This window comes from Cryptomeria japonica, chromosome 10 (assembly GCF_030272615.1).
Source record: "Cryptomeria japonica chromosome 10, Sugi_1.0, whole genome shotgun sequence".
In the NCBI taxonomy this organism is placed as follows: domain Eukaryota; kingdom Viridiplantae; phylum Streptophyta; class Pinopsida; order Cupressales; family Cupressaceae; genus Cryptomeria; species Cryptomeria japonica.
The window spans coordinates 169,964,597-170,036,685 of record NC_081414.1 but is presented as its reverse complement, the minus strand read 5'-3'; the positions used below and the strand labels follow the sequence as shown (position 1 = coordinate 170,036,685).

Here is a 72,089-nt window from a genome sequence, read left to right as displayed (position 1 = left end):
ATCGAGAGATCATTTACCCAAGATGTGGCTATAAGATTATTTGTTCAAACATTGACTAAAGTTGTTGTAGTTTGGTTTTACCATTTACCTAATGGTGATATTACAAATTGGCAAGATCTCAAGATAAAATTTGAAGCTAGATTCAAATTAGTTGAGGATGAACACTCACTTTTGGCTCAATTAGCACAATTGAAAAAGGAGATTCTTGAAACAATGAGGGATTTTGTGGCTAAGTTTGATAAGATAGTCCGTAAGATCCCGACTACTCAAAGACCCTCTAATGATAACTTGAAGTGCTTCTTTATTAACTCAATGCCTTCATAAATAAGTTTCTTAATTAGTAGGCAAAGAGTCCAAAATTTAGCAGTTGCCAACACTTTAGCTATAGAATTGGAGGATGATTTAATCACTGCAAGAAAGTGGAAGAGGGAAATTCAAACTGTTGGTTCGCAAGCATCAACCTCAACAACTACATCGGACCCAATGATTTATAGGTTGATGAATGATGTGATAACACTCAAGAGACAATTGCCTAAATTTAATATAGCTTATCCATAGATTATTAGGATATCCGGTGAACACCTGAGGGGGGGGGGGTGAATCAGTTGTTAACAGATTATAACTTTTAATCCATAATACAACCTTAAAGAAATCGAATACCGGTAAAGCACATGCAGATGCCGGTAGGAATAGATACTGGTAAACAATACAACTTAACAATTAACCAGATAATCAATGCAAAGAAACCATACCACATAACACCATGATTTGTACGTGGAAAACCCAGAAAGGGAAAAACTGTGGTGGGAAGCCTACCCACAATCAGATAATACTTCTGTAGAAAGTATGTGTTACAATGAGGGGCTTGCACTTGCAGGAAGGCACACTGCCTAGAGCATATTGCTCATTACAAAAGAGCCTCACTGACTACATAGAGGCTACAACCATCTCAAGATAAATGGACAATAATCCAATAGAGTGAACTACTATAAATAGCATCTACCATGCCTGATTATAGTCCTAGTTAAGCTCAGTGCTAGAGGACTAAATCCTCTTCTAAATCCAATTCAATCACCAATGATCGACCAACTCCTCTGCCTGAATGATATTACAATATTCATACATTGCATTCCTTGACCATGACCTTTCCAATAACCATGATACTTTACAAAGAGTTTCTACCTCTTATTTATACAAACCCTAAGGCCTAAACCGATTAGGTCGGCCACCTAAAGATATTACAATAAGATCATTACATAATTCCATATTACAATGATATGTCATGTCAGCTTAAGACCAAAATAATAATAACAAATCTATAAATAACATTGAGTCATCCTGGTAACGTGTGGAGTACATGTTAGCATGATATCGGTCCATAACCTAGATAGGTGTCGAACCTATTCTTGGTCCACCATGCCAAAGCAATGTCTTCAAGAATTTGAAGCATGATCAAAGAACATCTTCAACATCCTGAAATCCATGAAGAAGCAGCACCAACACCAACTATGCATCCTATTATGATTCCTCAATGATTTAGCTTTGTCGGTAAAGCCTTAAACTAGTGTCAGTAAGCGTTTACCAGAGTGTATGATAGAATCCAATTACCAAGCCAATACCAACTGACCAAAAAATGCTCATGGAGCATATAAAACATGAAATCAAATATACTTCACCGATGCAAACATGTCAGAAATGTCCAACAGATAGTCTCTTCTACCGGTAACCCTAGATCTTCTATCGGTAACCAAAACTTGTTTGTCGGTAACCAACCATAACAGCTAGTGTTGACATCAATGACAAACAATCAATGCAACACATAATCAATTCATTCATTATGCCAACAATCTCCCCCTTTGGCATTGATGGCAACACTAGATGTGAAAAACATCTAAGTACCAAGAAATGACAAACAAGTATCCCCATGTGGAAGACAACCAATAATCAATAGCTCTTCCCCTATGAATGATATCTCTGTGAGGTTCTGAATGATTTTTTTTTCACATTACTATCACTCCCCCTTTGACATCAATGCCAGAAATCTGACAAAAATACCAAAGCAATGATATAAACCTTTGAATCTCAAAACTGACTACTCCCCTTGACTAGTAGCACCACTCATTAGTGTCAGAATGAATAATGTCTCTGGTAATGCATGTCTAACTGATGACAAACTTCATTAATCAAGCCTCTATCGGAGGGGCAGAAACCCCTAACCTGTCTCTCAAATGCTCAAATGATTCCTTAGACAACGGTTTAGTGAATATGTCTGCAATCTATTCTTTAGTGTTCACATAAACCAATTTGACTTCCTTTGCTTCAACATTGTCCTTCAGAAAGTTATACTTTATTGAAATATGCTTAGTCTTAGAGTGAATTATCAGATTCTTAGACATGTAAATAGCTACAGAGTTATCACAATAGATAACTACTGGTTCACTACAATTTACCCTGATATCCTTCAATATTTGCTTCATCCACAAGACTTGAGTGCAATTAGTTGTTGTTGCAACATACTCAGCTTCTGTAGTAGATAAAGAAATGCATGACTATCTTTTGTTGATCCATGAAACTAGTTTCTTTCCAAGAAAGAAAACTCCACCAGAAGTGCTCTTCCTTTCATTAGCATCACCCGCCCAATCTAAGTCAGTATATGCACATAAAGTAAAATCATCATTTCTAGAATACCATAAATCATATTATGTTGTTCCTTGCAAATACCAGAATATCCTCTTTACTGCACATTCATGATTTTATTTAGGATTACTTTGATATCTTGAAATAATATATATTGCATTCATAATATTAGGTCTAGTCTAAGTTAGATATAACAGACCACCAATCATAGACTTATACCTTGTCGGATCTACCTATGTAGAAGTATCCTTGATAGATAATTTCTCATGTGTAGCCATAGGAGTACTTACCGGTTTGGAATTCTCCATACCAAACTTTTTCAGCAATTCCCTCAGATACTTAGTTTGACAGATAAAAATCCCTTCATCAGTTTGAGTAATCTACAAACCTAAGAAAAATTTCACCTCACCAATCATGGACATTTCAAATTCATTCTTCATGTTGTCAGAAAATTCCATGCACAGTTTATCTTCTCCTCCAAAAATGATGTCATCCACAAAAACTTCAATAATCAGAATATCATTATTAGTGATCTTATAATATAGATTACTATCAGCATTGCCTTTAGTAAAACCAAGCTTCAAAAGATATTTATCCAACCTTGCATACCAAGCTCTAGGAGCCTGTTTCAATCCATATAAAGCTTTCTTCAATCTGCAAACCATATATTTGTCATCTGTCAGTAAAAATCCATCAGGTTACTCAATGTAAACTTCTTCCTCAATCTCACCATTCAAAAATGCACATTTAACATCCATTTGATAAACCTTATAGTTCTTATAAATTGCATAGGCAAGAAATAGTCTAACAGCTTCAATTCTAGCTACAGGTGCAAATGTCTCACCATAATCAATTCCTTCCATTTGACAATATCCTTTACAAACCAATCTAGCCTCGTTCCTTATAACTTGACGATCCTCATTCATTTTATTCCTAAAAACCCATTTAGTTCTAATAACATTCTTATTTTTAGGCCGGGAAACTAAAGACCAAGTTTCATTCTTCTCTATTTGATCTAATTCATCTTCCATAGCCTTTAACCAATGTTTATCCTTACAAGCTTCAATAACAGTTGCCGGTTCAACTTGAGAAATGAGACATACCTCTTCATTTGTCAGTTTTCTTCTTGTCATAACTCCCTTGTTTCTAGCTCCAATAATTTGATCTTCAGAATGATTTAATCTTACATACCTTGGTGTCTTTTGAACTTCAGGTTCACTACTCTGTTCATCAGTCACAATTGATTTTTCTAATTGTGTCGGTGTAACTATCTCAGCTTCCTGTACCGGTTGAGGCATTGTCGGTTCATTTATGATCATTTCCACTGTCAGTTCCCTGTCATATGATATAGAATGATTTTTGTATTGTTCATCCACTTTCACATTAGCACTCTCCACAATTTTCTGCAATCTTTTGTTATAACATCTATATGCTTTGATCTAAATTGAATAACCAAGAAATATCCCTTCATCACATCTAGGATCAAATTTTCCTATTGAATCATCCCTTTTGATATAGCATTTACTTCCAAAGATTCTGAAATACTTAACAATATGTGTATGTCCAAACCATAGCTCATAAGGGGTCTTACCAGTTTCACCTTTGATGTGAACTCTGTTGAATGTGTAGATTGTTGTACTCACTGCTTCTCTCCAATAGATATGAGGCAATTTGGCTTCCATCATCATAGATCTAGCTGCATCCAAAATGGTTTTGTTATTTCTTTCAACTACTCCATTTTGCTGAGAAGTCCTAGGTGCAGAGAGTTGTCTCCTAATTCCATTTGTCTCACAATAACTATTAAATTCATGAGAAGTGAACTCACCACCATGATCTAATCTCAGACATTTGATTTTCAATCCAGTTTCAGTTTCAACCTTCGCTTTAAAGATCTTGAATTTCTCAAAAGCTTCAAACTTCTCCCTTAGAAAAGTCACCCACATCATTCTAGAATACTCATCAATAATTAGCATGAAATATCTATCACCTTGAAAGCTTCTAGTCCTTGCTGGACCACATAAGTCAGTGTGAATTAAATCAAGTACATCATTAGATTTATCATGTATGTTCTTAAAAGAACTTCTGACTTGCTTACCCAATTGACATTCCCTACATATTGGATTATGAGGCTTCATAATCTTGGGTATATCTCTAACTGCCTTAGTTGAACTGATCTTAACAATACAATCAAAATTAACATGACACAACCTCTTATGCCATAGCCAACTCTCGTCAATATGAGCAACCAAACATGTCTTATTACCAGTGCTCAAGTGAAATATATTACTTCTTGTTTGAATACCAGTTGCAATCTCCAAACCAATCTTGTTAATGATTTTGTATTTTCTATCTTTAAACTGAAGTTGAAAACCCTTATCAACCAATTGACCAACACTCAAAAGATTATGCCTTAAACCTTCTACATAATAGACATTATCAGTGTTATGCTTGTCATCCAAAGAAATAATACCTCTACCTTTGATCATACATGCCTTGCCATCTCCAAATCTGACTTGACTGCCATTGTATTCTTGCAGGGACATAAATTTACTTTAATCTCTAGTCATATGATGTGAGCATCCACTATCAATTACCCATTCATCCTTATCTTCAACTTTTGCTGCCAGTGCTTTTTCTTCATTCTTGATAGCTGGTTCTGGTTCATCTTCCTTCAAAGCATAGAACACCCATTCCTTTCCATTTCCAAATCCACTAGTAGAGTCTTTTGTTGGTTCATCTCTAGAGTCATCAATTACTCCTTCCTCATCTACTATGTAGCATTGTTTACTCTTCTTGAATCTATATTTGTTCTGGTTATGCTTAAAATATTTCTTAACTCTTTCCTCAAACCTTGCATTCCTTTCAGGACATCTAGATACAAAATGACCAATCTTATTACATGCAAAACATTTAAAAGGTGTTTTTCCTTCATACTTACTTCCAATTGGTCCTTTAGGTATTCTTCTAGCAAATAAGGCTTCAAGTTGCTTAAGTTCTTCATCTTCTTTCCTCATGTCTTCCAATTCTTTTGCATATAGGGCTTTCCAATCACTTTTGTCGGTAGATGTTGATGATGATGCATGAAAAGCAAGTTCAGACTTTATAGCTCCAAAAAATCCAAATTCTTCAAGCTCAAAAGCAAATAATTTCCCAATCAGAATGTCTCTATTAACTATGGTGTTTGCCATTGTTCTTAACTTGTTAATTGCAGTTGACTTCATCTTGTAAGCCGATGGAAGGGCTCTCAAGACTTTGGAAACTATTTCATCTTCACTTAGAAATCCTCCACAACATTGAATTCCAATAACAATCTCATTTACTCTTTCCATCAACACAACAATTATTTCATTATCTTCCATTTTCAAGTTTTCATATCTTACCCGGTAACCATCAAGTTTAGCAATTTTGATAGTACGATTACCTTCATTCAAAGTTTTCAATTTGTCCCACATAACCTTAGCCGATGAAATTTCAATCAATCCCATTATCTTCTGATCGGTAAGTGCACACAAGAGGGCTTCTCTAGCTCTACATTAATTTTTAATATTCTTATCCAGGTTTGCACGAGCAAGGTTGCCAGATGTCGGATCAGAAGGTGTATATCCTTTCTCAGTGATCTCCCAAATATCCTTGCCAAGACATCTAAGATGTGTCTCCATTCGAATTTTCCATATCCCATAATTTGTTCCATCAAGCTTAGGGATTTCTCTTTTGAAAATAGTTGTCGATGGATTAGTTGCCATAGGATCTACCTCAAGTGGTTAAGATTTTGCAAAAGAGGTCCAAAGCTCTGATAACAATTGTTAGGATAACCGGTGAACAACTGAGAAGTGGGGGGGGGTGAATCCGTTGTTAACAAATTATAACTTTTAATCCACAATGAAACCTTAAACAAATCGAATACCAGTAAAGCACATATAGATGTCGGTAGGAGAAGATACTGATAAACAATACAACTTAAAAATTAACCAGATAATCAATGCAAAGGAACCATACCACATAACACCGTGTTTTGTATGTGGAAAACCCAGAAAGGGAAAAACCACGGTGGGAAGCCTACCCACAGTCAGATAATACTTCTGCAGAAAGTATGTGTTACAATGAGGGGCTTGCACTTGCAGGAAGACACACTGCCTAGAGCTTACTGCTCATTACAAAAGAGTCTCACTGGCTATAGAGAGGCTACAACCATCTCAAGATAAATGGACAACAATCTAATAGAGTGAACTACTAGAAATAGTATCTACCATGCCTGATTATAGTCCCGGTTAAGGTCAGTGTTGGAGGACTAAATCCTCTTCAGAACCCAATTCAACCACCAATGATCGACCAACTCCTCTACTAGAATGATATTACAATATTCTCACATTGCATTCCTTGATCATGACCTTTCCCATAACCATTATACTTTATAAAGAGTTTCTACCTCTTATTTATACAAACCCTAAGGCCTAAACTGATTAGGTCAGCCACCTAAAGATATTACAATAAGATCATTACATAATTCCATATTACAATGATATGCCATGTCGTCTTAAGAACAAAACAATAATAACAAATCCATAAATCATCTCGAGTCATCCCGATAATGTGTGGAGTACACGTTAGCATGATACTGGTCCATAACCTAAATAGGTACCGGAGCTATTCTAGGTCCACCACGCCAAAGTAATGTTTTCAAGCATTTGAAGCACAATCAAAGAACATGTTCAGCATCCTGAAATCCATGAAGAAGCAGCACCAACACCAACTATGCATCCTTCCATAATTCCTCAATGAAAGCTCTGTTGGTAAAGCCTTAAACCAGTACCGGTAAGGGTTTACCAAAGTGTATTATAGCATCCAATTACCAAGCCAATACCAACTGACCAAAACATGCTCATGGAGCATATAACACACGAAATCAAATATACTCCACTGATCCAAACATGCTGGAAATTTCCAACAGATAGTCTCTTCTATCGGTAACACTAGATCTTCTACCGGTAACCAAAACTTGTCTGTCGATAACCAACCATAAAAGCTAGTGTTGACATCAATGACAAAACATCAATGCAACACATAATCAATTCATCCATTATGCCAACACAGACCTATCAAGACATCCCGAGGAGATTTCCAATTCAGTCAACAGGGACTGGAGGTAAAGCACTACAATTACCTCCCATGCAATAAAGGCTAGCTATTGAAGCGCCTCCACCAAAAGTTAACATGTTCATTTTTCAGCTCATCAATGACCATGATGGAAGTTCTTTCCCAGAGATGGTGTGTTATGCCCAATTGATTGGTTCTAAGGAGGTGTTGAATGAACCTAGTGAAGAAGAATCTTTCAGGCAGCCTGACGACTCTGAAATCCACTTCCTAGAGTACGAGTCAAATTTAGAAGGAGGAGGTGATATTTTGGTTACCTTAGAAGATCCTTCCTATGTTGTACTAACCAGAAATCAACAAAATGTCAAACCTCAAGGTGCTCCTTTGTCTTTTGTTGTGAATCCTAAAGGTAAGGAGATTATTTCTTGGTTTCATAATAATGATTTTAGAGCTCAAGAACCTCAATTATTGAAATTTGTAGAGACTGAAGGTTCGTTTCGTATTGTAGAATTTTATAAATCCTCTCGAATTCAAATTATACTAGCAAAATACCTTAAATCAAATCCCAAAGAACTTGATAGGTTGGTTAAATTTGTGAAAGGTAATAATGCATAGGTACAAGTCGACATGATACAACAATCAGGTAATGCTACATTGTCCTCCCAAGGAGATGTGTCAACTCATCCTACTACCCTTGAAGCTTTCCCTGAAATAGTCACCCATCAAGCGGATGATACGATGTCTGTCCTTGAATCAAAACCTACGCCTTTTTATATATGTTTGTTCATAAATTGTCACAAATTAAATAACTGTATTATATACTTAGGTGCCTCAGATAACATCATGTCATCTGTAGCAGCCAAGGCCTTTGGATTATCCTTAACAAAAACCTTTGGTAGGTTTTACTCAATGGAATCCAAACAAATAACCTTATTAGTACAGATCAAAGATGCTCCAATGGTCCTTGCTGCTCATCGAGATAAAAGAATTAAGTTAACCATTTTGATAGTTGATATTCCTGAGTTACGACATGTTGTTAAGTCATACATTTTGTAGAAACCTAAGGGGTGAGATTAAGATGGGTTGGTCTCAGGCCACCATTCTCATAGGGAAACAACGAGTCATTTTACATTTGAGCCCAAATCCAAGTTCACTATTTTTCCTTCTGATGATCCAAAGGCACAAATATTGTATCATGAATATCCATTTGGGAATTATATGATCTTATCTGATAATGAAGCTGTAGGAAATATGTCACAACTCGAGGCAATGGAGGATTTATGGTTGATGAAATTAGATGGAAGTTCTGTAGCATCACATTCTGGAGTCGAGGTAGTTCTTATTCCCCCCTCTGGTAGACATATTCCTTTCTCTTTCAAGCTAGAGTTCAAGAACACAAATAATACTATCGAGCATGAGGCCCTGTTGTTAGGATTAGCCGAAGCGAAGAAATTGGGAGTGAAGTTGTTGCAAGTTAAGGGAGATGCAGATTTGATTGTGAAACAAGTCAGAGGGTTGTTCAATGTAAAGAATGAGAGGTTGAGGCACTACCAGAATAGAGTCTGGGATGAAATTAAGGGTTTTAATGCATTTTCAATTGAGGCTATTCCCAGAGAACAAAATTCTAAAACTGATCCTTTGGCAGTATTGGCTTCCCTATTGATTCCCCATCCTGAGTTTACAAATGATACCTACCAAGTGGAATTGATATACCAACCTAGTGTATGTGATAATTCAGAATTTTGGCAGGTTTTTGAAAATGAGAAGCAAATCAAAAACTTTTTGCATTGCACAGAAATGTTCACTGCCACTTTCTTTGAAGGATCAGACGTTGAGTGCAAGGAGTTTTCACCGGAACTAGGTCAATAAATTAATGATGGAGTAATACAACTAAAGGGAAATAAGATTCCTAAAGGGTTGGTCTCTTTAGAGCATCTCTTTGATCATCATGATGCCTTTAAGAAGGAAAAAGATGAGTGAATTCCTACAATCTAGGTTGTTGGTGGTTATGAAAGAGTTAACATTGGAACTAAGGAGGATCCTAAGTATGCTAATCTAGGAAAATGTTGCACGCCTGCAGAGAAGGAAAGGTTCATAAGTCTCTTGGTGGAATATAAAGACATTTTTCGCCTGGTGCTATGATGACCTGAAGAACTTCAAGGGAGAAAATTTTCAACACCATATTCCTTTGAAGCCTAGAACAAGCCCTTTCCGGCATAAACTTAGAAATTTTAACCCCAAAGTTGTTGAAGTCATATTTCAGGAGGTAGACAAAATGTTGAAATCTAGAATCATATATCCTAATCATCATTCCACTTGGATATCCAACATCGTCCCAGTTCGTAAGAAAAACAGAGAGATAAGAATTTGTGTAGACTTTAGGAATTTGAATCAGGCCAGCCTTAAAGATAATTACCCACTGCCTGTTATGGATCATATTTTGCAGACAGTATCAGGTTTAGAAATGATGTCTATGCTTGATGGTTTTTCTGATTATAACTAGATTAGTGTTTTAGAAAGCGACCAACATAAAACAACTTTCATCACTCCCAGGGGCACCTTCGCATAGAATAGGATGCCATTTGGTCTGATAAACATTGGGGCGACCTTCCAGAGGGCTATGGACTTGTCTTTCGGTCATCTGAAGGATAAAATTATTGTTATATACCTTGATGATTTAACTGTCTTCTCAAAGAGAAGAAAACATCACCTAAGAGACTTAAGGCAAGTATTGCAAAGATATCGGGAACATGGAGTGTTGTTTAATCTGAAGAAGTCAGTGTTCGGGGTCACAGAAGGAAAATTACTTGGTCACATCATCTCTAAAGAGGGACTTAAAGTGCATCCTGGAAGGGTAAAGGCAATTCAGCAGTTAAGTTTACCATCAAATAGGAATGCAGTCAGGTCCTTCTTTGGGCAGGTGAATTTTTTGAGAAGATTTGTTCTAGATTTTGCAGAGACCACAAGATACATTGTGAACCCGATGAGTGAAAAGAAGGTATTCAAGTGGAATAAAGAGGGGAAGAAGGCATTTGAAGTGATAAAAGAAGCTATAGCTCAAGCACCTACTCTTGTTAATCTAGATTTTAAGAAAGATTTTATTATCTATTGTTATGTCTCAAAACATACCGTGTCAAGAATTTTGTTACAAAAGATTGAAGAAAACGAAGAAGTTCCAATATCCTTCATGAGTGTTTCTCTCAAGAAAAATGAATTGAAATATTCACTGATGTAGAAACAAGCATTTGTTGTTTTGAAAGTTGTAAAACAATTCAGGTACTATATTCTTCATTCTCATGCGATAGTGTATGTGGTGCACTCTGTTGTTAAGAGCATTTTAACACAACAGGATATTAGAATGAACAATAGAGCCTCATGGGTGTCTAAGATATAGGAATTTAATCTAGACATTAAACCAACTAAATTGGTGAGAGGACAAGGTTTGTGTAAGTTAATTATAGAAAGCAAGAGTGAAGTGAATGAGGAATTACATTTAGTCTTATTTGTTAGGCTTCAAGACTCTTGGTTTGAGGACATTGCATATTACCTGACTTATGGAGACTGTCCAGCACATCTCTCCTTGAGAGAAAAATGGAATTTGAGGCTAAAGGCTACTAAATATGTCATTTTTTATGATGTGTTATACAAAAAGGGGTTGGATGAAACTTTCTTACACTATGTAGATAAGTTACTTCAAGAGCCTATATGCACTCCTCAAAAAGACTCAAGAATGATAGGCCACTTAACTATTCAACCTAAACCACTAACATGTGCTTGCTTTTATAGAAACAAGCTCACACAAATTACTTTCTACAATAATATAAACAAATGTCAAACTTGGGTCAAAAAAATTAATGGCAAAGGGTGGGAGTGGGAGTGAAAGTGGAAGCTACTATAGGTGTGGGGATAGGGTTTCAGGGGAGATAGAAAAGCATTCAGAGGATGGAGATGGTGACAAAGCGACACCTCTTCTCCTCAGTGTGGCCCCCATCAGCCTTTTTCTGGGGTGCGTTGGTTGTCATGGTCTCTATTTTTTTGGCCCATCTACATCTTGTCTGGTTTGTTGGTTCACCGTCGACGGCAAGACTTCTGTTGTGCAGATTTGGGATTATTCTTTGGTGGAGGTTGTGGTTTCATGGGGTAGCGGTTGTGATTTCTTTGTTGGGGTTAGGGTTCTCTACAAAGAGGAAGTTGTTTGGCATGGTGGTGTTTGAGGTTGCGGTTGGGGGTGGGGAGGCTTTGCTTGTAAGTTGGTGTGGAAGAGGTGTTTGGGACCTAGGCAGAGCTTCCATTAATGCCAAAGGTTTTTCTCTCACTTTGGTATCTATTATGGTGGGTTTCTTTCTGTCTTAATTTTGGGTTATGGGGCTGCAGGGGGCCTTATGCCTTGCTATTGGTCTTTCCATGTCTATCTCCCTTTTCCTGGTTGTCACTTTTGTCTCAGTTCTCTAGTGTGAGATTTTGCCAAGATCTAGAGGCAATGGAAAGCACAAATAAGAGAGAACAAAATAGATGATAGGAATAAACTGTATTCTATCAAGATGCAAAATATGATCAATTGGATCATTACAAGATGTTCAATGATTGTTCGTACAAACAATGTAGATGAGCCTGCTCAAGGATTATGGATATGTGAGCACACACACATGACATGTGACTCAATAAGAAACAAGGGTAGGTAGGAAATAGGTGTGGGTAGGTAGGAGAAACAATATAATATTCCACATGAGGTGAATGCAACAACAAGATAAGATCAACACCATAAAAGGTGGAAATTCTCCTACACACACTATCCCAATGTGGCACAAACACCCAAGTGTCTCATACCCAAACTACTATGAAATGCATGTACCTAAGTAAACTTAAGTATAGTGTAATAATATCTATGATAAATAAAAGGTGGAAATTCTCCTACACACACTATCCCAATGTGGTACAAACACCCAAGTGTCTCATACCCAAACTACTATGAAATGCATGCACCTAAGTAAACTTAAGTATAGTGTAATAATATCTATGATGAATAATTATTTACACCAACACCCCTCCTTAAGTGCAACTAAGCAATGCAAGATGGGTCCCAACTACAAGGCTATGTTAGGTACCCATGTACAAATGCAAATACATGCAAACCAATGCAAAGAAATCTCTCACAAAGTGGGGAAAGAGAGAAAAACCCAATGGGAAAAAACCCTCCCCCAAAAGAGAGATGATGAAAGCACACAATGCTCTTAATGAGGAATGAGAAGAACAAAATATGTCCCCCCATAAGAGAGAAGAAGAGACAATGAAGCCCCCCCTCAATGTTGAATCTCTTGCAAGGATGGTCCAATGATGATAACCAAAATATCTCCCCATAAGGAAGAAAGAGAGTCAATGCTGCACCAATAATGTCAAAGTGTGACAAAACCAGGTACCAAGTTGATGACGACGAATCAGTCGCTGCATCAAAAAGAAGATCAGGCATGGAGACAACCTGCTGTGAGCATCATCTGGATACTCAGAAATAGCAAAAATACAGGTGCAATCCAAGTCTCACTGGAGCCATGCACAAATGTGTACAATCTAAGTCTCAACTGGAGCCATGCACCAAGTCTCACAAGATATTCTAATCTATGTATACAAGAGGATTACATCAAATAATCAACAATAACAAGATACAAAGAGGTGTGGTACTTTATGATAGTGCAAGTACAACATTGCTCAAGCAAGAGCATACATCATGATAAAATATTAAAAAGTGGAAACATGAAAATGATGCCACCAACAAAGAAGCCCTGTAGAATACTACAGATGAAGATGCCTCTAAATGGAATTTCACCAAGAGATATAAATGAACAACTGACCCCCCATAAAAAATATCACGTTGGCACTTGCAAATAATGGTAAAGTGGACTTCTAATTTCAATGATTACAACTTCTCAAAATGAGAAATAAGAGACTTCAACAAATACTGCTAGTGATCTAAACTAAGATTCAAGCAAAATACAAGTACCAAATAGGCCAAAAATGACCAAATACTAAAAGTACAATATCCACTCAAAATCACTTCAAACTAATGGCAAATTATGAAAGTAGACAAAAAATTATGCACTCTAAAAAAACGGCACCTGAAAAGGAGGTCGTATGAGCCCAAATGAAGCCTCCAAAGTTGTAAAAATCAGGATTTCACGATTTCAAAAAGACTTGTATCCAAAAATCATAAAACACCTACACCACAGTACAGATCACAAAATTATACCCCAAAACAAAAAAAATTACTCGAAAAAAGGAGTCCGGATAAGTGAGATATCACTATTTAAAAATTGTCTGCAAAATTATAATTTCTAGAACATTTCCGCCGCAGTTTCAAACTTCAAATGCCTCTAGATTTGGCCTCCGAAGTCCGATTTGGATGAAACTAAAGACAAAACTGACTTTCTTAGACCTCCTCAATCCAATGGTGACCTCAGATTTGACCCAACAAGCTTCAATAAAAACCTGCAATAGAAAACTCCAAAATGCAAACCCCAAATAAATCAAATTTCTCTTAATTAGCAAACCAATGACACTCTAATGGCTCTAATACCATGTGAGACATGGACCAGCTCTGATACCCTGTGAGATTTTGCCAAGATCTAGCGGAAATGGAAAGCACAAATAAGAGAGAACAAAATAGATGATAGGAATAAACTGTACTCTATCAATATGCAAAATATGATCAACTAGATCATTACAAGATGTTCAATGATTGTTCGTACAAACAATGTAGATGAGCCTGCTCAAGGATTATGGATATGTGAGCACACAAACATGACATGTGGCTCAATAAGAAACAAGGGTAGGTAGGAAATAGGTGTGGGTAGGTAGGAGAAACAATATAATATTCCACATGAAGTGGAATGTAACAACAAGATAAGACCAACACCATAAAAGGTGGAAATTCTCCTACACACACTATCCCAATGTGGCGCAAACACCCAAGTGTCTCATACCCAAACTACTATGAAATGCATGTACCTAAGTAAACTTAAGTATAGTGTAATAATATCTATGATGAATAATTATTTACACCAACATCTAGGTTATTTATATTCATTCCTTTTGAGGTGGCCCTATCTTTTATTGAGGTAGATATGGTAGGTATTGGAGATAATCATTCTCGTCTTGAGGTGGAGATGGAGGTTGTGGTTTTTGTTGGCAGGAGCTGGGGGAGGTTGTTGTTGCTCTGTTTTGTGGATGGCCTACATCTGAGTTTGTGCTTACGGATTTTCTCCCCCCTTGGTCCCTATTGAGGTGGTGATGTTGGGGGCCCTTATGTTCTCAGATATGTGCATTGTCTCTTTATCTTTGGAGGCTTTGTTACTTGAGGCAGGTGGTATTTTTGTTTCTTGTTCCTTGATGTCATGTTTATCTCCTTCTTCTCCTATAGAGGTGGATATTTTGGTGATGTTGGTCTGCTTGGAAGCTATCTGGATCTGGTCTCTTTTTCAGCTCAAGGTTTTGGGTGCCTTTTCAAAAACCCATTTGTCTAGCTAAGCTTTGTGGGTTTATTCTTTGGTTGCTGGACTTTGTTTTGCGGTCAAAAGTTGTTGTTGGCTTCTTCCTAGTGGTTATGGGAGCCACTTCAAAACCCATTTTGAAGGTTAGGGGAACCTTTCAAAACCCCCTTGTTTTTCTATTTTTTGTGTGGTCAGGTTGTGGGAGCCTTGTAAAACCCACAGGCATGCTAGATGCTAGAAATTTTTAAGGGCCCAGTCTGGCCAGCTATTGTTTTTGGTTAAGGATTGATATTGTTGTTGGAAGATTGAAGATTTTGTTACAGGTTAAAGGATCCTATAAAAACCCTTCTCTGTTGGTTTTGGGGCCAGTTCAAAACCCATGATGAAGATTAGGGGAGCCTTTCAAAACCCCATGTGTCCAAATTGTAATTGTATGCCCATCTTTTGTAATATGGTGTCTTTGAAGGTGATAGGTGCCTGGAATCACCCATGGTATTAGTTGAAGGTTGAGGGATCCTTAGTAAAACCTTTTTGTATGTCATTCAGGTTGGTTTTTTCCAACCCTGGCTGGGTTTGGGCTGCTGGTATTTCATTTTGATTATTCTTTTGTGACAGCGTTGGTTTGTGGGTTCCGGATCCTAGTAAAATCTGAGGGTTTTAGGTCCCTTCAAAATTTGTTGTAAGGGGTTTGGGGTCCCCTCAAAACCTATTTATCCTTAATCAAAAACAAGCTCACACAAATTACAACTACTAGTATGGTAAAACTATGTGACTCAAAACCATGAGTTCACAAAACTATTGACGCCACATTTAATATCGGGCACAAAGTTTTCACTTTATGAATAATTCTCCTATGTTATATTAAATACCCACATTAAATATATTTCCAAAGTTACAATACAACACATAAAGTGGCCCCAAGAATATTACTCCTAGTGATGCACATGTGTTCAGGTTCCCCTAGGTGCACCACACATAATAATAAAATAAATAATATATTACAAACATTATGCAAAGTGTACAATACATTATCCCAATAGTTTTTAATTGCGACATGACAATGAAAAGCATGCAAAAAATTACTTACAGGAATTTTCATCATTCATATGCAACAACAATTTGTCAATCATATAATGCAACCATAAAATTTTATGATAGTCATACATAGTGTGATTCACTCCATAGATAAAATAATTTTTCCACTATAGTTGTCACTTTTGTAACACATGTCATCAGTTAATCATTTTGCTAATCTAAGGATTCAACTCCTATCACATCCATCACACTTCATACTAGTACACTTTCAAATTAATCAAACTCTATTCAAGTCGCTTGTGCCACCTTTCATGTTCGTAACCAAATTCTTTTCCATCATTCCATTGCAAGTACTTTTTACATTACTTTCATTTATTACCATCTAATATCCTTATCTTCCGTAGATTTCACACATGCACTACATTTATTTACAATAAATATCATCCAATTCTTTTAAATTGCACTTCTTTGTACCTCCTTCCTCCCTTTTTTCATTTGTGGACAAATGAAACCTTTAGTTATGAGGAGATAGATTTTACATTGATTGTGAATGCCTTACATGAACTCATTTGACATTTCATTTACAATATAATAATTATTTGGTAAGCTCAAACATAATTTACACATAACAACAGTCATTATTCTGCATATGCCCTTGTTTAGTAGCTACCATTAGTTGAAGACATTGTGAATCAACTGTGACTAGTTTGAAGGTGAGAGAAGAGTACATAGTAATTGCAAAAATTCACTACCAATATGTAAGCATTCAAAAACAAGGTGCAAGAAAACATCAAAATAAAGTGCATATGAAAACAATCTTTTGAGTAGAAGGATGGGAGGAGATAGTTTTTGAAGGGAGCCATTAGATCACACATTGCTATTAAAAGGCTAGGATTGTCTGCCCTTTTTAAAGTGTTTGATGGTTACATTATTTCTTAAGACTAATAGAATATATAGAAGCAATGATACAAGAATTTGCAAGAACATTACAGAGCAACAAATCCATAGTTAAAGGATTTATAGTAGACACTACATAAGTTGCAATTGTAAAGGTTTCAAGGTTACACTTGACAGAAGAATAATTTCTAGTTGTAGTTGATGCAGTGGTAGATCATGCTAAATTTGTAAGGCCAAAAGAAAGGTTGACTCATCATCACAAGGAATTAAGTTACACTTGTCTCTACACTAGTTATAGAAAGCAATTGTTGTGCACATTATCAGGTACATAATGTGTGATAGTAGACAATCCTCGCTCTGTATAATACATTTTAAATTTTCGATTCATTTGCATCAAAAAGAGTTTGTTAATATTCCCACTTAAAGTATGGCTATTGAGTATAGAAGAAAATAAACTCAATCATCACTATCTCACCATAGTTTAGTAGTTTTCCTTATAAAAAGAAGTTTGGCTACTCACTTTCCCAATATCTCACGCAAAGAATTTCATGCATATAACGATATTAATGACAAGCCTTTGAGGCCTTCTCTGAATGAACAAGTTAGGACAGAGGAAGACATTAACCCACTAGGGAGTGATGAACCACCTAAGGAGAATATACCATAAGAGGAAGAATTGGAGGAAAATGCACTTCTCTTCCACCAATTCCCTCACCAACTTGTAGCCCTCATGAGAATATAGACACGTAAATACAAGATGATAACCATGCAACATTTGAAAAGAAACTCGTGGCATCAGAGCCCAAAAGCGCTGTTTCCCAAGAATAACTTAAGGCATGAAAAAGAAAGCATGCCCCTTCTTCCTCCTCAGCTGGGGAGAAAACTAGAAAGCAAGAATAGTCAATATGGCACTCGCATTGCCTCAAGGAAAATGAAATTATGATAATAGATACCCTCTAAAAATAAAGACGTTTTTACTGTTGAAACAAATTCAGAAAAAGAGGACGTTCATTAATAAGGAGCATGAAGCAATGAAATAAAGCATACAAGTGTACATAGAATCTATCCCAGAGAAATAATATGATGAAGACTTGTTCACAACCAAAAAAAGGGATAGACCTCTAGATATAGCTCAGGATAGAGAAAAAAGAATTAGATTCTTCTATTGAGTCCAAGGAAGCTATAAGGATGGAGAATGACACTAGTTTGTTTCTAGAAGGAGAGGAAAACAATGAGCTAAAAGAACCACTCAAGAGAATCAAGGAATTGGAGGAACAGGTAAGGTGTATACCAGCAAAAAGAATTAGGACTAGAGGGTAATGTCAAGGATTTGAAAAATCAATTGCAGGTCTATTAGCAATAAGGGATGGGACTGGACCAGTTGGCACAACTGGCCATAATAGAGATAAACAAGAAGTAAATAAGTAAATAATCTATGTTAATAAGATTGACCTTCCTACAGATTCCCCAATTCCAACATTATTAATAAATCTAATGAATGAAGGTAACTTCTCAGATGAAACAAGAATGGGATAAAAAAAAGAGAAAGAGAGGTGAGAGAAAAGAATAAAATGAAATAGAAGGATAGAACTCAAAGATTAAGAAATTAGTGATTATAATTGAAAAACTAGCTAATATGACAACCCAACTTGTGAGTTGTATATCTCCTGTCAAAGTTTATACTCTATACCTACAAGACAGATTCTTTAGTTTTTAGTTTAGTCAATTGACCAATGGTCTTTTCATTTTTTGGTAGCACCAAGGTCATTTTTATCAACTTACCTTAGAGCTACCCGTGATATGCAATACCAACTCTGTGAATTTTATTTGCATAGTTTAGTTGTCCCTTATAACAACTACATGGAATCCTTTAATGTTTGTAAGAGATTTTCAACTTAAAGCACTTGCATCATACATCAAGAATGAACATAAGAGGGGTCTACTAGTGTAGAAATATCATGGGAGGGAGAAGTAAATTCCCCTTAAATTAAGAGTAGAGTCCACTAATCTAGATAGTGTGGTAGATGAATAGATTAGTCTAATCAATAACTCAGGGGTAACAAGAAAAATCCTAGAATGCAGAAAGGAAGAATACAAAATATTTAAGAATTTCATTACATGAGCAAGCAAGGAAGAATTGGGATTTTATCAAGAAAGGTGGAATGAGCTTACACAATATTTTGAAGAAAAAAGAGCCTCGCTCCATTTACAACTATATAGGTAGATAGAAACATGAGACACTCAGATCACTTTGATTCCTCCCACATTACATTCACCTCTTCTCCTTTATCCAATTCCACATTGGTCAAGGAGGAAGGTTGTGGATACAATAGTGGAAAACAATAGGTGGGAGAATATATATGAACAAAGAGGATTATATCTAAAGAAAGGTGAGGGTGTGACTGAACAAGAAAACTACAAGCTTGCATCATTACAATACAACTTAAGGCCCTAACTTGCTTGAGGATAAGCAAGATGTTAGTTGGGGGAGTGATAGCCTCATAATTGACCTTGTTTATCTTGTTTTCCTTATTTTATTTTATTTCATACTTTCCATGGCATTCCACATGCTCTTAAGACAATACCTGAAACTTTATTAATTCTTTCACGCACACACACATTGTAATGATAAGTGAAAATGGTTGTGGATATTTATAGAATGATGTGAGTTTTGATGTTAGTAAGGATAGTCAATATGATAAAAAATATTTTGAAGAGCTAACCTACAATAATAGAGTTTGACTAGTACTAACCAATAGTCAAAGGGTGATTACCCACAATATGTCCATCCCTTGCATCTTACAAGCCATTAATCATGGTGTTGGAATATGAAATCAATTCTACTGGTATTCCAAAAGTGATGAATACTCAATAGTGGGTAGAGCACTAGTGTTATTACAGCAGTTGTCTGAAGAACCTAGCTTCAAGATGATGCGTGAAGGTCAGGGGTTGTAGGGGGTTGGTTGTATCCCCCTACCACGTTGAAGGCATTCATTAAATGTGACATGCCAAAGGCATTTAAAATATTTGGGACTTACCATTTTTAGCCATTTCAACATTTGTCTGACATGTAGTTGCACAAGTCATACTTTCTATTTTTGAACTTCAATTAGGACTCTGCAAGTCAAATGTAAAATGCTATGAGAAGTCATGTTTTCTTGATACTTTTGAAGGCTATTGTAAATGTAAAAATTCTTGAAAAATACAATATGAAAGATCTTTGCCTGTGGTTTTTTCCTAGTATATTTTTACTAGGTTTTTCCATGTAAATTTGTGTGTTTATTGTTTATTGGTTTCTCTATATAATTTCGCACTATATAATTTTCACAAAATGTGGTAGGAGTGGTCATAGTGGCAACAATCATGTTGCGGTAGTTGAAGAATGTGGAGCTATTCTTGTTACCTTTTGTTAATGTTGTTAACAAAGAATAAATGTAGTCATAGAACAAGGAGAAATTTGTGAAACAATGAAGAACATAGTTCATAATAATATTTCCCTATTCTTGCACTTTTTTGTTTTAACTATTCTTTGATGTTGTATGAGTTTGAGAGGGACTGTGACACCCTCAACTCCATTTAAGTAGGTCTTTATTGTTAATTTTGGAAGAATAAGTCACCTCCCCATAATCATGAGAGAAATGGTAGTTGTTAGGATAGTTGTTTAGAGTCCAAAGGCAATCCAACTCTTAGGCAAGTCAAGTATAAAAATTGGGTCCTGTCAGATTTTGGAGTTTACCAAGAATGTATCAATCAACCATTAGATCTTGTCATTAGTATCTTTTTCAATTAGAAAGGTTGTTAGATCAATTCTATGTACTTTTGAATTATATAATAAATGATGAATGTTGATAATGATGTTTTGAGTTATAAGATCCAATATTGATAGCTAAGGTTACAACACTCAAGAAAGGGCCACTTGAGGTATTGTAACTATCTTCATATTATAGATTATTGTTGTTAATGATAGTTAGATTGTTGGTTAAATCGGTAGACTAATTATCAGGTTGATTTCTTTGATTTATATTGTTATGATTAGTTGTCAATAACTATTAGAATAAATTGTATGTAATTAATAAGTTGCACAACATAGTCAAAGTCTAGTAGAAATAGTCACCCACAGCCACTATTGTGTCATTGATTAGCTATCCATGACAACAGTTGTGTAGTCATGTTTACTTTTAGTACAATTATGTTTTCAATTTAGTTTGGTCCTTTTAGTAAATTTCCTATACATGGTTGATTGAATAACTTAGAGGCTCATTAATTGCACATACAGTGCAAACATCAACCAAAAAGATATGTCCCCGATCGATAATTAAATGAGCCCACGCTGAGTAAATAGGTTGATAAGAGATTTTTTGGTCCATTGAGTCGAATGCATAAATATTTTGCATCAACATATTATACTTAAAAGAAGTCATTCAAGTGCTCTTATATTGCTTAGACCTTCATCTAGTACTTTCTTAAATACCCACATTATCCTTCATACAATTGTGATCTTTTTTAATCATTTCAAACATGCATGGGTAGCCATGAGTTCTATACTAGTGTTGTGATAATTATCTTATATAATATTCTACCAAACACTTTTTTACCATCTTCAAGTAGACCATACATATACAAATTCACTTCACATGGATAGTTTCTTGCAAGACCATACAAAACTATATGTGGAATCTTGAGGATTCTAAAGACACCACTAAAAACATTTATCTCCTCTTTAATTACAACTTGTGAAGGTACATATTCTTCTTTGGATGTTATAAGGGTACATATTGACCCTCTCATTCTTTCTCCACCTCTACATGCTTCCACAATGACACATTATGTATTTCTTGAGTGCTCTAAAATAACTCCATCAATACTCCTGTTGACAAGGTGTGCAAGATTATTGGTTTCTCTTATTTCTTTTATTAACTTTTGGGGATATATTAAGGTGCACATGCACCTAAAATAAATAGATATAAAAAGCCTATGAGAACATCCCACAATGACAAAAAATAGGCAAATACAAATTGGCAAAATCAATCTTGTCCCTTTTTCCTATAAGATATAAGAACCATAAGTTCTAAGGATTATTCTTTTAGAACAACCATCGGTTATCAACATCAATCCAACCTATAGTAAGATCCTCCTAATCATAATTAGATGATATAGGAAAGAAAATGGTGATTGGTTCATGGCGTTTAAAAGAGAGTTCAAACTATTAGCTCCAATACCCCATTCCTATACTTGGGTGAAGCCTAACAACCATGTATCATTACCTATTCTAAAAGGGGAAGGAGTAGTAAGTAAGAGAAAAAAAAAAATTGATCCACCGACAATTTTATTAGAAGACAAGTGCTTACCCACAATGGCCATAGAACCATCACCACCATTTATATTAGCCTCATTTAAACTCATTGTAGGAAATACCAACACCACTAAAGAGGAATGAACATTATTTGAATAGAAAATGAGGAGGAACATGTTATGGTTGGCACACCTACATGTACAACTAAATTCATCAATGTCATGTCTTTAAGAGGAGACATAGGCATTTATATAGGGGAGGATTGATCAACAACTTTAGAAGGTGGAGGCAAAAATGCAATAAGTAGGTATTTAACTACCAATTGGCATTTTAGAATATTTTTGGTTTCTGTGTTGGAAATCCAAAACAACATGCATACTCGGAAGCATTTTTTAACATATGAACACCTTATTCTCATAGTCTGTATAATTTGTTTCCTCACATGACCCTCCACCTTGAACAATAAATCATCACATGGACATTTTGAGATATCTAAATCCACTTAGATCCTTGCAAAATTTGACTAAATCAACTCATCCATTCCCAAGTCTAACACCAAAAACATATCTAAAGAAATACCAATATCATGTAAGAAAGACTCAACCTAAAATTGAAGAAATGTGGCAACCACACCCAAACAAGCAATGCAAAAATTATTTTAGTCATTGAGTTAAAATAAAAGAACAATGGTTTAACCAACAAAATATTTGTTACCCAATAGCCTTTTAGTATACTTTTTGTTACCCACTTGGAAATCCACAACAACATGGCATACTCAAAAGCGTTTTCTACATATGAACACTATATTCTCATAGTCTAGAATTGTTTTCTCACATGATGTGCCATATTTCATCTCACAGGCCTTTTGAGATATCTAAATCTACCTAGAGCCTTGAAAGAGTTGAACCAATCAACCCATCCATTCTGACGTCTAATGCCAAAAACATGTCTAAAGAATTATCAATATCATGTAAGCAAGAGTCAACCTAAAATTGAAAAGGTATGGCAACCACACCCAAATAAGCAACACGGAAATAGTTTTAGTAATAGAATTAAAATCTAGGACCATGGTTTAACCAGAAAAACATTTCTTTCCCAATGGCCTTTTAGAAGACTTTTGGTTACCCACTTGGAAATCCACAACAACATGGCATACTCAGAAGCATTTTTTGCATATGAATACTATATTCTCGTAGTCTAGAATTTGTTTCCTCGCGTGATCTTCCACCTTCAGCCATATCTCCTCTCATTGGCCTTTTGAGATTTCTAAGTCCACCTAGATCCTTGCAAAAGTTGAATGAATCAGCCCATCCATTCCCAACAACACCAAAACATGGCTAAAGAATTACCAATATCATTTAAGAAAGATTCAACCTAAAATTGAAGAGGTATGGCAACCATACCCAAACAAGAAACACAAAGATTGTTTTAGTCATTGATTAGAAAACATTTGTTATCCAGTGGCCTTTTATACAACTTTTGGTTAGCCACTTTGCAATCCAAAACAACATGGCATACTAAAAAAGCATTTTCTACATACGAACACTATATTCTCATAGTCTAGAATTTGCTTCCTCGCATGGTCTTCCACCATGAGCCATATCTCATCTTATAGGCCTTTTAAGATAACTAAATCAACCTAGATCCTTGGAAAATTTGAATAAATTAGCCCATCTATTCCCAATTCTAACACCAAAAACATGCCTAAAGAATTACCAATATCATGTACGCAAGAGTCAACCTAAAATTGAAGAGGTATGGAAATTGTTTTAGCCATGGAGTTAAAATCTAGGACCATGGTTTAACCAACAAAACATTTGTTACCCAATGGCCTTTTAGAAGTCTTTTGGTTACCCACTTAGCAATCCATGACATGGAATACTCAAAAGCATTTTCTACATATTAACACTATATTCTCACAGTTTATAATTTGTTTCCTCACAAGATCTTCCACCTTGAGCCATATCTCATTTCATAGTACTTTTGAGATATCTAAATCCACCTAGATCCTTATAAAAGTTGAATGAATCAACCCATCCATTCCCAAGTCTAGCAACAAAAACATGCCTAAAGATTTACTAATGTCATGTAAGAAAGAGTCAACCTAAAATTGAAGAGGTATGGCAACTACACCCAAACAAGCATCACGGAAATTATTTTTGTCATAGAGTTAAAATCTAGGAGCATGGTTTAACCAACAAAACATTTATTATTTAGTGGCCTTTTGGAAGACTTTTGGTTACCCACTTGGCAATCCACAACATGGCATACTCAAAAATATTTTCTTCATATGAACACTATATTCTCATAGTCTAAAACTTGTTTCCTCACATGAACTTCCACCCTTGAGCCATACCTCATTTCATAGGCCTTTTGAGATATCTAAATCCACCTAGATCCTTGCAAAATTTAAATGAATCAGCCCCCATTCTCAATTCTAATGCCAAAAACATGCCTAAAGAATTATCAATATCATGTAAGCAAGAGTCAACCTAAAATTGAAGACATATGGCAACCACCACCAAACAAGCAACACAAAAATTATTTTTGTCATGGAGTTAAAATCTAGGACCATGGTTTAACCAACAAAACATTTGTTACCCAGTGGCCTTTTAGAAGACTTTTGGTTACCCACTTGGCAATCCACAACAACATGGCTCAGGAGCATTTTCTACACATGAACACTATATTCTCATAGTCTAGAATTTGTTTCCTCAATCGATCTTCCACCTTGAGCCATATCTCATCTCATAGGCCTTTTGAGATATCTAAATCCACCTAGATCCTTGCAAAAGTTGAATGAATCAACCCATCCATTATCAAGTCTAACACCAAAAACATGGCCAGAGAGTTACCAATATCATTTAAGCAAGATTCAACATAAAATTGAAGAGCTATGGCAACCATACCCAAACAAACAACACAAAAATTGTTTTAGTCATGGAGTTAAAATCTAGGACCATGCTTTAACAAGAAAAACATTACTAAGAGGCATTTTCTACATATGAACACTATATTGTCATAGTCTAGAATTTTCTTCCTCCCATGATCTTCCACCTTGAGCCATATCTCATCGCATACGCCCTTTAAGATAACTAAATCAACCTAGATCCTTGTAAAAGTTGAATAAATCAGCCCATCCATTCCCAAGTCTAACACCAAGAACATGCCTAAAGAATTACTAATATCATGTATGCAAGAGTCAACCTAAAATTGAAGAGTTGTAGCAACCACAGCTAAACAAGCAACACAAAAATTATTTTAGTCATGGAGTTAAAATCTAGGAATAGTTTAACCAGTAAAACATTTGTTACCTAGTGGCCTTTTACAAGTCTTTTGGCTACCCACTTAGCGATCCACAACATGGCATACTCAGAAGCATTTTCTACATATGAAAACTATATTCTCATAGTTTAGAAATTGTTTCCTTACAATATCTTCCACCTTGAGCCACATCTCATCTCATAGTCCTTTTGAGATATCTAAATCCACCTAGATCCTTGTAAAAGTTGAATGAATCAACCCATTCATTCCCAAGTCTAACACCAAAAACATGCCTAAGGAACTACCAATATCATCTAAGAAAGAGTCAATCTAAAATTGAAGAGGTATGGCATCTACACCCAGAAAAGCAACTCAAAGGATTATTATAGTCATAGAGTTAAAATCTAGGACCATTTGTTAACCAACAAAACATTTGTTACCCGGTGGCCTTTTAGAAGACTTTTGGTTACCTACTTGGCAATCCACAACATAGCATACGCACATTTTCTACATATGAACACTATATTCCTATGTTACCCCGAGTTTCCGAGACGGGGATGGCAGGGGATGGCGAGACGAGTTTCCGAGACAACAAATTTTTTTGTCAATTTTGGGGGCGGCAATGGGGACGGCTATATAAAATATAGGGAAAATTTAAAATATATAGGGAAATTTAAATTTTCATATGAAAAATAGATAAAGCATGTATATATACATTATATTCATATGAAAATATGGATAAAGCAGCTATATGTACATTATAGAACCTTAATATACCACATTTGGGTTCAGAATTCATTGTCAATACTCAATATACATTCATAATTCAGAATTCATTGTCAATACTCAATATGCATTCATAATTGAAAATTCATTGTCAATATGCCAGCATTTGTTTGATTTGCCAAAAATTTGATTGCTCTACTTAAACAATTATCGCCGGAAATAATTGTTTTTATCGCTCGTGTCGCATATCCTTCCCTTTTAAATATATGAATATCATATGGTAAGAGATGAAATATTTATATCGTTCCCTTTTAAAGTTTTAAATATATCATATAGTCAAACATGAAATATGGCAATGATATTATGAATTATCACATAGTCAAGACTTATACTAATAATTTAATATCATTGCCTTTTAAATTTTTAATAATGTTGCTATATGGAGCCTAATTAGACTTGGAGGTTAAATTTTCCCCCCTTTATTCAACGAGGGTTTGGGGGCAGCACCCGTTGCGGGGTCCAAGGGCAGCGCCCTCGAAAGCTCCAATGACTTTTATTCTTTTAGTTGCATTTAATTGATTTCGGGCAAATAATTTAGGGCCCACATTAGGATAAAAATAATTTAAAAATGACATTTTTTTTATGTTTTTAACTAACCCCAATCATGAGGGACATCCAGCCATCCCTAGGACGAATTGGGGACGTCCCAGCCATCCCCCCCCCACCCTCGGGACGTACAGACGTCCCCCATGGCTAGGACAAATGTCCCCCTGTTTCTTTGACGTCCCCAGAAAATTCCCACATTTTGGGGATAGGGGGGGCAAACGTCCCTTGGCCGTCCCCAAGTCTCTAAAACGTCCCCAGGACCGGGACATGGGTTTTTAGGCTAGGGACACGTCCCCGAGTTACGTAGTTATATTCTCATAGTCTATAATTTGTTTCCTCACACAAACTTCCACCCTTGAGCCATATTTCATTTCATAGGCCTTTTGAGATATCTAAATCAACCTAGATCCTTGCAAAAGTCAAATCAATTGACCCGTTTATCCTCAAGTCTAAGGCCAAAAGTATGCCTGAAGAATTATCAATATCATGTAAGCAAGAGTCAACCTATAATTGAAGAGGTATGACAACCACACCCAAACAAGCAACACGAGAATTGTTTTTTGTCATGGAGTTAAAATCTAGGACCACGATTTATCCAATAGAACATTTATTACCCAAAAAGAAGGGGGGTATGGGCTTAAGGAATATCAGAACTTTGAACAAAACTCTTCTTGCCAAACAAATTTGTAGAACTTATCAGGGAAAAGGAGAATGGAATGATATTTGGAAGGCTAAGTACTTACGGAAAGTTCCCACCATAAAGGATTTTTTGGTCTTTGATCAGATACCAAGCGGCTCTTTCATTTGGAACAATGTAATCCAAGTTAAAGGTATTGCTAGTCTCGGCAATGTCTAGGCTATAGGTGATGGCAGGAAAGTGGACTTTTGGGACAATGTTTGGATTGGTGGAGCCCCTCCTAATAAAAAGGCCTCTCAGATGCTCATCCAGAATTGTAAGGAGAAGATTGGTGCCAAAGTGGTTGATTATTGGAAAGATCAAAAGTGGGTGGACCTCAGTTCTATTGATCCCAAACTCAAGCAGGTAAATTTAATGATCAACCATGTTGTCTTAAATACCAGAAGGGAAGACCACATAGTGTGGAGTGGGACTTCCTTAGGGACTTATTTGGTCTCTTATGTTGTCCTTTTATTGGCTCAATCCCAAGACCCTACTCCCTGTTGGGCTAAGGCTTGGTATCCAAATTTGACCCCTAAAATCAATATTTTTTTGTGGATCCTTTTGCAAAATAAGATTCTAACTACTGATAATCTAAGAAAGAGGGGCTTTTGTTTCCCAAATATATGCTATCTTTGTCTTAATAATGAGGAATCTGTGAACCACATCTTTATACACCGTCCTTTTACTACTCCTATTTGGGGGATGTTTTTTCAAATGTGGGGGTTGAATTGGGTTTTCCCTAAGGAAATTCAGGATTGTTTCAAAAGCTGGCATTATTCTACCAATAACATCACCATAAGAATTTTGTGGAAGTTTTGTTTTGCCCATATCCTCTGGGGGATATGGAAAGAGAGAAATAATAGAATATTTAGGAATGATATTAACACCTCTGAAGTGGTGTGGGTCAAGATAAAAAAAATTGTGTTGAGAATGTTATGGCCAGGGGGGTGCATTGTTGTAGCACTAAGGAGGATTTTGAAGTTCTCAAAAGTTGGAATATCCCAACCTGTTTGGGCTCCAACATTAACCAAATCAATAGAAGAATGAGTTGCTGGTCTTTTCCCCCTAATGATTGGTTTAAGGTCAACTTTGATGGCACGACGAAAGGGAACCCGGGACCTGCTGGTTGCGATGGTGTTATCCGAAATGGGGTTGGCTTTTGCACTGGGGCAGTTGCCTATCCCTTGGGAATTCAAACCAATCATTTGGTAGAAGCTATGGGAACCCTTCAATCAATTAAATTAGCCTATAATTTGGGGGTCAATAGGCTTTGGTTGGAAGGCGACTCTAAAAACATTATTAACTGCCTTCTAGGTAAACATCAACCTTTGTGGACAATTAAAAACATCATTGATTCTGCCAGGGAGTTGCTTCAAGGGTTTAAAAAATGTCACATTTCCTATGTTTACAGAGAGGCCAATAGGAGCGTTGACTGGGCTGCCAATGAGGCAGTACGGTGCGAGCAAATTATTACCTAGAATGGTGAAGGGGAGCTACCGTGTGCGGCATGTGATATCTTAACTTATGAAAGATTGCATGGTAAGCAGGGTTAGATTTGAAATCGTTTCCCAAGGTGTAAGGAGAGGTTGTGGCAGCAGGAACTGGTTTTGTAGGTAGTCGAGAAGGAGGTACAGTAATCATTGCAGGATCACTTCACATGCTTTATGGGCGTTTTTCTCCCTCTTGAACAAAAGCATTAAAAACTCCTACAGAATTTTGGTGGTGTCTCACAGATGTTTGTTGCGAAGAAAGGTATCAACTGGAAATTATAGACAATTGATATCAATAGCATTATGGGTAGAAAACGAAAGAGAACGGAGGCTACCACCATTGATAAATGGAGGAATTGTCTGCAGGTCTGGGCAGTACTTCAAGCTGCCAAGATGACTGATTTTATGGAGCGCATGCAGGAGAAATGGCCCGAAATTATGAGAATCTTCAAGAAGGGCTGGAACAAAGGCAAATTAACCATAGGCAACAGGAAGGTCAAGGTGACTGAAACTATGATTGCGGAGGCTATGGGTCTTCCGATGGATGACATCAAGTTCTACAAGGATAGAAAGATTTTAGACGCTGTCGTGAAGAAATTTCCGAAGGATGAGGAGGAGAAAGCTAGACTAGTGAATTGCAGCCATACCTACTTCTCGCCAAAGGTAATTAAATTAATTTAGCGAAAGGTTTTTCTTTCTATAATGGAATTTATCACACTCGATGGTAGATACACTAGGGTTTACAACTACCATTTTGTCTTACTTAATCACTTTAGGTATAAAGATAAAATTTCTATTCCATATTATCTATTTTGCGCCCTTAATGCTAGGATCATGGATGCAATATCCAACCCCAACATCAACCCAGCAATGCATGAAGGTTTGATGGTGATTATGTATAATCACATCAAAAACACTACTGTCCAGTTGAATATAGCTAAGGTCTCCGAGTCGGAAGAGGATTTCGATGACTCTGATGATGAGGAAGGCGAAGGCTATGACATGGAAGCCGAGACAGAGGACGACCCCCAAATTGCTGGGTCAAGCAGGAAGAATAGAAAAATGGAGCATGGGAAACAGAATACAGGGTCGATCAAAAAGAAGCAGAGACGAGAGGATGAGGATAGCTGGTATGAGGAGGATAATGAGACTAACAATGACATGGATACTGAAAGCAAGGAGGTCCAAACCCTCGTGAGCCAGAAGCAAAAAATGAAGACTCCTAAAACTAAGGATGTGGGAACCAAGAACCGGTCGCCTCTCATGACTGATTCTAAGGATAAGGGTTTGATGGGGGAGGATACGGCCATGAAAGAAGCTCAGAGCTCTGATGTCAGGCAGGTGGGACTGTAAGTGAATCTTGAGACCGTCGGTGACAAGACCCAAGAAGAGCATCACCTGGATATTGACCTTTGTATCAATAATGGCATGGATAGCTTCAAACAGGTGCTCCTCTGGATGCAAAAGGAAATTACTGCCATTAAAACCAAGCAGGCCCAGGAAGCAAGGAAAATCGAGACTCTACAAGCTTTAGGGTCGGGTAAATTCAATTCCCTCCCAGATTGTCTTAGTGAGCTTACCAAAGCTATTGGTAATGCAGAGGAGATTATCAATGTTAATCGTAATAGCTTTCTTAGCCTGGAGAACAAAGCAAGGGCCACTGAAAAAAGACTTGGAGTTGAGAACACACTCAAAAAAAATGGTGAGCAAAGTCATAAGATTCTTAAGGCTGCCTCGGCTAGTATGCTTGAGAATGACCATGGGGATAAGGTTGCGGCGAGAATTATTGAAGTTAAGGATGATAGCCCAAAAGATAAGGAAATGGGGCATGGGAGAAGAACGCGGGCGAGCACTAGAAAGTTGCAAAGCCACAGCAAGGAAATTGAGGAAATCAAGCGAGCAGCTGATAATATGGAACAACTAGAGCTGGAAGCTACTAAAATGCTTTAGAACTTAACCTAAATTTGGGCTTCTATCGGTCCTTTTGGTTTTTGACTAGTTGTCTCTAGTTTGCTGGCATTTTGTTCGTCAGCTGTCTTTTTCTTTGTGTGTTGTCCTTTGTGTTTTGTTGTGCTTTAATGTAAATCTTTTGATCTTTTGGCTGCAATGGGTTTCAAGGGCCCATCAAAACCTGTTTTCCCATATTCAAAAACAAAACATTTGTTACCCAGTGACCTTTTAGAAGACTTTTGGTTACCCACTTGGGAATGCACAACAACATAGCATACTTGAAGCATTTTCTAATATAAAAACTATATTCTGATAGTCTAGTATATGTTTTCTCACATGATCTTACACCTTAAACCATATCTCATCTCATAGGCCTTTTGAGATATCTAAATCCACCTAGATCCTTGCAAAAGTTGAATGGATCGGTCCAACCTTTCCCAAGTCTAACATCAAAAAGATGTCTAAAGAACTACCAATATCATGTAAGAAAGAGTCAACCTAAAATTGAAGAGGTATGGCAACCACATCCAAACAAGCAACACAAAAATTGTCTTGCCCATGGAGTTAAAATCTATGACCATGGTTTAACCAGCCAAACATTTGTTACCCAATGGTTTTTTAGAAGACGTTTGGTTACCCACTTGGCAATCCACAACATGTCATACTTAGAAGCATTTTCAACATATGAATACTATATTCTCATGGTATACAATTTGTTTCCTCACATGATCTTCCACCTTGAGCCATATCTCATCTCACAGGCCTTTTGAGATATCTAAATCCACCCAGATCCTTGCAAAAGTTGAATGAATCCGCCCATCCATTCCCGAGTCTACAAAAACATGCCTAAAGATTTACCAATAACATGTAAGCAAGAGTCAACCTAAAATTGACGAGGACTAGCAACCAAACTCAAACAAGCAACACAAAAATTGTTTTAGTCATGGAGTTAAAATCTAGGACCATGGTTTAACTAGAAAAACATTTGTCCCAAAACTAGGCCCCTTTTCTCTAAAAATTAAGGCTTGATATTCAATCAATTTGCAAAGCAAAACAAAAAATCGTTGTGCACTAGAGAAAAATTCTAAAGGTGTGGAGTCTAGAGAGCCATATGTTAGAGATCCATGCATGTATCTCTGAAACACTATTGTAGATAGAACTAAACCTACAAATCAATCCCAGATTAGATTATTTTACTTCTTTATTTAGCGCATCCTATCCAAGGATGAGCATAGGTTGAAATCCTAAACATTGAACAAGGTCTAGGTAGCACATCTAACTCTCCTACACCATAGCAATATTTTTAGGAGGAGATTTGAGAATATATGTACATGCTTTAAGATTCCTTAAGCTCAAAGGGTGAGCCCCTCCCCCAAGTCCACCAATCCTAAAATATTTTGATGGTCGCCCTCTAGTCACAGCTTACAAGGTATAACATGTCATGAATATGCAATTACAATGCAGTACAAATTGTGATTTTGTTTTTAAAATATACAAATATTATTCTCTTCTCTAACAACAATCTACAAATCTTATTATGTGAGTTTCTCAAGTGCCATGCATATCTGCTAATTAGAACATAAACTGTTAGCATATTTGTCATTGATGTCCACCAGTCTGGAGTTGGCAACCCATTTTGCTCTCTGTAGTTTGACAACAGCAAATATACAAGTATTCCAGAACGATGTACAGAGATCACAGCGAATATATAAGATTATAGAACACAGAATGATAATGTACAGAATTCACAATGTATTTGGTTACCATTCTTTTCATATCCATTTTGTGTTTTTTCTGGAACTGGTTCTATTCGTTCTATATTGTCGTCAGCAATGGACGTATTCATAATAATCATATTTGTAAGTATTGTCTTCAGCAATGACAAATGCTTGTGACTGAAAATATGTTATAATATCGTATGGGAGTTATGGGACAGTTGATAGTGGTTATAACCGCTTTCCAACAAACAACTAGTTAATAACTTTGATTAGTTGACAAGACAGTTTTGTGGCAGTTCGAACCAAGATAATTCCCTACGTTGTATCCACATTCTTATAAATGTTGTGTTGGAGTTCGATGTTTTTTTAGATGAGTGAATGTGAAACAAAGAGTAAATACATCGTGTGAATGATCAAATGTTGTGAGGAACATGCATCATGTAAATCTAGGAAGGAGTACAACTTTGTGATCAAATTTTTACTACAAGTAACTACAAACTCTCTGTAGATTACAGTGGCACAGACAAGGGTAATCGTATTCATAGAAGTTTGATAAATGTTTACAGTTATTGTATATTGATGTAATGATTAAGATAATATTTGTTTACAGCCACAGTATTCTGAAGTGTGAATTTTAGCAGTGATCTCTTTGGCATTCTTTTGATAGTTTTAGATTCTGAGTTTATATTGACAGGGGCTGCGAAGGTTACAGACAAACACAAGATCATCAAATATCTTGTTTGCAGATCTTTATCAGTTTTTCAGATATACAGGAACATATTATAATTCAGCATTTATTTCAATATATCATTTTGCAGTTACACAGAGACGTTTGGCATCAAGATTTACTATGATCTAGAGGTTGACTGGTATTATTGTTATATATGTAAACATTCTCTATAACTGAATTGATTCTGGAGTTGGTGTTTCAAAATTCTTGAGTTGTGTTAATTTTAGTAATCAGACTGAGAGTAAATAACAGAAACTGAAAATGTAACACATCATAGCATAAGAGCAACACACAAGAACACAGCAGTACCCTGGGAAAACCTCCCTCTTGGAGGAAAAACCCAGCAACACTATTCAGATCTGATTATATTAACGTCAGAATGTAACTAATTACAAATACACCCACCTAGGGCTTGAGAAACTCAACTTATCTGAATTACAAGTTCTGATCCGAACTTGACCAAATCCCAATCACATATAGGGCAGTCTCTAGGGCAGATATCCTTTACTCAGAATTCACCATCAAGTAGGGAATGCTTGATCAGAGGTCTCCAGACTTGCACATTGGATGAACTCACTCAACTGAGATGACATTCGCTGCTGATGTCCAATGTCTGATCACTGCTCTGCTGATCGCTTGTCTTCTTAAGGATTTCGCAGATCTCAAGGTATGGTTGCTGTCCTTCAATATGTATTTGCTGAGCCTTGGATAGATTCGCTGACCTCCAAGGAAGATTCGCTGATCTTCAAGATAATTCGAATCTATGTGAAAGGCTTCAACTTGCCTTGACTTTATGAGTTACAATGCCTTAACTTTGCTAGGTCGGCCATATGAAAATTCCCGCCAAAATATAAACAAATAATTTCATTTTACAAGTTACAAGTATAGGTCGTGACCTATTTACAAGTTACATAATTTTGGTGCCAAGCCATATTTTACATAATGTTTACACGTTATACATGCAAGTCACAGCACGTTACATGTGTATTTAACATAAATCGCCCAAATAGGGCCCAGTTAACACGATTAGAGAGCTAGGTCGGCCCAAGCTAGGAATCCGACCTAGCTATAAATCAACAGTTGGTAACTGTGAGGTTGGATTAGGACAGTAAATACTAGCAGCATTTCTCACTGTGGTTTTCTCAAGTTGGATTTCCATGTAAAATCTTAAATCTTATGTCTAGTGCCTTTTGTGGTTGCATTATTTTTAGTTTCAGTTGCTATAACTTTCAGATTTCAGTTCGAAATTTTTGGACTAAAGATTTACATCTACTACTGATTCACCCCCTCCCCTCAGTAATAGGTTTGTGTTCTACATGAACACAATTGTATTTTTTTAACTTCCTCACAAATAAATTGTAATAGTTTATTTCCAATTAAAACTAAACAAATTGAAATCAAAATAATAAATATTTGTGAATTCACAAATCTCTAAGCTATCTCATAGAGCAAAGCACTGTAAAGAAAAAATCGAAATATTTAACCATTAATAAGACAAAATCTGCGTGCACTTATACAGAATTATACCACTGATTTGGAATATGTAATTTAATTTCAAACGGCGCACTTGCACGAAAAAAGAGAATACAATTAATCCAACATAAGAACTATAAAAGAGTGAGCTCTCCTCACCTTTCCCGCTGGTCACTTCTTTCTAGTTACTTTTAGTGTTCCTCACCTTTTGTTTTTGTCCGTTCTCTTCCTCTTCCTCCAGCTTTTCATTTCATACATATGCAGGTTTGGTGAAAACGATTCAATGAAATATCCATATTATCATAAAACATATCTTTAACAGATACCCCAATAGTATATATAAGCAGTGATCAGCATTGCACTCTGTATAACTAATTTTACGAAGCCAATAGCATGGCCTAGATTGTCAAATATTCAATAGAAAAATGAAACATAGATTAAAACTTTTTAAAAACAGAAAATAAAACTTTGTCCCTTCATTATTACTGCAGGTGTGACATGGTGCACATTATCATACAAGCCTATTTTTTTGGGATAGCTTCATTTAGCATCACCAATAATCTCTGCAAGAAAATTGTCCCTGTTTGAAATGATGGAAATGATTTGCATCTCTCACAACAGTTTCTCTTGCAACAATCTTGGAGATAAATTTTGTTGTGGTGTGACAATCAGCACATACTCAAAGGTTCTTTACAATTCTAATAGTTGTTCCAAGGGTGTGTTTGACAAACCAAATGCAATTGCCAACTTTTCACTATGGTGGCAGAGAAATAATTCTTTTTCCTCCTCTTCCACATCATTAAGTAAATGTCTTGAATCTCGAAAATACCCCACTGCCTTCATCTCCCAAGCTAATCACTCCAAACTTGGATAGATCTCCTGTGTCTATGGATGTGATCTGTCTCCTACACAAAAAGCATGTATTGTTTTATGGTCTTCAATCCAACTACATCCAGGGATCTTTTTTATTGCTCTATCTTTCATCAATCTCCTTACCATTTGAACCTCCTCCCACCTGCCCATATCTGCATAGATGTTTGAGAGAAGAACAAAAGTCGCAGCATTCTTAGGATCCAAATCGCAAAGCAGAGTCGCTGTAAATACTCCTAAGCCTATATTCATATGTGATCTACAAGCACCAAGAAAACACATCCACACGACCACCACAGGTTTAACTGGCATCTTAATGATAAAGTTTAGGGTGTCCTCAAGATAGCCAGCACGGCCAAGAATGTCAACCATGCACACATAGTGATCAACTGTAGGTGTAATGCAGTAAGATTTACTCATGTGATTGAAGTATGTGCAGCCCTCATCCACCAAACCTGCATGGCTGCATGCACATAAAACACAAGCAAAGCTTACAATGTCTGGGTGTGTTCCAGATTGCTTCATTAATTCAAATATTTTGAGGGCATCCTTGCAAAATCCATTTTGTGCATATCCTGCAATCATGGCATTCCATGAGATTACCTCTCTTTGAGGCATTTTGTCAAACAGTTCACGTGCCTTGTTTATGCTTCCACATTTTGCATACATGTCTACCAGGGCAGTGGTAACTGTTACATCTGATGAAAATCCTCCTTCCAAAACGCTTTCATGGATGTCCATACCCTGTTCCAAAGCTCCCATTTTGGCACAGGCAGGAAGGATGCTAGCAAAGGTTGTAGAATTTGGCTTTACACCTGCCAACTGCATTTGCTTGAAAGCTTCTAAAGCCTTATCAACTAATCCATTTTGTGTATATCCTGCAATCATTACAGTCCATGAGACAACATTTCTTTGAGGCATTCTGTCAAACAGTTCATGTGCCTTGATTATGCTTCCACATTTCGCATACATGTCTACCAGAGCATTTCCAACTATAATATCTGAAAACAATCCGCTTTCCATTGTGCTTTGATGGATGACCATACCCTGTTCCATAGCTCCCATTTTGGCACAGGCAGGGAGGATGCTGGCAAAGGTCGTTGAATCTGGCTTCACACCAGTCAATTGCATTTGCTTGAAAGTTTCTAGAGCCTTTTCAATAAATCCATTCTGTGCATATCCTGCAATCATTGCAGTCCATGAAACCACATCTCTCTGAGGCATTCTGTCAAACAATTCACGTGCCTTTTCCATGCTTCCACATTTTGCATACATGTCTACCAGGGCAGTTACAACTACAACATCTGAATAAATTCCACTATCGATTATGCTTTGATGGATATCCATACCCTTTTCCAAAGCTCCTGTTTTGGCACATGCAGGTAGGATGCTCGCAAATGTTGTGGAATTTGCCTTTACTCCATCCAATAGCATTTGCTTGAAAGTTTCTAAAGCCTTTTCATCAAATCCATTTTGTGCATATCCGGCGATCATTGCATTCCATGAGATGACATCTCTTTGAGGCATTCTATCAAACAGTTCGCGTGCCTTATCCATGCTTCCACATTTTGCATACATGTCTACTAGGGCAGTTGAAACTACAACATCTGACAAAAGTCCCCTATCCTGTATGCTTTGATGAATGTCCATACCCGACTTCAAAGCTCCTATTTTGGCACAGGCAGAGAGCACACTAGCAAAGGTTGTGGAATTTGGCTTTACACCTGCCAATTTCATTTGCTCAAGAGTTTCAAAAGCCTTTTCAGCAAATCCATTCTGTGCATATCCTGCAATCATGGTATTCCATGAGACCACATTTCTTCGAGAATTTATGTCAAAAAGTTCACGTGCCTTGTCTATGCTGCCACATTTAGCATACATGTCTACCAGAGCATTTCCAACTATAGTATCCGACAAAAATCCCCCTTCCATTATGCGTTGATGAATTTCCATAGCCTGTTCGAAGGCTCCCGTTTTTGTACAGACAGAGAGGATGCTGGCAAAGGATGCAGAATTTGGCTTTACACCTGTCAATTGCATTAGCTTAAATGTTTCTGAAGTCTCTTCAACAAATCCATTTTGAGCATATCCTGCAATCATTGCATTCCATGAAATGGCATCTCTTTTAGGCATTCTGTGAAACAGTTCACGTGCCTTGTCTATGCTTCTACATTTTGCGTACATGTCTACTAGTGCAGTTGCAACCGTAACATCTGATATAAGTCCCTCTTCCATTATGCTTTGATGAATGTCCATGCCCTGTTGCAAAGCTCCCATTTTGGCACACGCACGAAGGATAGTGGCAAAGCTTGTCGAGTCTGGCTTTACACCTGCCCATTGCATTTGCTTGAATGTTTCTAAAGCCTTTTCAACAAATCCGTTTTGAGCATACCCTGCAATCATCACAGTCCATGACACCACATTTCTTTTTGGTATTCTTTCAAATAGTTCACATGCTTTGTCCATGATCCCCCATTTTGCATACATGTCTAACAGAGCATTTCCAACTTTAATATCCCACAAAAATCCTCCTCCTATTATGATTTGATGGATGTCCATACCCTGTTCGAAAGCTCCCATTTTGGCACAGGCAAGTAGGATGCTGGCAAAGGTTGTAGAATTTGGCTTTACATTTGCCAATTGCATTTGCTTAAAAGTTTCTAACGCATTTTCAACAAATCCATTTTGTGTAAATCCTGCAATCATTGCATTCCATGAAATGACATCTCTCTGAGGCATTTCGTTAAACAGTTCCCGTGCCTTGTCTATCCTTCCACATTTTGCGTACATGTCGACCAGGGAACTTGCAACTATAACATCTGACAAAATTCCTCTATCCTTTATACTTTGATGGATGTGCATACCTTGTTCCAAAGCCCCCATTTTGGCACAGGCTGGAAGTACGCTGGCAAATGTGATCTTATCGGGTTGGAGACCTGTTTGTTGCATATTGTGAAACACTTTGACTGCCTCGTTTGGTTGCCCATGTTTTCTGTATGCTGAAATAATCGAATTCCATGAGAGGATGTCTCGTTCTTTCATGTGGTCAAACACTTTTCGGGCATCAACCAAACTTCCGCAGTTGATATACATGTAAATAAGCTTATTATGAAAAGTCGTGCGTGTAGCAAAGGCAAATCGCCTGTGAGCGATGAAAGAGTGGACTTTTTTCCCCTGTGAGAGCGCATTCTTGAGAATACAGTTCTGCAATAACTGAAGATACGTAGAGTAGTCTTGAGGGATACTGTGTGTAGTAAGCAGAATGTGCAGCGCCGCCTCCAACATAATGCTGCAAGATTGAGATGAGTTGTGGATGGCAATGGCATTTTATGATTGTAATAAGAGTGCGGAAAATGAGCAGTGTAATTCAGCCTACGCCAGTGGTAAGCCTGGGAGCATTTTTCAGTTAAAACAGGTTTTTAATGCCCTCTCGAATGCCGAACTGCATTCAAAAGCAAACAAACTTTAATACATAACCTGCTTGGTGTCTCGTACCACACAGTTAATCAGGATTATTTAACTGTAGAATAAGAAAGTGTGGTAGGGAAGCATAATTTTTAAATTATTCAATTAAAAATTCTTGACCTTCGCCAAATGTAATCTGAATATTAGTTTTGTGAAGATTAAAACGAACACAGAAAACATTCAACAATTAAATTAAAACGGAAATAAATAGAAAAATATACATGACAATCCATGATGCAAGGTTTTAACGTGGTTCATCATTACTGGCTACATCCACCAAAAAGCAAGGAACACTTATATTAATCAATATCTCCAATACTACAGCATACATGACTGCACTCAGTCATTTATAAACATCTCAGATATGAAACGAAGAGTCTTCTGGGGAAAACAAACAACCGTGTGATTGTTGGGCTTCATATTCCCAACAATCTCCCCCGTGAAGACCAACTGGTGCAACCATGTACAACGACATCCATGCTTCCATTCCAAACCTACATTGCACGCAGTCTGCAAGACTTTAACTGCGCAAACTCTTGTTCACAAACACTACGGATAAGCCGTCTCCAAACCAGATTTGAGTCACAAACCTGAACTCCTATTACTTTATTTGTTAATCGATTATGATCCCCTATGCTCCCTCATAACTGAAAATCCAGAAAAACAGGTTGTACAAGCACAAGCCCTTTCGTTTTATCATGACCTTGACTCACCAATTTGAAGAAATCACTGCAAGCATTTAGTAATGCCTTCAGACATTCCAGCCACATCATCGCCACGTGTTCCTCCCAACCACTGTCAGGTCGACGTAACTGCCAAGCCATGCTTACCGCACCATTATTATCACCTGCCTTAGCCTTGGTACATTTCCATTTCTGAGAATCGCACTTGCATGGGTTTGAACTTACGAAGGTTTTTCTAGTAAACCACGTTAAAACCTTGCGTCATGCATTGTCATGTATATTTTTCTGTTTATTTCCATTTTAGTTTAATTGTTGAATGTTTTCTTTGTTCATTTTAATCTTCACCATTGTCACCAGATTACCGAAACCTTAAGCAATTAAAACTTTAATACTGGAACACATAAGATCAATACCAGAATGCATAAACCAAATATCGAAATAGCAGATATACCAATTAAGCGCAAGTAACAATTAGAGAATAGATACCATCCACATGACACCAAGATTTGTACGTGGAAAACCCGGTAAAGGGAAAAACCATAGTGGGAAGCCTACCCACAGTCAGATAATACTTTGGCTCTAAGTATGTGATTACAAATTGAGGGGCCTGTACTTGCAGGAAGGCCAACAACCTAGAGCACACTGCTCATTACAAAAGGAGTCTCATTGACTACATAAAAATCCAGACTACAATCTAGAAGGAAGAATGAACTGCAATGATAGCATCTCCAATGCCTGAGTACGGTTCAAGCTCTAATTGTTCTAGTTTTGAAACCCTAAACCCTTACTAAACCTTCGCTCTATGAGTGCATCCAAAATCATCTACAGATCATTACACAATATTGATCTCATACACAAATGACCTCATATACATGATCTTCGCATTACTAACAACACCACATCCTCATATATCAAAAATGATATAATAATTGACCTATATACCCTTACAAACCTTCATGACTTATGTTGGCTTACATAGATAATACAAAAAATGATTATACATGTCGGCTCATTACATATATACATAAGCAACAAAATGAATAGTTGATAGCCGGATCTCCCAATGATGTCGGCTTCCTATACCGGTATCCATAGAATCCTTCCTACCGGTGAAGATACCTGCTGGTGTCGGTGAAGTGTCTGTTGGTGAAGTACCAAACCAAAGAATGAAGCTGAAACATGTTGCCATCGATGACAACATATGAAACCAATCAAATGAGTGTCAATTGTCAACACATGTATGTTGTAGTATTGGAGATATTGATTAATATAAGTGTTACCTGCTTTCTAGTGGATGTAGCTGGTAATGGTAAACCACGTTAAAACCTTGCGTCATGCATTGCCATGTATATTTTTCTATTTATTTCCATTTTAGTTTAATTGTTGAATGTTTTCTCTGTCTGTTTTAATCTTCACAAGTTTGTGCTTAAGGATTTTGAGAGGAAGGGTGTTTTTTTTGGAGTTATATGAAGCAATTATATTATGAGAATGGACATAGGTGGATTTGCAAATATAATGAGTTTATACAATTAGGCAGGGATGTGAGAAAATGGTCAATTTTGTTGTGTGTTGTGATTTATATGAAGTTCTAATGGGAAAAGATATTGTCATTTGAGGTATGGTTAAAGGTAAAAAGATTCTTTTTCGTAAGTCTATCAATAACATCATTCTTCATGTGATTAAGCTAAAGGTCATTCCAAGATATTATGATCAATAACATCATTCTTATTTTGATTAAGCTAAAAGCCACACCAAGATATTGTAGTCCAACTTCATTCTTCATTGTAATTGTAATTAAGCTAAAGGAATCAAAGATTAATTCTAAGCAACTTTTCAATGTTAGTTGCATGGTGACATGTCTTTTGTTGAGCATTTTGAGTCATGAGTGGGGACATGTCTTTCATTAGGATTTTGAATCATGGGCGGTAAGATGTCTTTCATTCATAATTTTGAACTATGCCCGAGTGCATTATCTCTTTGAATAGTATCATGATATCTACAACATGGCCCCAAATGAAAAGAAAAAAAGTCAAGATCAATTATGTGAGGAAGTGAAATATATTTAATTTTAATTGTCTATCCCTTTACCAACCTTACAAGAACAAGCAAGTCAACTTTGAAGAGCCATTTATGTTTTAAAACTAGCCATATGAAGAAAAAAAATGATTTGAGAACCCCCTCAAAGCTTCTTGGAAAAAACTTTAAAGTTCACCTAAAGAGGATTGGACAAAGCTATTTATTTTATGCACGAATTTGAAGGACCGATATGGGATTATGTGTAAAAGCTCCCTAAGACGTAGAGTGAAAAAGGACCTACATCTAGAGAATTAGCTTGGAAATGAACTAGTGAGTTAATATACCCTTAAGTGGAGAATGAGCTAGTAAATGAACTAATTTGTTAGGAAAGTTAAGTTTAAGTTAGGGGGAAGAAATGAAAAAAATACTCAAACATGGTGTTGGAATGTTATTGCCAACAATCTCTAAGAAAGTATGAGTTCCTATGCTCAAGATTGTTGCAAGGTTGGTCAATGAATGAGAAAAATGAAGGTATTCTTCCTACACTTTAGGTTCTATAAATTTAGGGTACATAATCCTATTCAATATAGTAGTTTTAAGATGTGATATACTTGTATTACAATGCATAGCAAATATAAGGATTTATACAATGTGACAAGAGTGTTTTATATCAAGGGGAAGAACAATTACTTTCCGTGTATCATCAACACTCTTAGTATGAATGAAGTAAAATAATTTATAGAATTAAGTTAGTCTTCCTTTCACTTCTCATGTTTGAAATAAAATAGGTTGGGAGATGGTTTTCAATATGCAGATCATTACCTTCTAGATGGAATCACATAAGTCCTTGGTTCAATGCCTCAATTGTATCTCATAACAATAATATTCTTTGTGATTTATGTACATAGCATTGCCTTACAATAATAAAAACTCGTTGTCTCGGAATCCAAGCTTGTGGGGCTTGCTTGAGTTTATAGAGAGACTTAATCTAAAAACTAATGAAGACCCTTAAATGAATCCCTATGGTCATTCCATCTAAAAATCCTCCTATAAATCTATGTAAAGAAGCACACTCTTCACATTCATCCTATTAAATGAATTCCTATTTTTTAAAGTGTTGTTTTGTTAGAGTTTCACTTTTTTCCAATTGTTGGAACCGTTTAAGCTCTTTCACACAAGCAAATTCCTAACCAAAATTTCATCACAATTTCCCCTACAACAACTCACCAAAATTACCAACATAAAACAAAACAAATTTGAAACTCAATAGGATTATTTTGGGGGGATGCAGGAATACCCATGAGCCCATATGCTCTTGCATCAATTTATTTACCATTATCTCAATCCTAATTACTCAATAATCCTATCCTATAGGTTCTCATGCTCATGGATGCCATATAGGGCCATTATTGTAATTCCATGAATATTTTTGGCTATTGATGACTACATCACCATTATCATGCTTCTCATGATGTACTCTTCTAGCAATGAGTATTAAATACTTACATTCTTGGATGAGTATATGCACTTAGATTCTTATCACTTTTTACTAGTTTTATCACATTGTGTTTATGATTATCTCACGATGAATTCTATTATCGGTTTGTCTATATGCTTATATTTATTATTGATATATCTAATAAGATCTTATTTTAATTAGTTACTCCCAATGAGGGCAATCAATTGAAATGGGGCATGCATGATAATTAAAGTTCTCATTTTTGTAATTGATCTATCTTGCAAGTTAGAAGCTACTCATATAATCTTATAGCCCTTGTCTTACAAGAATTCATGGAGAAAATATATGAAAACGAAAATAATATGGAAGAAGAACTTATGTCCTTTATGGATTGTAGGTTCATCTATCTATTTCATTTACTTTAAGCATGCTTAAGACTAATACATGCTTAGAAATTCATGATCCATTGTTATATATTGGCATGAACCTCAAAGAAGGCAAAGTGTAATGGTGAAAAAACCATCCTTAAAATGTTTGTAATTTAGTTTTATGCCTAATTTAGAACAATATCATTTAGCTACAATTGGTATATTTGTTTGATAGTTGGCTTAGCATACATAGCGTTGCTCACACCTTGCCCATAAGTATCACTTATTCCTATGTTTATGTGTATGCAATACCTATCTAGTTAGTTTCTTTGCTTGATTTTAATAATTAATTTAGTCCTTATCTATAATATAATCTTATTATACATAGATCCAGCATGTTGTTTGACCAAAATCATATCTATGGGTGTAGGGTCATCCCCACAACCACAATCTTGATCATCTAATTATCAAAAATAAATCAAGCAATCATTCAACAATTCATGCTCATGTTTGGAGCTTATTGTCTACGAAGGTATTTTTATATATTGCTAGCTTGATAAAAAAAGCCCCAAGAGTATGATATAGAATGTCATTGTTTAATATTTTACTCTTCCAAGTGTTCACAATTCAAGATCCAAATATCATTAGAGGTCAATTTTTTAGGTATAAAAGTAAGTTCATATTTGTGAAGTGGGTCTAGAATCATGAAGTCAATCCAATATAGAGAAAAAATGAATATTTGTATTCTAATCCACACACACAATTGCCTAGAACATTTTTTAAATGCCAAGGCATATATATAGAACTCATTACCTTCGGCAAACTACAATCATTCTTCAATTACAAATCTAAACACCACCACTTACATTGAATAGAGGTGCAATGGATACATCGATTGTATTTAATACAGGCATTGTCTTAGTATTCCATGTGATAAAAGACTAAGTTCCTCACCATTGCTATAATTAGGTCCCCTAATGTTTGAGGTGCTTTATACTACAACATAACTCTCATCATACAAATTATGAGGTGCTCTCATAATCCAAGAGGCCTCGTTATATCTATTTTAGAGCATCCGTGAGTTGGAAAACCACTAACCAAATATTTAATAGTAGAATTCACTCCACACCATGCACCTTTACATTTTAACCATTAAATATTCTTCACAAGAAAATTACAGCGAAAAACCTCCATTTTACATGACTTCAACATTGAATTTTGAAATAAGAAATTAAATCAGCCACATTTCAGCCCTTCTAAATACTTTTCCATGAATTAGCACAACATATCCTTAAAAAGAAGAACTACAAACCTAAAATGTCTACAAAATAAAATCATACTACCCAACTACTTTATAAACAAGTTTCTACAACATTCTGAGAAATTCAACCCTAAATACCTAAATAATTTTGATTTTATTTCATAATAAAATCCATTAAATAACATATTAATGACACAATAGATTGTATCATAGGTTATTTTGATTTTATTTCCTATCCTCTCTCTTTATTACTATTTATGACACGATTGTATCATATTAATCCATTCTATTCTAATATATCCAACCAACACCCCACACCCAATCTTTAAACTATTAATGCTTATTTAGCTATTTGTCACCCCCCAAATCTCTGTAAATTTTAAAAACATTAAAATCATCTTGAAATGACTAAAATCCATATTAATCAAACCTCCATTAAATCAAAATAACTCATCAAGGTATCCATCTACTTCAACAAATCAATAGTACAAGAAAAATAGTTTATATTTTTATGGATTTCCACATGGAAGCAATCTGATCTATTACATTGATTTTCACCAGAGTTCATCAATTTACATCATGCTTTCCCCTACCAATCCTGAGTATTCCTGCATACAAATCAACCATGTTCATATTCTAAATCAGGGACTCCAAATATAAGCCTCTTTACAAAATCAAAACCTTCAAATCACCTTGATTTCATTCCTTTTTCCTCCCCTCTGCAAAAATTCATGCAACTAAACAATCTGTCAACATTTCACAGAACTTCCTCCTGGGGTTTCCTGCACAGGCTTCAATTGATTGAAGAAGCCCTGAACTCATATCCATATTCCTTTATGAATGGAAAACAACAATCCGGAGGAATGCTTGCCCTTTTACTCCATGACTTCTCTGCAGCCAATAGAGCAACATAAATCACTGTCATCACCAACACACCTGCAATCAGAGGCATAGCAGATCCTTCTAATACCAACATTGTCTTTTTTCCTGCCAAAAAATAAAATTCATTGAACACCCACAGTTTTCCTGCTTTCTATCAATGCTTGGGAAGCATTTATAGATGATATTACCCAATGAAGTAAAACCTAAAATATAAGGAGACATTTAAACTTTTTTGAAACTTCAGCCACAGGTTATAGATTTTATAGAGAGGGATTCAGAGAACATAGACATGGTTGCAGGGCAAGTAATGAACATGAGCAAACTGCAAGCATTGCACCACCATACCCAATTGCCCCCTTGCTGCATGGGGAGAATAAGTAACAATATTTTTCAGATATGGAGAATCTTGGGACTTTGTTTTTGTCGTCACTGTGTAACATTAAATGAACAGGAATTATTGCCATCCCAGTGGCTTCATTATTAGCTAGAGTAGTTAGATTTCTTAGTAGGCAAGAAAGTAACTTAGTCTTACCTTTAATCTTTATTCTAAAGCTTGGACTATAACTTGGGCACGTACATTGCATCAATCGGAATATAATAATTCTAGATTCATAATGTAGCATGAATCCCTGAACAAGTGGCATTAAACCCTTTAACAGTTGAAGTAGAAGCCACTGGTATGGTTATTTCTTCTTGAATTTAATTGTAATATAACTTGCCAACTCATTAATCTGTGTAACCCATGGTTCCAATCTTGAAAACCTGTGTGCTTAGTATAGATTAATGCCAAGGACCTATATAAGAAGGAAGGATGACTTTGAAATTGGGAATGTCAAAGAAGCACTTCTATAAAAAGAGAAACAAATTGTAAGATTGGTCTTTATTTTCTGTTTTAAAATATTGTAGAAATACTATAATATCCTTTAACCTAGCTATAGAAATTAAATCTACACAAGTCAAAAGAACCAACGGACCAACGAGGAAACTCTGAAAGTGGCTATAAATGAGGTAAAATTAATTTTGGTAAAATTATGGCATCATTTCATGAAAGGATATTATTAGTCCATAGGTTATTATTATAGGTGGGAAAGTCCATCGGATTTTCTTCCTGTCGAACATGGGATTATCATGGTAAATTTTACAGTTGTCATTTTATCCTTTTCTTCCGGAAACAGGTAAACATGTCTACCAAACCACAGCACAAGATTCTACAAATCTGGAGGCCACCAAGCATTTTCCGAATCAGTCTGACAGACGTCCTCACTGTCAGAAAATACCAACAAAAAACTTCTACCATCTGCAAACCAGAAAAAAACAAATGATATAATATCCACAAAACACATACAGTATATCCAAAAACATAAAACATATTTTTCATTATTCAGAGCAATGCAAAGCATTCTACCATTGGGGGATTAAGCTCTTTCATGCATAATGAACTTGCCACAACTGTAATTTTCCAAGTAAACTCCACTAACACAAATTCAACAGCAACACCAGATAGAAAAACATGCATCAAACTCAATAGCAACACTAAATGTAGAAACCTACAACAGAACAAAATCATATCCAAAACGGATTTCATTCGGACCATCAACTTTGACATCAATGACAACACAATTCAAATATTTAACAATCAACTCAAAAATTTTCAACATGGTTGACAACTTTACCATTCAAATATTTTTAACTAAAAAATCATAGTGCAAGGCTTCCCAATACAAATAGAAAAATTTGTTCAATCTTGACATAACTACTTTTTTCTTAATATCCGATCACAGAAACTTGTGTATCATATACTGCTAATTACTAGAATCTTGCGTTTTGATGTGCTTCCTAGTTGATTCCAGTAGATTATATTGTTGACATACCAAGTTTCCCTGTAAACAGACGATGCAAACTGAAATACCTAGAGGCTCTCTAGGAAAAGTGTTTCTGTAATTCTTCTATGAACTGTCCTTGAAATGTATCAAAACAAGATGTATAGAGCACTTGTACTGCCTTTGCCTTGAAATAAATGAAATCTTCTGTGGCATATGTTCTTATCCTATAAAAAGAAAAAAAAGATGTATAAGGAAGTAGTACAAGGCGCCTATTAATGCGACTCTTGTAAAATTTCCTGACAATTTGCGGAAAATGACAAGAAAAGCATGCTCATTACTATGTAATATCAGCAATTGAATCTCAAGAAGACACCAACAACAGGTTTACATGGACATTACGCATGCAGACCTCTTTGCATACATATTACCAAATGTCTGAAGACACCAACTACTACATACATGGACGTTGCACATACTATTCTTACTGCATATACAATTCCATATACACCTACAGAATACATATTTATATATATCCCCTTACATGGCCTAATAGACTGGTCTAAAGCATTAAAATGTAAACTACACTAGTATTCAAGACTTAGTAAGATATCAAAAACATTACTAAAATATATTATATTATTCATCAACCAATTCCGTGGCATATTATTGTTGGAAAGTAAATTCTCCCGCAAACTTCAGTCTCTACCGTCAGCTTCCAGTGCCACCGTTTACAGCCTCTTACACCGCATGCATGTTAAGAATGTTCTGGAAACCACCGACTAACATGCACCGACCATACACTGTTGTGCAAGCAATTCATCCTTAGTTATAAATTTAGACAAACTGTTTAGAAGTAGTTTGCATATTTATTCATGCAAATTTCATAAGACAGAGTCCAAAACTGTTTGTTCGATCCTCTATAAAAGAGAGGAGTTGTAATGCATTTTTCAATGAATAAAAATTAGTTTTGTATGTTGTAGCATACGTTTATCTCTCTCAGTTTCTGTTATTTTTATTTTTCCTTTGTAAGCTATGTCGAAATGGGTAAAGATATACAATTTGGAAGACATTTTTTCTTTTCTTTTGCAATTAAGGAAGATCAATATTTGCCCTAGAAACTCTAAAACATTTTAGGTTTTATAAAGGAATGATGGAATAATCAGTAGAATTTTTATATTGATGCTTTCATTTAAGTCTATAATTTTTTTTAAAAAAATTTACAATCCTAACACACTAAAATGTATGCACAATTATACTAGGGCATCTTAGGAAGTAACCATACTAGAGAGTTGCTTCCTAGGAGTCTTCCCCCCTATGGACTTATAGGCTATCTACTTTATACGGGCCATCCTTCTTCCTTCAGATAGATCTAAAATCATCAAATCAAAAAATGATTAAGACTTTGCCATATCCCACGAACAATTAAATTTCTAATCATCCATTGTAGACCAATAATGGACACAAATGCTAATCAAAATCCAATTACTTTTAACAATTTTACCATACATTAGCTTTCTGATATAGAGCTTTCATACCCACTTTAGAAAATGAGATATCCAACCAAAATCTGCAAAATAGAGGTTTAATTAACTAAGCAATTGTACAAACAAGGAAGGTGGTCTGTAGAGGCAGTGTTGTTTTCATTGTATGTGTTGGAATTTTTTTTTACCTAAACATTTTGAACATGAGAAATAGGCATCAGATTTGTGAAAAACAAACACGAGAAAATTTTTCAATGGGGAGTTCTCCACATATAATAGCCTATCAGCTAATAATTTTTTGGAACACATTCAAACCATATCAAATCAAATTAGATTTGGATTGGGGCATCAAATCACATCTTGTCTCCAGCTTAAGAATCTGACCTTTTTAAGATTTTCTTTATGTTATATAAATATATTGAAGCGGCAGTAGGGAGATTATGTTTGGTTTGTCTCATTCTAAACATATTCGTCTTTGGTAGGGTTCTCTAATATTTTTCCTACAAACTTTTCTACTTTTTTACTCATCAACATCATTGGTAGAAAACACAATTTGTGCAAAATCTTAAGGTAAGTAAATTGCCATGGTTCCAATGTGTATTTTTTTGGAATCTATATTTGGTAGGATCATTGTTTGTTTTGTTTTGTTTTATTCTAAAATAGAGGTTTTTGTGTGTTTGATAATTAAAGGCTTATGAAAAAGGTCACTTCATTTGGTGTTTGTAATAGTGGTGGAGATATGAGAGCATGAACAAGATCAGGCTACTGGAATGACCACCTTTTCTAGAGATGGGGGAGTAGAGAGCACATGCTTACCCATCTTGTCCTTGTCTACAACTTATATGATCAATGATTCAATACTATAATAACATCTACAATAACTACACATCAACGATATACATAGCCAACATTGCATGAAAAAATTATGAAAGTAACATTATTGAGTCTAACTGAAATAAATAGTAAAGAAAAAATATCCATACCCAAAGATTCAACCTACGAAATAACTACCAAAACACAACCACTCCAAAATCTTATCCCTATATCCACAACATCAATATTTTTGAAGAGTTGTTATTGTTTCAAATCTACAAATAGCATTGACATGAAAAAGCATAAAACTATCACATCTAAGTAATATTGATGCATTTTGGATGCTTTGATGCTAAGATAAAGTAGATCTCAATTTCTACTACCTACATGTAAAGAAGCAGGGAAAAAACTATCAAAAAAATCATACAATTTAGTGTCCTTCTAAACAGGCAAGTGCACCAAGATGTGGTACCAAAAAGGTGCCACTTTTTATCTTTTCATAAAAACACGTCATTGGCATGAAATGGTCGTCCAAACCTTTGGGTTGGATTTAACCTTCGAGTTGGATGCCCACGGAAAATCCAACCCAAAGGTTTGGTGTTTTCCAATCCAAAGCATTTGGCAAGTGCCAAATATGGCACTCGCCCTATTTGGTGCTCACCAAATGTGAAAAGTGAACCTTTTGCATTTGGCTAGCGCCAAATGTTCTACATTGACTAATTGTATATTTTATGAATGGTCAAAAGTTCTAGTTTGGACACGAGTAATACCGAACCCTTGAAGACGAATATATACATGAAATATAACATTTTAGTTATATTTCATGTATATATTGGCAAGATGTTTGAGAGTGGTTTCAAATCTCTAGAGCTGTAATGTAGATTCTAGGTTTTAGAAGATCATATAATTTTTAGACTTAGTCAATTTTCAATGATCAACATGCTCCTATCATCTTTTTCTCACTCTCTCCATCTCACTCTTTTTATCTCCCCCAAACTCTAGACTTATATATCTTTCTCTATCACTCTTTCTATGTCCCCTTTCTAGCTCTCTCTACCTCACCTTCCCTCCTTACCCCCATATCTATCCCTCCCTCTCTCCCTCTCTCTTATTCTCTCTCTTTCTTATTATTTCTCTCCCCTCTCTCCATTCTCTTGATCACTAACTCTCCCTCCCACCCTCTCTTTTCCCATCCCTAGGTCTCTCCTTCCCTCCATCTTTACCTCTCTACCTCTCCCTCCCTATATCATGATCAACCTCTCTCCCCCCATATCTCTCTCACTTTGTCTTTCCCCTAAGTCTCTCACAATCTCTCCCTAGGATCTAGGATTTATGTCTCTCCCCTCTAGTTTTGTACCTCCCTCTCTACCTCTCTCCTTTCCTCCTTACCCCTCTTTCTCTTTTTGTAAACTTCTTTCTTTCCCTCGCCTTTATATACATCCCCTCTCTAGGTCTCCCAATCACTCCCTATCTACCTCTCCCTCTCTCCCTCCTTATCCCTCACTTCAACTTTGTTCTCATCTCTCTCATTTTCTCTCTCTCTCCCCTCTCTCAATCATCACCTCTCCCTCCCTTATATAGGGTGTAGTGAATAGAGAGTATGATACATGGTTTAGGTATAGGGATGATGATATATAGTTTAGGGTTCAGAGTATTGATATAGGGTTTGGTGTACAATTTTGATGGTACAAGGTTTAAGGTACACAGGGTTGAGGGTATTACCCATATTGATACTTCCCCCACCCCCACCTCTCTCTCTCTCTCTCTCTCTCTCTCTCTCTCTCTCTCTCTCTCTCTCTCTCTAGGTCTCTCCCTCCATATGTATCTCCCCCTTCCTTATTACCCTCATACATATCTCCATCCCCTACTCTCTCTTATACTCTCTCCCTCTCTATGCCCTCTCTCCATTGTCTAGGTCATCACCTCTCCCTCCTACCCTCTCTCTCTCTCCCTCTCTCCCTCTTTATGCCCTCTCTCCATTGTTTAGGTCATCACCTCTCCCTCCTACCCTTTCTCTCTCCCTCTCTCCCCTTTCTAGGTTTATCCCTCCTTCCATCTCCACCTCTATACCTCTCCATCCCCACCTCTATACCTCTCCATCCATGTCTCAATAGACTTATCTCTCTATTCCCCTCTATCTATCTCTCCCCTCTCTCCCCATATAGGTATCCATCCTCTCTCACACCCTCTAGGTATCTCACCTCTCTATCTACCCCCTCTCTAGTTCTCTCCCTCCCTCTCCACCACTCTCTCTCCATCACCCCTTACCCATCTTCCTTTAGAACTCTTTTATTTGCTTCTCTCTCTCCTCACCTCTTTATCTCTCATAAACTCTATACATATTACTCTCCCTCTCTTCTCTCTCTTTCTCCTCTCTCTCCTCTCTCTAGGTCTCTCCTATAATATCTCCCTCTCTCTCTCGCTTTCCCTCCTTACCTCCATATCTATCCTTCCCTCCCTCCATCTCTCTTCTCCTCTTATTGTTTCCTTCCACTCTCTCTCCATTCTCATGATCACTACCTCTCCCTTCCAACATCTCTCTCTCCATCCCTATGTCTCTCCTTCCCTCCATATTTACCTCTCCACCTCTCCCTCTTTTTCGCATTACCCACCTCTCTCTCCCCCTCTATCTCCCTCACCTATATCTCTTCGCCCTGGGTCCCTCACCTTTCTCTTCCTAGGTTCTAGATCTCTCACCTTTATATCCCTCTCCTCTGTAATTATTTCCTCTCTTCCTTGCCCCTCTTTCTCTCTTTGTGAACGTATCTCTCTTATTTTATTCTCTCTCTCCCTCACCTATCTACCTGTTCCCTCTCTAGGTCTCTTGGTCACTCCCTACCCACCTCCCTCCCTCTCCTTATCCCTAGGGAAGGAGGAGGTAGAGAGATGAGGGAAGGGAGAGAAGAGGAGGAAAAAGTTTAGAAATAGGTAGGGGTAAAGGGGGAGGGAGATAGAGGGGGAGGGGGAGAGAGGGGGAGAGAGATAGAGGGGGAGAGAGAGGGAGAGAACTAGAGAGGGAATAGATAGATAGGTGAGATAAGTAGATACAAAAAGAGAGACGAGAGACCTAGATGGAGAGAGAGGATTGCGATAGATAGAGAGGGATAGAGAGAGGTGGGTAATGAGACATGGATGTCAAGGTAGATAGGTGGAGAGGAAGGGAGCGAGAAACCTAGAGAGGGGAGAGAGAGGTGATGACCTAGATAGTAGAGAGAGAATACATGAGGAAGAGATAATAACAGAGAGGGGTAATGAGATAGATATGGGGGTATGGATGGATGGGGGGATAGAGAGGGAGAGGGGGAGAAAGGGAGGGACGTAGAAGAGGATAGACAAAATAAATAAGAGAGGAGTAAGAGGGGATGGATGTAGAGGTAGACATGGAGGGAGTGAGAGACCTATGGAAGGAGGAGATAAAGAGGTTAGGGGAGAGAGAAAAGAGGAGGGATTTCATAAAGAGATAGGGTTAAGGGGGAGGGAGAGAGATAGGTATAGAGGAAGTGAGAGAACTATAGAGGGGACATATAGATAGTTGAGAGACCTAGATAGTGAGAGAGGAGTGAGATAGATATAGATCAATAAAAAGAGGTGGGTAATGAGACATATATGTAGAGGTAGATAGGTGGAGAGGAAGTGATGGAGAAACCTAGAGAGAGAGAGAGAGAGAGAGAGAGAGAGAGAGAGAGAGAGAGAGAGAGAGAGAGAGAGAGAGAGAGAGAGAGAGAGGTGATGACCTAGACAAAGGAGATAGAGAATACAAGAAGAAAAGAGAATAAGAGAGAGTGGGGGAGGGAGATAGAGATGGAGAGGGGAAGAAAGGAAGGGAGAGACCTAGAGAGGGGAGGGAGGGAGAAGAGAAGAGATAGAAGAACAAAGAGATGAGTAAGAGAGGATGGATGGAGAGGTAGACATGGAAGGAGTGAGAGACCTAGGGAATGAGGAGATAGATAGGTTTGGAGAGAGAGAGAGGAGATTTCATAAATGGATAGGGGTAAGGGGGAGGGAGAGAAAGGTGGAGAGGGGGAGAGAGAACTAGAGAGTGGACAAATAGATAGGTGAGAAACCTAGAGGGGGGGGAGAGGTGGGTAATGATATAGGGAGGGAGAGGTAGTGAGGTAAAGAGGGAGGGAGGGAGGGACGAAGAGATCTACATATGGGGACAAAGATGATGGAAGGGATAGGTAGTGATCAAGAGAATGGAGGAGGGGAGAGAAACAATAAGAGAGTGAGAGAGAAGAAGAGAGAAGGAGGGAGTCAAGGATCGAAATGGGGGTAAGGAGGGAATGAAAGGTAGAGAGAGTGGAATATACCTAGTGAGGGGAGAGAGAGGTGAGAGGGAGGGAAATAGGTCTAGATTTTGGGGAAGATAAAGAGTGAGATACAGAGCTAAATAATGTTAATAGGAGCATGCTGATTACTAAAAGTTGACATGTTGATTACTAAAATTTGACTGTCTAAAAATTTATACGATCTTCTAAAACCTAGAATCTACATTATGACTCCTATAGAGCTAAAACCACTCTCAAACATCCTGCCAATATATACATGAAATATAACTTAAAGTACTTATACTTAAAAGGTTATATTTCATGTATATATTATTCTTCAGGGGTTCGATATAATTTGTGTCCAAAATAGAACTTTCGACCATTCACAAAATCTACAAGTAACCAATGTAGAACATTTGGTGAGCACCAAATTTGGTGCTTGCCAAATGTGAAAAGTCGACTTTTTGCATTTGGCGAGCACCATATTTGGTGCTCGCCAAATGGTTTTCTTTTTGGTGCTCCCCTTTTTGAAGCCCTTAATCTCCACCATTTTCAAAATAAATTAGACTCGGAGCACTTTGACTCTTGTTCTTGTTGCATCTTCAAATTTGGAGTGTAACTATGCTCAATTTGTCGTTGATGTTCAGACTTTGCTGATTTCAGGAAAAAAAAAAAAAAAGAGGCATCTTAAGACTCTTTTTTGGTACAACTTGGTGCACACATACCCAAAACAAATCCTAACACTTAGAAAATTTGATAAATTCTTATTTAGAATCAAATCTTAAAACCATCTACACAAATTGCAATTGTAGTAGTCAATAACTAGTTTTAAGAAAGAACTCAATTTTGGTCTTAACAACCAAAGATTAGGGGAATTAACTAGCTATATGACCAAAACAAACTAGTAAAAATTGATTTCTAAGATTAAAAAAACTCATGACAACAATTTAACAAAGGAACCATATAAATAAAGAAGATTATAAATCATGGTAGATTGTCCTATACCAAACAACATAAATATCAAATTCTTACTTGTCAATTTACCTCAAAAATCCCACAAGCACATAAGTATTCAACACACATTGACATGGTACTTAATAATGTTAACAAAAAAAAAACATATTGAAGTTCAAACTTAATGTGTAAGAAAAATAATTCGTCCATCACATCAATTTTGCAAAGAAAAGACACAATAATTGATTAAAAATCATAGTAGAATGGCATACACTATTGCATTAAAGAAGAAAAAAAGGGGAAATTGTTGCTTTTATATTTAACTTATTTTGTTAGAAGACAATGTAAATATTGTAGACTTGAACGTTTGAGTCTAAGCAATTTACATTTAGCACAAAAACCCTAAAACACATTTCATTCTCAGTCAAGCTCCCATGATCACTCTTTGCCCCGTGACCACTCTTCACCCCAAGGTTGGCGACATAGCCATAGCTCCTCTGCTCATCGCTCACAGCCCCTGTGGGCCCAGTTTCCTCACCGCCAGTCCAGTGGTGGTGGTTACTTCAATCGGTGCCACTTACCCTCTCTGCCACGCGGTGGCTCTGCTTCTGGGTGGGGTACAAGGCATGTTGATTTTTCTACTAGTGGTGGTTCTAGTTGGCTGGATACCGGTGGAGATAATATTTGGCCCAAAGGGTTCCCACGACTTGCTCTAGCCATTTCCTCGGCCAAGAAGGAGAAGTAGAATGAAGAGATGGCTACTGATGAAGGGTGGTCCCTCCTGGACAACAACCTTGACCTTATAATTTACGGGGTCCCAAAGATGATCATGATCCATCGTCGCCTCTTTTTGCCACTGCTTTAGCTTCTTAGCAACTTCTATTTAGATGTTTTTGATTTCAAGTGTTGCTCATGTTTTTTTGATGTTTTAGTGTTATTTTCGGGTATTTCCCATTTAACTCTTGAGGGGCGATCTCGCATCCCCCTAGCTTTTTTTTGGATAGTGTACTTTTAATTAATTTTTAATGGAAATGTCTATTCATCAAAAAAAAAATCTTGAGTGAATGGAGATTCAAATTTTGAAATACACCCTAACTTGTGTTCTTCTTCTCCCATAGTTATGACTTGTCTAAGGGGACTTTTACAAGGAAAAATCATTTGCAACTCTCTTAATGCTTCACTGTCAAAGTGAAAAGGCTGACAAAATTTCAAATAGAAATTTGATAAAATTGATGATGACATTAGGGGCTTCTTAAGCAAGTATGGGGAAAAGTCATTAGGTATGTAGTACACCCTCACCACATGAAGTGAACAATTAATATTTTAAGTGGTGCAATATTTCATTCTTTGTCATCGTATAATTTGTCTTCTATTGATATTTTTTGTAATCATCTATAGTGAACTCTACACGGTTGAGTTTATCATTTGGGAAAATATTATTCAAATTATTTTCCATAATCAAAATCTTAATAAATAAAATTTTCCATCCCAAGATTATAATAGTAAGGTTTTGAATTGTAGGCTTAAGCATTTGCGATTTTTTTAATTATTGTCTTATAGTAAATTACTTTATAAAATTGTTTGTTGTTGGGAAGGTTGCGAATTTATAGGATTCAATGTTTGTCATGTTACTAGCTAATGATCTTTTATTTTATTTTTTAGTTTAAGATTACTCTCTAATATTGGTTGTTTAGAAGCAACCTATTTTATTAGTGTCTAACCCATTTCAAGGGGAAGGTTAAGGTTTGTTATCAATAATTTCAATAGTTTGAACTAAATAATATTTAAATATTTAGGGCTTCATTACATAGGGATCTACTAACCATGGCTTATATTTTTAATTGTTGAATTTAATCAATTAAATGTTCAAAATGTTAATATGTTATTACAAAACTATTATTATTGATACTTAGGGAGATTTTTAGTTTAAATATCAAATGGTTTTATTTTATCATCCAAGTTATATTTTCTTTAGATGATTTTACATTCCATAATTTCTTACTATTCACATTATATGAATTTCTGCTAAAACATGCAAAACAGAATTCACTTCTAAAAAAAAGTGCATGATCTTACTCTCATGCATCACATAAATGTCTACAAGAGGTCAACATCAAATACACATAATAAATGCTAATGATCAACAAGATGTATAATACAATTATTTTATGATTTTTTTTTTCTATCTCAAGACTATATTCATGATCAACAATAATTTTAGATGTTATTTTATGTATAGCAAAAAAGTTCGCCCTTAACATTTATCCAATTTTTTCAATTACATGCAAATCAAAATATATGGATTAAATTCCTTCACTATTCTTACTCTAAATTAACTATTGCTGCATAACCATCTAGCTAATGTTCAATGTCTTAAATCTTATGTTCAACAAAAATCAATATTCAACGTGTTAGTAGGCATGATATCGAAAATTGCTATAACGAATTGTGTTGATTCACAACCTAATAATGTATCAAGCATTGGAAATGATATCACTCATGTTAAGACGCAATATTTAGCATTCTATCAAGACCCATAAATGTTAATTAATGATTTGTACACACTTCTAATGCTCTATCATTTTTTTAATAAAGTAATGTTATGGCTTTGAGAGTTAATAAATAAATTTAGTAACATATTTGGAAGAAAAACAATGACAATTTGGTTGGAGAAGCTATGTTGATTTTGAGAACTCTTTCTTTTATGCCATGCTTAATTTTGATTGTTGCCTTTCTTATAATGCTTTCTCTTTGTTTGGTCAATTTGAAACCAATCAACAACTACATTTTGAGAGTAGCCCAATTGGTGATAGAGTTATTAGGCAAATGGTAAAACCAATCAGCAGCTACACCTTGTAAGGTTTCAATGAATAACCTTATAGATACATATTCATGTTCAACACCAAGAACACCACATGCAATATAAAAAGCAGCGATGTGCTCATCAGGATGTTGAGCACCATCTCCCAAAAACTTGGTAAAATTGTTCCACGAACCATCGGGAAGAACATGTTAGGGTAGAGTCGGGTTCAACAGACCAAATGCACTCCCCCAAGGACCTTGAGTAGCCATTTTACATATCCTTGGTGAAAGTTTGATAAATTATAAGGAAAGCAATTACAATGAATACGATACTGGTATACTTCAACCAAAAGCATGAGGCTTTTGGATGTGTATCGTATCCCCATCAGAGTCGCCAAAAAACTGCTGGGTAAATATTTTGTCACTAGCGTACCAATGACAAAATATATAATTCATACACAACTATGTTGAGAAATTAATCTCTCCTCTCAGCAAGGGGAGGTTCCCTTTAATATTTATTCTCTAATTAACAAGAAACTAAAGTTTGTGGGTTAGTTTCGGGCATATAACTCTGTTTTTTCAAAGCTTATGTATTTTCCCTCCACTTTATTACAATTCTCTATCACTTTTGATACTTAAAGAAATGAACAAACTAAACTTACAATCAAGGAGCACAAAGTCTTTCTTGAATGCAATTCTAACTAAGCTAATGATAATAAATTTAACTTGCAGCTCAAAGTCTACAAGTATAATTTCCCAATCCCTTAAAACTACAAGTAATCGCAGCAATACAAAGCCTACCACTAATCACTTAACATCAGAAGATTTCCCAAATCTGTAGATAGCACAAAGTCCATTTCCACAATTAGAAATCTCTTTCATAAACTTTCACAATTTCACCAAAAGATTCAAGATCATAAAAAATGATTATGAGAAATAAACATAAGAATAATTCCAATCACAATCACAATCACAATCTTCAGTCCAACACAAAGTTTGGAAACTAGCAGATTGCTATCTTTATTTCCTTGAATCCACTTTTACATCAAAAGTACAAAGTCTTAATTGAGATAAAAATTTGGCAGAGTTTTGCTAAGCATAATTTTTTTTTTTACAAATGAGGCTCCTCTATATATAGGAGAGGAGTGGAGAAAAAGGTGGGCACCGTTGACTAATTCAACTGCACAGTCCCACTTGACTACAACTACACAGAAAGAAAATATGCAGCTGCGAGAAAACTTACAACATCTAACAATGCAACTACATGAAAAGATAGTGTCAATGTGACACTTTATTCATTTTTATCCTCCTCATTGGATTTCTAAAATTCTTCAAACCGAGCCAAAGCAACTTGCATCTTAGATTTGTCTGGCGCCATATCAACATTCTCATCAACACATCTTCTTTTCATTGTCAATTTTTTGGGAGAGGGCTCAGACATTTCAACATTGATCATTAGTATCTCGAAGATCATCAGCATCAGAAGGGCAAATTCCATCAATTGGGATGAGAATCCAGGGTCAAAAAGAACTTAGGAGAAAAACTAGGAAAAACTTGCAGGTCGGACTTTAAATTCTGACTTGTCAGTTACTAACATGACTAACTGACATGTCGGAGAAAGAATTATGACATGACAGTCACTAACATGACTGACTGACATGTCGGAGAAAAAAGTCTGACTTGCCAGTCACTAACATGACTAACTGACATGTCAGAGAAAAAAGTTTGACGTATCAGTCACTAACATGACTAACTGACATGTCGAAGAAAAAAGTCTGACCTGTCAATCACTAACATGACTAACTGACATGTCGAAGAAAAAAGTCTGATGTGTCACTCACTAACATGACTAACTGACATGTCAGAGAAAAAAGTCCGACCTATCAATCACTAACATGACTAACTGACATGCCAGAGAAAAAAGTCCAACTTGTTAGTCACTAACATGACTAACTGACATGTTGGAGAAAAAAGTATGACATGTCAGTCACTAACATGACTAACTGACACGTCGGAGAAAAAATTCCGACTTGTCAGTCACTAACATGACTAAATGACATGTCAGAGAAAAAAGTCCAACGTGTTAGTCACTAACATGACTAACTGACATGTCGGAGAAAAAAGCCCAACGTGTCAATCACTAACATGACTAACTGACATGTTAGAGAAAAAAGTCCGACTTGTCAGTCACTAACATGACTAACTGACATGTTGGAGAAAAAAGTCCGACCTGTCAGTCATTAACATGACTAACTGACATGTCGAAGAAAAAAGTCTGATGTGTCGGTCACTAACATGAAAATTTCTAAATTTTAAACAACAAAACATAAAGATGAAAAGTGAAAAGTGACTAATCCACGAGGTCGATTAGCCTTTCCCGAAGCTCGTGAGGTACGAAACATACGAGTTTCATAGGGTTGCCTCATGATTTTGGCCATGCCAAAATTGAGGACAACATAACTTTACCTTGACCAACAATGTCTAAATGTGAATCATCACCCAAGTACACCTTACCTCCATTAAATTCTTCATATTCAAAAAAATCATCTCTATTGGAAGTCATATGACAATATGCACTCAAATCAATTAACCAGGCATCATTACCTGCATGAGTTGCCAAAGCTGCAATGAATGCATAACCATCTTCCTTCTCAAACACAAAATCAAAATCAAAATTCTTCTTTTTCTTCTTCTTTTCTTCCTTGCAGTCCTTACAGATGTGACCTGGTTTACCGCAATTCCAACAAATGACTTTGGACTTTCCAAGAGATTTTGATCTCCCTCTGGATTTGGACTTATTGCACTTCTCATTCTTCTTTCCTTTCTCCTTAGGTCTTCCATGAATAGTTAGGGCTTCCTTCAAACTGATGGATACCTTCCTCCACATCTCTTCACCAAGTAGGGCACCCACCACATCTTCATACTTCAAAACAACAGAAGTATTGTCGATAGCCATAACAAGAGAATCCCACGAATTAGGCAAAGAACAAAGCAAGGTCTGACATTTATCTTCTTCATTCATCTTAACACCGAAAGATACCAATTGAGCCACCAACATATTGTATGCTTCCAGGTAGTCTGCAATTCATCTACCCTCTTCCATCTTCAAGGAATACAATTTTTTCCTCAAGAAAATATGATTTAATAAATATTTCACTTGATACATTTCACCAAGATTAGTCCATAGAAACTTTGCAAAGTTTTCTTCGTGGACATTGATCAAAAGATAGTCTTCTAGGCACAGTTTGATTAGACCCTTGGCTTTTCGGTCTATAACATCATACTGAGCCACCGCTAGGATATGAGGGTCTTTGGACATTCACATCAACAACATCCCATAGATCTTGATCTATTAGCAGATCTTCCATCTTCAGCTTCCACATCTCAAAATTTGTTCCATTAAATTTCTCCACCTCTATTCTCCTTGATGAACTTACCATCTAAAAATTCCTGCAACAAGATCAAAAAGTGTCTTTTGCATAATCTCCCACTCAAATCTGGATTAGTTCAAAAAACCCAACAACCCACAACTGAAACCAAAGGTGATCGGGCTCTGATACCACTTGTAAGGAATTGAAGTAGTGGAATAACTTCCTACACTAACATCAAGTTGAGGGTAATGCAATTTTTTTTACAGATCATCACAATAGTTGCAGAAAACAGAAATAGACATAACAACATTCAAACCACAACACAATTGTTTACATGGGGAAAATCCTTTCGGGAGAAAAACCCCACACTCCAAAAGTTGTCCAATATATTATTTAGCAATCAAAACAAATTACAATATACTTGTAGAGAAATCTCTTCATAGGAGTACCACTAATCAGAGATTCAAAGGTAACTCAATAGCCATAAGACTCTTACACACAACCTCTATCTCACGCACCTCTTATATAGGAGATACAATACAAGAAACCGTCAAACGGTATTAGAAAACCATGGGCTAAAACCACCCAATAAAGTATAGCCGGCCTTATCTCAAATCTAGATGCCTTATGATGTGTTAAAACACACATCAACATGTGTACCTCCCTTTTACAACTCATTTATGTGTCTAATGCATTTTATATTTCCTATTTCAGGAGTCCAAACTTTTGAAGGCCATAACTTGTGAACCCTATGTCTGATTGACGAACCGTTTGAAGCGTCGGAAAGCTCGCAAAGTTCTCTATCACCTATTAAATATCTATACCATTTACACCCACTTATTTAGGATGTTTTGGAGGGTCGAAAGTCCCCAAAATTAAGTTTAAACCTTTAATAGCACCCCTCCAAAACAAAAACTTTAATATCTTCAAAACTAGTTGTGATCTTACAATGAAACTTTACTGACATGCTTATCTAACCAACCAGGAGCTTCTTGGACAATTTCGAACCATTTTGTGCTCAAATGAAAACTTACTATAAATAGTAACGAGTAGATGCAAGGTTGAGACACCATTTTCCCAACATTGAGGTTGTTATTTTCTTGATTATTAGGTCTAGGGGCCATCTTATCATTGGTGAATCACCATAATTTCAATCTTAAACATTTACTTTCATATTTTTATCTTAATTAATAGTTGAGCATTAGGATTATATCCTTGAGAGTGAACCAGACCTAGTTTTATAGGGAAATAACCATCTCTTGAAGGTTGTCTCTATACTACAAGTTCCACACTAAAATAAAAGATGGGTTTTTAAGTTACAAGGTATAATACTAGATTTATAACATCTACCATGAGAAATTTATCAAGAAGTCTTAGTAGACTCATTTCTTGTTGGGATGGACATCACTTGTATTCCACCCTAGTATTAAAGTAGTTTTTCTACACTCTTTTCCTTCATTTCTCTTACCCTTTCTACTTGGAGATAAACAAAAGATACAACTCTCACAACAATTATTTTTTAATCCTTACCAATCTATATCTCTCCCTCTTCTATTAGATCTAAGTTAATAAACAAGGATTTGTTCTCTAAGTTTTCCATTTGACTATCTAATTTGTAACTCATTAATCCCTCACTAGATCTATTCAAGTTTTCCTTGAGCTATTAAATAATAGAGCCTTTTTGTTAAAATTTAGACACTATAATATGTCATTGTATCACACTTCTAGATTAATTAAACCCTTAGGTATTTTATCATCCATATTCTCTTTTTTTTGCATAGTCTCTTTATTGAGTAAGGAACTAAATTGATGAATATTCTCCCCAAAATCATTTACTCTTTCGTAACTGAGGGAGAAATACTTCCCATAAACATTTGCATTAGTAAGGATTCTATAATTTTAAACCAGTCCAAGTCTAAAAACTTAAAATATCATCATCTTTCAATGAATTTGATTCTTCAACAATATTGTCTTTACCTTTATTTGTTTTCTTAGTTTCCTTCTTATAGGTCATAGGGAATTCATGAATGTGATGACCACCCTTAGAATACTTATGACAAAATCAACTATAATTATCATAAAAAATGGGTTGAATCCATAATCCCAATTTGGACCCTAGGCAATGGATGTGGGGCAAGTATTGCAGTTTTCATTATGCAAAACTGAGAAAATAAAATTCTACTTTTCTCCTTCATAATTGTGTCAAAAACCATAAAGTGGCTAAAAGAGTTATCTATACAAGTATTAACCTCGTCATCCCAATACTCCAAAGGAATACTAGGGAGGTGTCCCCAAACTAATTGTTGTTGCATACAAATAAGCTTTAAGGTCAAATCATGAGGCTTCCATCTACACAATGAAATAATACTCTTTTCATGGAACCACAAACCATGCATACAAAATATAGAAAGGTCATCTTGAAGGAAAAAATGAAAAATGAAGAAACCACTAGAAAATATACTAACTTAAATGTGTCCTTTAAGTCTTTTTTTTTAGGTGCACATTTGCAAACTACATCATATATTAGAATATATATATAAAAAATTGCCAATGAGAGCATTCTCCATTTTAGCTATTATTCAATCCACAATGTTATTAGATAGTTCCAAGGTAGGACCTTCAAGGGACAAAGATAGCTATGGGACAACATATGATTCAAAAGAAACATGGACAATAATTAACTTTTTAATGATCTCACCACCTTAGACCATCCATTAGTTTAAGTGCCACCATCAGCCTTACAAACAACTGTGTGGAAGGAAGGGGATGTTGCATTCCACCCCTTAAATATTAGGAACCATATCATGTTTATTGATCCAGATACTTTTATTTATAAAAAATGTACATTTGAGTAGTCTTCCTAAATTCATATATGTCTACATATTCGAAGAAAATTGAGGTCCAATTCCTAGCATCAAACACTTCAAAATATGAGGCATCTTCATCATAGTCCTCTTATCCCTCCAAAATTAAAAAGTAATAATTTTCAAAGAATAATGATGCAAGGGAAGATGTGGATCAAGTTGCTATTTTTTTTAAAATAAGCATAAGGAGTTTACTTAGTTTAATGAATCTATGAATAATTTGTTGTATAGTCTATTTAGTGAGAACCTTATTACTCTCCCTCTTATTCCTCCTATATATCTACTAATAAACCAATCCCTAAATGGTATGATGAGAAATTGCCTTATAATTTTCATTGTGTTAATGAAAATTATACAAAATAGTGTATAAGTATTAAAAACAATATTAATATATAATAAAGAACAATAGAATCAAGATTGATAGAGGAAATGAAAATTGTAACCTAAAAATGACACCTACTAATAGTAACTTAAATATATACATAAGTCCATATATAATTCATTTAAATGGTATATAGGCTATTTTTATTGATGACATTATTGATGTTGGTAATAATGATCATATTATCATTCTTTGATAGGAATATTGATGATACATCTTCTATATCCATGTCGATTACATTTTTTGATTAATAGATTTCACAAAATAATTATTATTGTCTAGTACATAAATTAAAGGAAGTGGTCATAACAAATATATTGCACAATTTCTAGTTGATCTTGCATGTAAAATAATCTCTGTATGGGAAAAGTGTTATTAAATCATCATTTAAACATGTGTAGTGGGGCACATTTTTTGTTTCATTGTAAATGATTGATGAAATGATGATTGATACAATAGGTTGCATCATATTGATACTAAGAGTTGGAATTAAGAATTTGTTGATTCTATGTAATATTATGTTTGATGAATCAATGATGAACAGTTAGTACCAAACCAGTACTGAGAGGGGGGGGGGGTGAATCAATACGGAGAAAAACACTTTTCCTTTAACCGGTTTGACTGAGAACACTACACTTGACTAGCAAACAATAACACTAGTCTAAACCAGATTACTACCGGTTAAACACAGTGAAAGACATAAACCGGTAACTCAGCTTTCCACACAATCTAACATCTTATTTCCACTTCACCCATATGCATACACTAGTAATACTTCAACAGAAATGTAAAGACTTACTGGTTCAACATGCTTTACCGCTTAACAGAGAATAACAAAGCATCACATGAAAAGCATCACACATAACACACATATTTTTCACGTGGAAACCCAACTGGGAAAAACCACGGTGGGGATGAATACCCACAAGCTGTTCTTTGATTCCTTTTGAAGTCCGCTCTGTTAGAAGCCTAGTTTGGTTAAAGACTGTACAATAGGTTCTGTTACGAACCGATCCTGCTAGGGATCACCCGGTTAAGGGATGGCTAAAATACCTGGTTAAGGGTTAAGCCCTGTTAAAGGTTACCTTGTTAGAGGATTTTTAGAGATCAATGATTTTGAGTCACCCTGTTAAAGGATTTACAGCAAGTCGATTAAAGCTACCCTATTAAGGGATTTTCCAACTGTTGAAGTGGTTAGAGGTCAACAGGTATTACAACGATCTGGTAACAACACTCAATGCCAATGCAGATCTGCTTTAGTTCCTTCCTTCTGCAATCACACTCTGCAGGTATCTATTCTCTTATCTGGTCTGGCAAGAATCACGTATCTCTGCACTTGGATACACACACAACATTTGCCAACAACTTCAACATGAGAAACAACATTGACCTTATAGGAAACAGATAGGTCGGTAGCACAAACCCTAAACCCTAAACATTTAGGTTAAGCAATTCAATCGGTTCAATCCTAACCGTTGATCATATTATATTGATTACAACAGTCTTGAACAAATCTCAAGACATTCTCCATCATTCGTTCTTCACCGCTTCCTGGAGGTTGATAACCCATCACGCGTTCTCCACCGATTACAGAGACTTCGCACATTCCCGAGGTAGATAGGATCAATTTCCTTCATGCAAGATCCTTCACGCGCACAAGGCTGACGTGGCAACACAATCTGTTCTTCATTACAATGCTAACTCATCACGCTGTCATCGGTTGAATCACACATGCATAAAACACTTCAACCGGAAACCCTGAAGCTAAGACTACCAACCGGTAGTCATACCATATGAAACCTTGATACAAAACATTCCATATACCGGTTCACATTCCAGCATACCAGTTCACTTGGACAAACATACCGCTTCACTTTTTCACATATACTGGTTCAGATTTCAACATACCCGTTCATTTGGACAGACATATCGCTTCACTTTTTCACATATATCGGTTCACAACATCATACCGGTTGTCTTGCAAGTGCTTACTTCAATATACCGGTTCACTCTTCATCATATTGGCATCAATGACAACATACAATATCATCATGTCAACATACTCTGCACATATGCTAACAATGTTATTATTAGATATATTTGGTATTTTTATTAGTTGACCTTGGATTGCAAAATATAAACTTCGACCATCTACTTTACTTCAATATGTCAAATTTATACAAAAGGCAAGAAAACAAGCTAAAACTAACTCATTGAAAACCTATTTTAGATATAAGTATATTCACATTGAATACATTTGTTAAGACACTTAATTATGTACCTTATGAAAGGAAGAGTGATGTTCAAAATGAGATAAAATAGCAAGAATCTACCTCCTAAGACTTGAAAAAAAAAATTCCAAAAAAAGAAAAATAAGAACAAATGAAATCAAAGAATTAAAAAATCATATAAAAAAAAGAATCAAAAAATTCAAAAAAATATTCTCAAAACAAAACAAGAAATATGAAAACCAAAAAAACAAGTTGTACTTCAACCAATACCTCCAATATATGATCACAACAAAAAGGAACAAAGAAAACGTGGATAAAAATGGATATCTTTTAATATTTGATTTGTGCCACCTAAAAAATAATCAAGAGGAAATGCATGTTACTTATAAAGAAATTGAATAAAAACATAAAATAAATAAACTCAAAGATAAAAAGAGAGATTTTTTTTTAACACATTAGATGTTAATAATATGAAATAAGAAATTAAGTTTTAATTGATCAAATCCTTGATGTTGTTCAATTGTCTTTAGCCATTTTTTTAATTCTTATTTGATCTTTCATTGGATTTTATCCTATGTTTTGTTTTATATGCCTTTAGTTGAAAGTTATATTGATATTTGATATCTCATTTTATCTTTAATTTTTATCTTATTTTGTATCTCTGATCTTTTGTCTTTTATCTTATATTATATTTTTTAGAAATCATTTTCTATTAACTCTTAATTTATTCTTTTGATCTTTATTTTTTACTCCTCTAACCTATAGACTTTGTCAAATATTAAATTATGATCTTTTATTATTTGTCTTATGCATTTGCATTGTTTGATCTAGATTCTGAGAGCATTGTCTAAGTACTTATATTGATTGAACTAGTTATCTTAAGAATTATTATTTATTGATTTATTATAGCTACATATATTTATCTTGGAATTATTATTTTATGATCTACTATTGCCATGTCATATTTTTAGATTACTTTGTTGTCCCTACATTTACTTATTAGATCTTTATTGATCCTATATCATTTACTATTAAATTTAACATTTATACATATTGTTGCGTCTAAGAGATATACATAATATGATGATATTTTATTTTTATATCGTATGTCTATCATTGTACATGATCATGTTGTCATAAAATATTGAGATATAACATTTATATCTCAACATTATATTGGCATACCTTCATTTTAGATTCTTTTATTGATTGTTATTATATCATCTCTTAATACCACCTTGGACATGTCTATATTTGGGGGAACCATACTATTACCCTTTGTCTATTTGAGTTATCATTAATCCATGCTTTGTATGAAGCATCTCACTAGACCTTCCCATCTATCTACTCTTGCATTGTCATATCATTTACTTCAATCATAGTGTCATATCAACATCTATTAATTTATCATATGCATTAATCCTATCTCAATCCTACAATAAGAGACATCACACCTTCGCACTTATCACAAATTGGAGACATTGTTACATTTAATTAGCTAAATATACACCCATATCTTATGATTGTACTTGTTATATTTGGGGATTATCTTTGGTATTGGGTTTCATGTCAGTGATGCTTTTCACATATTTAACCAAATAACCCTATTAGTTCTTTAATAATACATTCTCTACCATTAGGTTGTTTTCCATTTTGATGTCCATTTACACTTTCAAGAGTGCTCTGACCATAAAGGGTGCATCATCACTACCTTGCCCATGTTAGGGGTAACATTATTTCTTATTACTCTTTTGCCCACTCCATGATGATTGATCATAATGTATTATTTCCACTATATGTTCTTATAATATATTTATCATATGTTTTTAGTTCACTACATGATTATGATTATGATTATGATTATGAGTATATTGTGTGTATTTTAGTGTTGCTATCATGGTTATCTCACAAAGCATTTTAATGTTACTCATTATATGATTCTATCTTTATTATTGATTTATCTAAAATAGTTTTCTTCCAATTAATTTATCTCTTTAGGAGAAATCGAATGAAGTGGGGCATACATGTCCACTAATGTTCCCATTTTATATATTTGATATTTATTGCAAGCCAAAACGTACTCATGAAATATTTTATTCCTAAACTCATAAGAACACATGGGATACTGTACACAAGAAGCATGACTACTTTGAACACTTATTACTTTATATGAACCTACCTTTTGAGTGTCTAATTTTTTTTTTTTGGTGCATGCATGTTTGTGAACATGATTAGAGCTACATAATTCATATAAGATTCACATGCACCTCAAACTTAGGATAAATTTTAATGGTGAAAATGCATCTTGAAGTCTTTTTCTATTTATTTTTGTGCCTGATTAATTTCTTGATACATATATATAAATAAAAATGGCACACTTTTGTGTAAATTCAAGCCTTCTCACCTAGATTTGTTTGGATATGATCTTCATGTTACTTTCCATCCTAACGTTTATGTGCATGTAATCCAATATATCCACCTTGTCTATTGGATCCATGTTGCTCATCTCTTCAATCCTTAGAAATGTCATGTCCATCACTATCCAAGTTTTTTGTCTAATCCCAGGTTAATTTTATAGCTGTAAGGTCTCACATCTGAGAAATTGACCCGCTTAAATTAAACATTAGTCAAATTTTGAGTTGATCTACCCTTATCTACAATTTGGTCTCAAGCCAAATTTGTACATATCTTTGTGATTTGGTATTATACTCGTGTATAAAATATATCTATTCACATTTATTTGCACAACCATATCTCTCGATTGGATCACCCACACTTTTTTAATTTGAATATAAATCATTCAAAAGCATACAAAACAAGAATGATTAATGACGCACTTGAATTTGGTGTTTTTAAAGGGCAACAAAATTTATTTATAGGAAAATTGCTTATTGGACTCATTCTTGCCACCAAACAAGGACTTGTCTCATGATTATAGTGGAAGCCTATTATAATAGATCCCTAAAACACTACTAATAGGTTTGTCATATAAGAGATCAAAAAATTGAGTTTCATAGTTTAGAGGGTAAATTTTAAACATTTGTAGAGATTGATTTTGTATATATAGAGTGTGTTCATAACTATGAACTAAATCTAGCCCAACAAAGTCAACCCAAAATTAAATAGACATATAAATTATGATTCCAATATGTATATTCATTGATTTATGAATTTAAGGCACATTGATTCCTACATCTTTATCCTATGACACTCAACCTCTAGTCATAGAGCTAAGTGATCAATTATTTCCATATTTAGTAAATATCTTAATTATGTTGGGTGAATATTTTGTCACCAGTGTACCAATGACAAAATATGTATTTCACACACATCTATGTTAAGACAAAGTCTTTCCTCTCATCAAGGGGAGGTTCCTTGGAAGAATTTGGGTATTTCAACAATTTTGAAAACAAAATCTGGCGTTAAGTTTAGGGCATGTAATTCTCCTTTTTTAGAATTAATGTATCTCCCTTCACTTGATGATATTTCTTACAACTAACAAAACTAATAACTAATAGAACTTCTTTACAATAATATCTCAACAATCATGTAAGCTCAAAGTCTTATGTGAGTGCAACTTACTTTAATCATCACAATTACAACTATAATCACAACTCGTAGCTCAAAGTCTCCAAGATGTGATTAATTTTCCTAAAAGCTAAGAGCAACTAATAGCAATACAAAGCTTACTATGTAATCACTTAACTATCAGAAGATTTCCAAAATATGCAAATAGCACAAAGTTTACTTATCACAATTGGAAAGTTCTCTTACTCACATAAACAATATCACCAATAAGATTCAAGTATTTAGGAAATGATTATGAGAACTAGACATAAGAACAATTCAATCATAAACACAATCTTCAGTCCAACACAAAGTTTGGAAATCAACGGATTGCTATCTTTATTCCCTTGAATCAACCTTTACATCAAAAAGCTCAAAGTCTTTGTTGAGACAAAAATTCGACAGAGTCTTGCTTGGCATAATAAAAGATTAATATTTACAAATGAGGTTCCTCCTTTAATAGGAAAAGGAGTTGAGAAAAATGTGGGCTCAGTTGACTAATTCAACAGCAGAGTCCCACTTGACTACAACTACTACATAAAATAAAAATGCAACTACAAGAAAATTTGCAATAAGAAAATATGCAACTACATGAAAACTACATAGTGTCAATGACACTTTATTCTTCATTTTCTTTCCTTTGGATTTACTTGGAGAAAGATCAGTCATCTACTAGTATCTACAACATTTTCATCATGTAACTCAATATTCACCATCAGATTGTCGGCTTCAAAGACCCGGAATGATGTCTGCAAGATCAATATTACACTTCGACAAAAAGACAAAAAAATCAGCAGATCAGGTTTTAAAATCCGATTTACACTTGGATAGGTCAAGGCTACAAGTCGAGTTTTAAAACCCGATATGTAGTTGGGCAAAACATAAGTAAAACCCGACCTGCACATGTGCAGAAAATGACCTTCACTTAGGCAAACTTGCAGGTCGGGAAAAATTTCCTGACCTGCATTACTTTGCAGACCAAAACTGCACTTCGGGTTTTAAAACCCGACGTGTAGAAAAACACAAGAAACATTGCATTTCGGGTTTTAAAACCTAAAGTGCAGTCAAAAGATGAAATAAAAGATTAAGGAAAAAAATGACAAAAATGAAGATGCAAACTGACACGACTTATGAGATAAGTCGATCAACATTGGATGACATGGGCTACGAAATGAACAAATTTCGTAGGGGTTGTCCTATGATTCAGGCACATAGGTAGACCTGCAGGTTGAGAAAAATTTCCCGACCTACACATAGGCAAACCTACAGGTCTTCGCGACCTGCATTACTTTGCAGACCAAAACTGCACTTCGGGTTTTAAAACCCGACATGCAGAAAAACACAAGAAACACTACATTTCGGGTTTTAAAACCTAAAATGCAATCAAAAGATGAAATAAAAGATTAAGGAAAAAAAAAAAAACTGACAAAAACGAAGATGCAAACTGACACGACTTACG

General features: G+C 35.7%; 1 protein-coding gene and 1 long non-coding RNA gene across 2 annotated transcripts; both read right to left on the bottom strand.

Annotated features, from left to right (window-relative positions):
* Positions 1-35,182: 35,182 nt before the first annotated feature.
* Positions 35,183-39,476, bottom strand: LOC131045230 (pentatricopeptide repeat-containing protein At2g39620-like). Its single transcript, XM_057978778.2, has one exon. The coding sequence runs from the start codon at positions 39,223-39,225 to the stop codon at positions 35,956-35,958; it is 3,270 nt and encodes a 1,089-aa protein (XP_057834761.2). The 5' UTR covers positions 39,226-39,476; the 3' UTR covers positions 35,183-35,955.
* Positions 39,477-45,678: 6,202 nt separating this feature from the next.
* LOC131859370 (uncharacterized) lies at positions 45,679-46,641 on the bottom strand. Its single transcript, XR_009359093.1, has 2 exons — positions 45,885-46,641; positions 45,679-45,800 (listed from the first exon to the last, which is right to left on the bottom strand). It is a non-coding gene; the product is annotated as an uncharacterized LOC131859370 (long non-coding RNA).
* Positions 46,642-72,089: the final 25,448 nt, after the last annotated feature.

Excerpts from the sequence above, each read along its gene's own strand:
- LOC131045230 (XM_057978778.2), bottom strand. The coding sequence starts at position 39,225 with ATGTTGGAGGCGGCGCTGCACATTCTGCTTACTACACACAGTATCCCT.